Source organism: Phyllobates terribilis, unplaced genomic scaffold (genome assembly GCF_046119375.1).
Source record: "Phyllobates terribilis strain yellow unplaced genomic scaffold, ASM4611937v1 Scaffold_7__3_contigs__length_470593459, whole genome shotgun sequence".
In the NCBI taxonomy this organism is placed as follows: domain Eukaryota; kingdom Metazoa; phylum Chordata; class Amphibia; order Anura; family Dendrobatidae; genus Phyllobates; species Phyllobates terribilis.
In genome coordinates, this window is record NW_027362767.1 from 663962 (window position 1) to 736050 (window position 72089).

The window sequence follows — 72089 nt, forward strand, 5'->3', positions numbered from 1 at the left end:
GGCTTGGATGCCTCAGTGGTACAGTATCACATGAGTGGCTTGGATGCCTCAGTGGTACAGTATCATATATGAGCGGCTTGGATGCTTCAGTGGTACAGTATCATATATGAGCGGCTTGGATGCCTCAGTGGTACAGTATCACATGAGTGGCTTGGATGCCTCAGTGGTACAGTATCATATATGAGCGGCTTGGATGCCTCAGTGGCACAGCATCGTAAAGGGGAGGTTTGGATGTCTCAGTGGTACAGTATCACATATGAGCGGCTTGGATGCTTCAGTGTTACAGTATCATATATGAGCGGCTTGGATACATCAGTGGTACAGTATCACATATAAGCGGTTTGGATACATCAGTGGTACAGTATCACATATAAGCGGTTTGGATACCTCAGTAGTACAGTATCATATATGAGCATCTTGGATACATCAGTGGTACAGTATCACATATGAGCGGCTTGGATGCCTCAGTGGTACAGTCTCACATATGAGCGGCTTGGATACCTCAGTAGTACAGTATCACATATGAGCGGCTTGGATACCTCAGTGGCACAGTCTCACATATGGGTGGCTTGGATGCCTCAGTTGTACAGTATCACATATGAGGGGCTTGGATACTTCAGTGGTACATGTGACATGAAGAAGTAGTGTTGTGCTTCTGAAGCATCCAGTAACTAGAGGGGTTAACACAGTCACAGGAGACAAGGAGTGGTTATCAGAGCCCCAGGGGGATTGTGGGGATCTTGTTATTGTTGTCTGGCTGAAGCCGAAGAGAAAGGTGGTGTGTGATCTGTATATCACAGAAGGCAAGAGAACAGAATTCAGGTCTGCAGGGAAGGTAAACACAGGTCAGATAGACTCCCTGAGCTAACAGTGTGTAGTATTATTGGGCAGAAAGATAAGGACTGGAAGGAATCCTGTCATAAGGATCTTCTTCCTCATCAGACCCTCCCCCCCTCCATCTCCATGCAGGATAAAGAATGCTGTCTACTAGTGAATGCTTGTGAAGGAAAAACCTGCTGTTTATGCATAGAAGTGTGCTGCTAAGAGATCTAATCTGTGCTGAATAATGCTACTGAAGAGATTGACGTTACTGTGCCTGCTTTATGAGACTGTACTGTAATGAAGATTGTTGCTGCAATATCCCTGAATTGCACTGGCCGTGCTTCTGATTAAATTCCACTGTTAAACTGTTGAAAAACACTCTTATCAGATGTGTCTGGTCAGTAATTGAATCTATTGTGTGGCTGAGAGAAGCTGCAGCCTATGGTCGCCCTGAGAAGAGGAAAAGTGTCTGGAAAAACACAGCAGCACAGCACCTCAACTCAAGACAGTCCTTTCTAACACCACAAATCACCATAAGGAAAGAATTCAAGATCCTGGGACAGATTAGAGAGTGTGAACAGAAACAGAAACGGTCTTATATGAACTTGTTGCACCAGATCGATGCAGGCTTACAGAAAGGCTACCAGCCAGATGAGATCATCGAGGGGTTGGTGAAAGCGATCAGCCCAGGACAGAACCTCCATAGTATGCTAGAAATGAAGAGTCAATTGACCTTGCCACAGCTGAAGATGATTTTAAAAGGACACTATAAAGAAGAGAGTACTTCAGAATTGTTCCACCGACTCATTAACCTCTCACAGAAAAAAAATGAATCACCCCAAAGTTTCTTGTTCAGAGCAATTGAACTGAAGGATAGACTGTTGTGCATCCAGAGATGTAGAAGCGGAGGAGAAGTTTGATGCTGGACTAGTCCGGAAGAAGTTCTTGAGATCATTGGGAATGGGGTTAATCAGCAAAGACATCAAGTTGCAGCTGAAGCAGTACCTAGAAGATCCTGGCATTCTGGACAAAGTCCTAATTGAAAAAATGAATGAGGCAGCTAGTTTGGAGTCAGAGAGCGAACGGAAGACCCCCGGAGGCCAGACTGATGATCATCATGGAGACCCTCCAGTCAGTACTATCCCCAAGTGTGTTCCCATCTACAACAGCTGCAAGAGAGACGGGGCATCAGTTACTTAATGCCCAGTGTGGATGTCAAACGATGTACTCCTGGGAGGTGGATTCATCGGTCAGTAAAGATAGCCTCATCAGCCTAATCTGTGAAAGATGCTTTATACAGTGCCAGCTGGATGGACTCCTGGTAAAAGCACTGTGGGACACAGGAGCCCAAGTGAGCCTTTTAAATGAAGAATGGAGAATGCGCTACTTGCCACATACCTGCCTTTGGTCGCTAAAAGAACTCTTAGGACCAGTGGAACTCCATGGCAAAGCCGTCAACCAGACCGAAATCCCTTTCATAGGCTGGGTGGAAGTGAGTTTCCAACTGAGGGCCATGAAGAACAGCAACATCATTGAGCTCTTGGTACCTTTTCTCTTGACCAGTGATCAGAACGTGGCAGAGGATCCTATCTTGGGTTATAATGTAATCATTGAGGTCATCACAAAACACAAGTCAGGGACGCTGGTGGTGGATGCAATTGCCACATCACTTGCCATACCCAATGTCGTGGCGGAAAATGTGATTCATAGAGTAAAGAAATCACAGAATACAATGGACCTAAAAGAAGTCAAGGTAGGCTGGCGCCCAACCATCATCCATGCAAACCAAATTATAAGGTGTGGAGTCCGGGTAGAACCGGGAAGAAAAGTCCAGAAAAGACTGTTCGTGCCAAAAGACTCCTCAGAACTTCCGGAAGGCCTAGTTCAAGGTGAAACTGTGCCTACTGGTGGGTTTGTTCGAATGACAGTACCAGTGATGAATACTACGAAACCCGAAATTAGACTTGATCCAAAGACTGTGTTAGGTCACATCAAAACTGTTAAAACGGTATATCCAGCCAGTGTGAGACCTGCCCAGGGGTCTACCGTGAATTCAGTCTCCCCACCAAGGAACAGGAGTTTCCCAGGGGAGGAACAAGTTCGACCCACCTCAGGGTCCTGGGATCCCCCAGTAACCTTGGAACACTTATGTGCTGAAGATCAAACGGTAGCAAAACAGATGCTGAGAGAAGAGTGTCATGCATTCTCCAAAGATGACTGTGATATAGGCTGTATCCTATCGTTGCAGTTGAAAATCAATTTGAAAAACACAACCCCAGTAACCAGAAGTTACATGTCTGTGCCGAAACCATTACACCGTGAAGTGAAAGAGTATTTACAACACGTAATCAACAGAGATTGGGCCCAAAAGTCAAAGTCGTCTTATTCTTCTCCTATTGTTTGTGTTAGAAAGAAGGACGGTACGTTGAGACTCTGCTGTGATTACCGGGAACTAAACCGAAAGTCAGTACCTGATCGGCACCCAATACCAAAGATCCAAGACATGCTGGATAGCCTATCAGGAAGTACCTGGTTCTGTGTCCTCGATCAGGGTAAAGCATACCATGAAGGGTTTGTTGAAGAGGCAAGTAGACCCTTGACAGCATTCATCACACCGTGAGGGTTATATGAGTGGATCCGCATACCGTTTGGGCTCAGTTCAGCTCCAGCAAAATTCCAGAGGAGCATGGAGACATGTTTAGAAGGATTGAGGGATGATATCTGCCAGCCGTACTTGGATGACAATGTTGTACACAGCAAAACCTTTTGGGAACATGTTGAACACGTGAGGACCGTATTACAGCGGTATCAACAACACGGAGTTAAGTTGACCTCAAAGAAGTGTGAACTCTTCAAAAGACAAGTCCGATTTCTAGGGAAGATTTTGTCCGGAGAAGGATATACCATGGACCCAGCAGAAATCGCTCCAGTACTGGCCTTAAAAGACAAGCGGCCTTCTACTGTCGGGGAGTTGAGGCAGATCCTAGGATTCCTCTTCTACTATCGTACTTATGTTCGGAACTTCTCCAGGATTGCTGCCCCACTATACCTCCTCTTGGGGGGGACAACAGAGTCAACAACACCCACGGAGAAAAAGAAGAACGCGGGCAGGACTGGGCTTAAAAGAAACAACGCCGTTTCGTCCCAGCAGCCCATTCTCTGGACAGCAGACCACCAGGAGGTATTGGAAGAACTAGTACACTACCTGGTAAAACCACCCATCTTGGGATATTCTGATTTCAACTTACCGTTTGTTCTGCATTGTGACGCTTCTCAAGTTGGACTGGGAGCTGCCCTGTATCAGCATCAAGATGGAAAATTGAGAGTCATCGGTTACGGTTCTAGAATGTTGACCATCTACATTCCGGAAAATTGGAGTTCCTGGCATTGAAATGGGCTATCTGTGAATGCTGTAGTAGAGATAATCTCTAAATCGAAGAGTTTGAGGTATACGCTGACAACAACCCTTTGACCTACAGCCAAACTGAATGCAACGAGTCAGAGATGGGTTGCTGAACTAGCTGACTTCAATTTCAGCATCAAGTACAGGCCAGGAAAATGCAATGCGGATGCTGACGGATTGTCGAGAATGCCATTAGAGCCTGAGGAGTACATGCAAGAATGCTCGGAGGAAGTCAGTCTGGAAGTAATTGAGAGCACTACCCAAGCAGTACAAGCTTATCAGGAGGAAGACACACCATTGTGGTGTCCGTTGACGGTGGAAACCACTATTAAAGCGAGAGAACAAGATCACCCTCTGTCTATTCAATAACTACCAAAAGGAAATATCCGTAGAGCACAACGGGGAGATTAGATAATTGGTAGAATACTACTTTATGTGGACCAAAATCGGTTTCCAAGTAAACGGGAGAGAGATAGTGAGTCACCAGCAGTATCTGTTTTAGTTAAAGAATGGACGAAGCTCTACCTCAGTGAAGACGGTATCCTGTATCGTAAAGGAGGACAAACCGGCAGTTGGTACTACCCAGAGTATTCCGTAGGTTGGTATTCAAAGAACTCAATGAAAACATGGGACACCTGGAAGTGGAAAGGACAACCAACTTGATCCGTGAACGTTTCTTCTGGCCGTACATGCAGAGAGATATTGAGAGGTACGTAACCAGGGAGTGTGGATGTCTGAAAGATAAATGTCCCAACGCATCAACCCGGGCACCTATGGGCAACATCCAAACTACGTATCTGTTTGAGATGGTCTCAATAGACTTTCTACATCTCTAGACGTGCAAGGGTTGTTATGAATACATCTTGGTGGTGATGGATGATTTTACTCGATTTGCTCAAGCATATGCCACCACCAATAAAGCGGGTCGAACAGCGGCAGAGAAGATCTTCAATGATTTTGCTTTGAGGTTTGGATTCCCCACGAGGTTACACCACGACCAAGGAAGAGTATTTGAGAACCAGCTCTTTGCCAAGCTAGGAAAGTACTGTAGGATTCAGAGATCCCACACAACGCCCTATCACCCAGAGGGTAATGGACAAGTGGAACGTTTTAACCGGACATTATTTTCGATGTTGCGCACTTTAACAGCTGACGAGAAGAAAGACTGGAAGAGTTCTCTGTCAAAAGTGGTACATGCCTATAACTGAACAAAGAGTGATGCAACTGGTTACTCACCCTTCTTTCTGTTGTATGGATGATCGCCAAGACTGCCAATCAACACCATGTTTGATAATCTTGTGTCAGAGTCTTACAGAACGTATCCGGAGTACGTTCGGAAATGGAAGGAACGGATGGCAGAGGCATACAACGCAGTGTCCAAAGTGGTTACGCAAGGACAGAGCAAGAGCAAGGAGTACTATGATTGAAAATGTTATGGAGCAGAATTGGCACCGGGAAGCCGGGTGCTCGTCAAGAACGTACGTGAGAAAGGCGGTCCAGGAAAACTTTGTTCGTACTGGGAAGACAAGGTGTATGTGGTTGTAAGGAGGAAAGCTGATGACAGCCCAGTGTATGAAATCCGATTGGAAACAGGAGACAAGAAAACCAGAATAGTCCATCGGAATTTGTTACTACTCTGTGATTATCTCCCACCACAACAAGACTTTCCAGAAGTAGACCGACATCGTCTGAGATCGACTAAGGGACCATCACAGACTGAAGCTCCGAAGTTGGATAGTGACCTTGAAAGTTCAGATGAAGAAGAACACACCGTTGTATTTATCAGCAAGGAGAGGGATGTACCATCCTCAGGAGAGTGAACTAAGTCCCGAGGCTCCAGAGTTTGTACCAAGGAGTACTGATGAAGTCCAATTCAGATTTGATGATTGAACACCGGTCACTTAGGAGTAGCAGAATTACCAGACCAGGTGGAAACGGACAATTAAAAAGAAGTACAGGAACTTACAGAGGCAGTTCCAGGAGCATCTGAGGAAGTACGAGAAATGAGTGCGGCAGAAGAAACTCCTGCAACCAAGGAACCCGTGGTGTCTGAGGAACAACCTACCAGGAGGATGTCGACTCGAGAAGTAAGGAGGCCTGTGATGCTGACGTATGAGACACTTGGTGAACCGAGTCAAGTGCCAAGGACTGTCGATTGGAAACAGGTATCTCTGCCTATGGACCAGGTAAGCTCATTTGAATGGTATACACCACCGAGAGACAGTATGGACAATGTTACCTGGTGGAAAAACTTCTTTTGGCCTAGTGAAAGAGAGAGCTCATTGAAGACGTACGAAAAGCTCCAGCGAAAGAGATGCTGATTGTTTTAATTGTGTATGTCTTACAGGAGTTCTACAAGCAAAGGGTTGTAAGAATAGGTTGTTATTGATATTTGTAAATGTTATGCCAATTTGACAATGCCAATTTGTATATAAAGTTATTCAACTTTTACCACTGTCTCAGAATTGGTCAGATTGACCAATTAAGATGAATGTCGAGGACGACATTCAAAAAGGATGGAAGAGTGTGACATTCAGAAGTAATGTTGTGCTTCTGAAGCATCCAGCAAATAGAGGGGTTTACACAGTTACAGGAGACAGGGAGTGGTTAGCAGAACCCCGGGGGGATTGTGGGGAAGTTGTTTAATGTCTGGCTGGAGCCGTAGAGAAACGTGGTGTGTGATCTGTATCTCATAGAAGACAAGGGAACAGAATTCAGGTCAGGAGGGAAGCTAAAGACAGGTCAGATAGACTCCCTGAGTTAACAGTGTGTAGTATTATTGGGCAGAAAGATAAGGACTGGAAGGAATCGTGTCATAGGGATCATCTCCTTCATCAAACCCTCCCCTCTCCATCTCCATGCAGGATAAAGAATGCTGTGCACTAGTGAGTCCTTGTGAAGGAAAAGCCTGCTGTTTATGCACAGAAGTGTGCTGCCAAGAGATCTAATCTGTGCTGAATTATGCTACTGAAGAGACTGACGTTACTGTGCCTGCGTAATAGACTGTACTGTAATGAAGATTGTTGCTGTAATATCCCTGAATTGCACTGGCCGTGCTTCAGATTAAATTCCACTGTTAAACTGTTGAAATAGACTCTTGTCAGATGTGTCTGGTCAGCAACTGAATCTATCGTGTGCCTGAGAGAAGCTGCAGCACATGGTCTATGGTCGCCCTGAGTAACGGTTCCTCTAGGATTCCAAAGAATTCATGAAAGCCGTCTCGCCCCTATCTGAACCTAGCGGCGTGCGTGTAACATACAGTATCACATATGAGCGGCTTGGATACCTCAGTGGTACAGCGTGCTGGTATAAATGATTATTTGTTGCTGTCTTGTGGAGCGATGCTCTGCGGCTGCAGCTGTGATCCTGGTGTGTCTGTGGCTTCACCACTGTTCTCCTCCAGGACTTGTGGCCGCGGTGATCAGCAGCACTGGAATTAACCCTTTCCTTTGTTAATAAAGGGGTGTGACTGATTGCCCCATGAGCACAAGCGCCATTTCTCTGGCACTGCAGCCAATCAGTTCACACGTCTGCAGCCAATCAGTTCACTCGTCTGCACGCACTGTTCTGTGGCCTAGAAAACAGCACGTCATGTTAGTAGTCAAAGGATGCCAAGAGGTCCATCAGCCTGGAGGGTCCATAGCCCCCTGGTGTTGGGCACCAGTGTCAGACTATGTTCACATGTGGCAGTTTTTTGTTGTTGCATAAAATAAACACTGCCCTTTACTGAACTCTCCCGCACTTGCAGCTTTTTTTTTCTTTGCATATTTTAATCATCAATTTTTTTTTTTCATTTCTTGCAGAGATTTTTTTTTTTACCCATTGAAATGAACAGATGAAAACTTCTGGAAAAGAGACGTAGTGATAGAAAGGGTGAGGCTACAGTAACCTCCGATTATGGCTCCTCTCGCCCCTTCTTATCCCACGAGCCACGTCCATTGCTTTCCTTCCGCTATTCCCTTCTGATCTCTCCATCACCGTTTTGCTTTCCAGTCCGCTGAATACCAATGCGCATTTACAGCATCTGCCATAAAGTGAGTTACGCTGCCATTTTTACATGAAAGCCTGTACTTTCCAGTAATGATATTATTTACTATTTTCAGACCTTTTATATCGGGTAGTTACTAAGATGACATGGTGGTTTCCCCTGGAGTTCCCCTTTATATCCCTTATACATATATACGCGATTCACGTCATTGCTACAATGTCACAGCACAACTTCATTTCTGACACTGAAGAGTTCTGCGCCTTTAAGAAAGGATTAGTATTCTAATTTCTTTACTAAAAGAACATTTTTTATGGCTGGAGAAATAATGTGTTTCTCATCCTTAATCTCCGCAGCTCAAATTCATTTCATGCAGCTCGTATATAGCGGCAAGAACACACATCCAATTACACAGGTCATAAAGTGCTCTGCATACACAATACTGAAGAAGCCGAAAACACGACCTGACCGGAGCGATCACCAGGATTAAAGACAAGTCCTCTGGAGGAGGAGAGCAGCTCCAGCCGGACAGAAACCGCCCCGACCTGTCAGATCACCAAGGCCAGTATTATAGCACTTATATTACTGTACATAGAGGCAGTATTATAGTAGTTATATTCCTGTACAGAGAGGGCAGTATTATAGTAGTTATAGTCTTGTACATAGGGGCAGTATTATAGTAGTTATATTCTTGTACATAGGGGCAGTATTATAGTAGTTATATTCCTGTACATAGGAGCAGTATTATAGTAGTTATATTCTTGTACATAGGGGCAGTATTATAGCACTTATATTCCTGTACATAGGGGGCAGTATTATAGTAGTTATATTCTTGTACATAGGAGCAGTATTATAGTAGTTATATTCTTGTACATAGAGGGCAGTATTATAGTAGTTATATTCTTGTACATAGGGGCAGTATTATAGTAGTTATATTCTTGTACATAGGGGCAGTATTATAGTAGTTATATTCTTGTACATAGGGGCAGTATTATAATAGTTATATTCTTATACATAGGGGCAGTATTATAGTAGTTATATTCTTATACATAGTAGCAGTATTATAGTAGTTATATTCTTGTACATAGGAGCAGTATTATAGTAGTTATATTCCTGTAAATAGGGGCAGTATTATAGTAGTTATATTCCTGTACATAGGAGCAGTATTATAGTAGTTATATTCTTGTACATAGGGGGCAGTATTATAGTAGTTATATTCTTGTACATAGGGGGCAGTATTATAGTAGTTATATTCTTGTACATAGGGGCAGTATTATAGTAGTTATATTCTTGTACATAGGGGGCAGTATTATAGTAGTTATATTCTTGTACATAGGGGCAGTATTATAGTAGTTATATTCTTGTACATAGGGGGCAGTATTATAGTAGTTATATTTTTGTACATAGGGGCAGTATTATAGTAGTTATATTCTAGTACATAGGGGCAGTATTATAGTAGTTATATTCTTGTACATAGGGGCAGTATTATAGTAGTTATATTCTTGTACATAGGGGCAGTATTATAGTAGTTATATTTTTGTACATAGGGAGCAGTATTATAGTAGTTATATTCTTGTACATAGGAGCAGTATTATAGTAGTTATATTCTTGTACATAGGAGCAGTATTATAGTAGTTATATTCTTGTACATAGGGGGCGGTATTATAGTAGTTATATTCTTGTACATAGGGGGCAGTATTATAGCAGCTATATTCTTGTACATAGGGAGCAGTATTATAGTAGTTATATTCTTGTACATAGGGGGCAGTATTATAGTAGTTATATTCGTGTACATAGGAGCAGTATTATAGTAGTTATATTCTTGTACATAGGAGCAGTATTATAGCACTTATATTCCTGTACATAGAGGGCAGTATTATAGTAGTTATATTCTTGTACATAGGAGCAGTATTATAGTAGTTATATTCTTGTACATAGGGGGCAGTATTATAGTAGTTATATTTTTGTACATAGGGAGCAGTATTATAGCACTTATATTCCTGTACATAGAGGGCAGTATTATAGTAGTTATATTCTTGTACATAGGAGCAGTATTATAGTAGTTATATTATTGTACATAGAGGGCAGTATTATAGTAGTTATATTCTTGTACATAGGGGCAGTATTATAGTAGTTATATTCTTGTACATAGGGGCAGTATTATAGTAGTTATATTCTTATACATAGGGGCAGTATTATAGTAGTTATAATCTTATACATAGTAGCAGTATTATAGTAGTTATATTCTTGTACATAGGAGCAGTATTATAGTAGTTATATTCCTGTAAATAGGGGCAGTATTATAGTAGTTATATTCCTGTACATAGGAGCAGTATTATAGTAGTTATATTCTTGTACATAGGGGCAGTATTATAGTAGTTATATTCTTGTACATAGGGGGCAGTATTATAGTAGTTATATTCTTGTACATAGGGGCAGTATTATAGTAGTTATATTCCTGTACATAGGAGCAGTATTATAGTAGTTATATTCTTGTACATAGGGGCAGTATTATAGTAGTTATATTCTTGTACATAGGGGGCAGTATTATAGTAGTTATATTCTTGTACATAGGGGCAGTATTATAGTAGTTATATTCTTATACATAGTAGCAGTATTATAGTAGTTATATTATTGTACATAGGAGCAGTATTATAGTAGTTATATTCCTGTAAATAGGGGCAGTATTATAGTAGTTATATTCCTGTACATAGGAGCAGTATTATAGCAGTTATATTCTTGTACATAGGGGGCAGTATTATAGTAGTTATATTCTTGTATATAGGAGCAGTATTATAGTAGTTATATTCTTCTACATAGGGGGCAGTATTATAGTAGTTATATTCTTGTACATAGGGGACAGTATTATAGTAGTTATATTCTTGTACATAGGAGCAGTATTACAGTAGTTATATTCTTGTACATAGGGGGCAGTATTATAGTAGTTATATTCTTGTACATAGGAGCAGTATTATAGTGGTTATATTCTTGTACATAGGGAGCAGTATTATAGCAGTTATATTCTTGTATATGGGATCAGTATTATAGTAGATATATTCTTGTACATAGGGGCAGTATTATAGCAGTTATATTCTTGTATATAGGAGCAGTACTATAGTAGTTATATTCTTGTACATAGGAGCAGTATTATAGTAGTTATATTCTTGTATATAGGAGCAGTATTATAGTAGTTATATTCTTGTACATAGGGGACAGTATTATAGTAGTTATATTCTTGTACATAGGAGCAGTATTATAGTAGTTATATTTTTGTACATAGGAGCAGTATTATAGTAGTTATATTCTTGTATACAGAAGCAGTATTATAGTAGTTATATTCTTGTACATAGGGGCAGTATTATAGCAGTTATATTCTTGTACATAGGGGGCAGTATTATAGCAGTTATTTTCTCGTACATAGGGGACAGTATTATAGTAGTTATATTCTTGTACATAGGAGCAGTATTATAGTAGTTATATTCTTGTACATAGGGGCAGTATTATAGCAGTTATATTCTTGTACATAGGGGGCAGTATTATAGTAGTTATATTCTCATACATAGGGGACAGTATTATAGTAGTTATATTCTTGTATATAGGAGCAGTATTATAGTAGTTATATTCTTGTACATAGGAGCAGTATTATAGTAGTTATATTCTTGTATATAGGAGCAATATTATAGTAGTTATATTCTTGTACATAGGGGCAGTATTATAGCAGTTATATTCTTGTACATAGGGGGCAGTATTAAAGCAGTTATATTCTTGTACATAGGAGCAGTATTATAGTAGTTATATACTTGTACATAGGAGCAGTATTATAGTAGTTATATTCTTGTACATAGGAGCAGTATTATAGTACTTATATTCTTGTACAAAGGGGAAGTATTATAGTAGTTATATTCTTGTACATAGGGGGCAGTATTATAGTAGTTATATTCTTGTACATAGAGGCAGTATTATAGTAGTTACATTCTTGTACATAGAGGCAGTATTATAGTAGTTATATTCATGTACATAGGGGCAGTATTATAGTAGTTATATTCTTGTATATAGGGGCAGTAATATAGTAGTTATATTCTTGCATATAGGGGCAGTATTATAGTAGTTATATTCTAGTACATAGGAGCAGTATTATAGTAGTTATATTCTTGTACATAGGAGCAGTATTATAGTAGTTATATTCTTGTATATAGGAGCAGTATTATAGTAGTTATATTCTTGTACATAGGGGCAATATTATAGCAGTTATATTCTTGTACATAGGGGGCAGTATTATAGCAGTTATATTCTTGTACATAGGAGCAGTATTATAGTAGTTATATTCTTGTACATAGGAGCAGTATTATAGTAGTTATATTCTTGTATATAGGAGCAGTATTATAGTAGTTATATTCCTGTAAATAGGGGCAGTGTTATAGTAGTTATATTCCTGTACATAGGAGCAGTATTATAGCAGTTATATTCTTGTACATAGGGGGCAGTATTATAGTAGTTATATTCTTGTATATAGGAGCAGTATTATAGTAGTTATATTCTTCTACATAGGGGGCAGTATTATAGTAGTTATATTCTTGTACATAGGGGACAGTATTATAGTAGTTATATTCTTGTACATAGGAGCAGTATTACAGTAGTTATATTCTTGTACATAGGGGGCAGTATTATAGTAGTTATATTCTTGTACATAGGAGCAGTATTATAGTGATTATATTCTTGTACATAGGGAGCAGTATTATAGCAGTTATATTCTTGTATATAGGATCAGTATTATAGTAGATATATTCTTGTACATAGGGGCAGTATTATAGTAGTTATATTCTTGTATATAGGAGCAGTATTATAGTAGTTATATGCTTGTACATAGGAGCAGTATTATAGTAGTTATATTCTTGTATATAGGAGCAGTATTATAGTAGTAATATTCTTGTACATAGGGGACAGTATTATAGTAGTTATATTCTTGTACATAGGAGCAGTATTATAGTAGTTATATTCTTGTACATAGGAGCAGTATTATAGTAGATATATTCTTGTATATAGGAGCAGTATTATAGTAGTTATATTCTTGTACATAGGGGCAGTATTATAGCAGTTATATTCTTGTACATAGGGGGCAGTATTATAGCAGTTATATTCTCGTACATAGGGGACAGTATTATAGTAGTTATATTCTTGTACATAGGAGCAGTATTATAGTAGTTATATTCTTGTACATAGGGGCAGTATTATAGCAGTTATATTCTTGAACAAAGGGGGCAGTATTATAGTAGTTATATTCTCGTACATAGGGGACAGTATTATAGTAGTTATATTCTTGTACATAGGAGCAGTATTATAGTAGTTATATTCTTGTATATAGGAGCAGTATTATAGTAGTAATATTCTTGTACATAGGGGACAGTATTATAGTAGTTATATTCTTGTACATAGGAGCAGTATTATAGTAGTTATATTCTTGTACATAGGAGCAGTATTATAGTAGATATATTCTTGTATATAGGAGCAGTATTATAGTAGTTATATTCTTGTACATAGGGGCAGTATTATAGCAGTTATATTCTTGTACATAGGGGGCAGTATTATAGCAGTTATATTCTCGTACATAGGGGACAGTATTATAGTAGTTATATTCTTGTACATAGGAGCAGTATTATAGTAGTTATATTCTTGTACATAGGGGCAGTATTATAGCAGTTATATTCTTGAACAAAGGGGGCAGTATTATAGTAGTTATATTCTCGTACATAGGGGACAGTATTATAGTAGTTATATTCTTGTACATAGGAGCAGTATTATAGTAGTTATATTCTTGTACATAGGAGCAGTATTATAGTAGTTATATTCTTGTATATAGGAGCAGTATTATAGTAGTTATATTCTTGTACATAGGGGCAGTATTATAGCAGTTATATTCTTGTACATAGGGGGCAGTATTATAGCAGTTATATTCTTGTACATAGGAGCAGTATTATAGTAGTTATATTCTTGTACATAGGAGCAGTATTATAGTAGTTATATTCTTGTACATAGCAGCAGTATTATAGTACTTATATTCTTGTACAAAGGGGAAGTATTATAGTAGTTATATTCTTCTACATAGGGGGCAGTATTATAGTAGTTATATTCTTGTACATAGAGGCAGTATTATAGTAGTTACATTCTTGTACATAGAGGCAGTATTATAGTAGTTATATTCATGTACATAGGGGCAGTATTATAGTAGTTATATTCTTGTATATAGGGGCAGTATTATAGTAGTTATATTCTTGCATATAGGGGCAGTATTATAGTAGTTATATTCTAGTACATAGGAGCAGTATTATAGTAGTTATATTCTTGTACATAGGAGCAGTATTATAGTAGTTTTATTCTTGTATATAGGAGCAGTATTATAGTAGTTATATTCTTGTACATAGGGGCAGTATTATAGCAGTTATATTCTTGTACATAGGGGGCAGTATTATAGCAGTTATATTCTTGTACATAGGAGCAGTATTATAGTAGTTATATTCTTGTACATAGGAGCAGTATTATAGTAGTTATATTCTTGTATATAGGAGCAGTATTATAGTAGTTATATTCCTGTAAATAGGGGCAGTGTTATAGTAGTTATATTCCTGTCCATAGGAGCAGTATTATAGCAGTTATATTCTTGTACATAGGGGGCAGTATTATAGTAGTTATATTCTTGTATATAGGAGCAGTATTATAGTAGTTATATTCTTGTACATAGGGGGCAGTATTATAGTAGTTATATTCTTGTACATAGGGGACAGTATTATAGTAGTTATATTCTTGTACATAGGAGCAGTATTACAGTAGTTATATTCTTGTACATAGGGGGCAGTATTATAGTAGTTATATTCTTGTACATAGGGGGCAGTATTATAGCAGGTATATTCTTGTACATAGGAGCAGTATTATAGTAGTTATATTCTTTTACATATTAGCAGTATTATAGTAGTTATATTCTTGTACATAGGAGCAGTATTATAGGTAGTTATATTCTTGTACATAGGAGCAGTATTATAGTAGTTATATTCTTGTACATAGGGGGCAGTATTATCGTAGTTATATTCTTGTACATAGGGAGCAGTATTATAGCAGCTATATTCTTGTACATAGGAGCAGTATTATAGTAGCTATATTCTTGTACATAGGAGCAGTATTATAGTAGTTATATTCTTGTACATAGGAGCAGTATTATAGTAGTTATATTCTTGTACATAGGGGGCGGTATTATAGTAGTTATATTCTTGTACATAGGGGGCAGTATTATAGCAGCTATATTCTTGTACATAGGGAGCAGTATTATAGTAGTTATATTCTTGTACATAGGGGGCAATATTATAGTAGTTATATTCGTGTACATAGGAGCAGTATTATAGTAGTTATATTCTTGTATATAGGGGGCAGTATTATAGTTGTTATATTTTTGTACATAGGGGCAGTATTATAGTAGTTATATTCTTGTACATAGGGGGCAGTATTATAGTAGTTCTATTCTTGTACATAGGGGCAGTATTATAGTAGTTATATTCTTGTACATAGGGAGCAGTATTATAGTAGTTATATTCTTGTACATAGGGGGCAGTATTATAGTAGCTATATTCCTGTACATAGGAGCAGTATTATAGTAGTCATATTCTTGTACATAGGAGGCAGTATTATAGTAGTTATATTCTTGTACATAGGGGGCAGTATTATAGTAGTTATATTCTTGTACATAGGGGGCAGTATTATAGTAGCTATATTCCTGTACATAGGAGCAGTATTATAGTAGTCATATTCTTGTACATAGGAGGCAGTATTATAGTAGTTATATTCTTGTACATAGGGGGCAGTATTATAATAGCTATATTCTTGTACATAGGAGCAGTATTATAGTAGTTATATTCTTGTACATAGGAGCAGTATTATAGTAGTTATATTCTTGTACATAGGGGGCAGTATTATAGCAGCTATATTCTTGTACATAGGAGCAGTATTATAGCAGTTATATTCTTGTACATAGGGGCAGTATTATAGTAGTTATATTCTTGTACATAGGGGGCAGCATTATAGTAGTTATATTCTTGTACATAGGGGGCAGTATTATAGTAGCTATATTCTTGTACATAGGAGCAGTATTATAGTAGTTATATTCTTGTACATAGGAGCAGTATTATAGTAGTTATATTCTTGTACATAGGGGGCAGTATTATAGCAGCTATATTCTTGTACATAGGAGCAGTATTATAGCAGTTATATTCTTGTACATAGGGGCAGTATTATAGTAGTTATATTCTTGTACATAGGGGGCAGTATTATAGTAGCTATATTCTTGTACATAGGGGGCAGTATTATAGTAGCTATATTCTTGTACATAGGAGCAGTATTATAGTAGTTATATTCTTGTACATAGGGGCAGTATTATAGTAGTTATATTCTTGTACATAGGGGGCAGTATTATAGTAGTTATATTCTTGTGCATAGAGGGCAACATTATAGTAGTTATATTCTTGTACACAGGGGCAGTGTTATAGTAGTTATATTCTTGTACATAGGAGCAGTATTATAGTAGTTTTATTCTTGTACATAGGGGCAGTATTATAGTAGTTATATTCTTGTATATAAGGGGCAGTATTATAGTAGTTATATTCTAGTAGATAGGAGCAGTATTATAGTAGTTATATTCTTGTACATAGGGGCAGTATTATAGTAGCTATATTCTTGTACATAGGGGCAGTATTATAGTAGTTATATTCTTGTACATACGGGGCAGTATTATAGTAGTAATATTCTTGTACATAGGAGCAGTATTATAGTAGTTATATTCTTGTACATAGGAGCAGTATTATAGTAATTATATTCTTGTACATAGGGGGCAGTATTATAGTAGCTATATTCTTGTACATAGGGGGCAGTATTATAGTAGCTATATTCTTGTACATAGGAGCAGTATTATAGTAGTTATATTCTTGTACATAGGAGCAGTATTATAGTAGCTATATTCTTGTACATAGGAGCAGTATTATAGTAGTTATATTCTTGTACTTAGGGGGCAGTATTATAGCAGGTATAATCTTGTACATAGGAGCAGTATTATAGTCGTTATATTCTTGTACATATTAGCAGTATTATAGTAGTTATATTCTTGTACATAGGAGCAGTATTATAGTAGCTATATTCTTGTACATAGGAGCAGTACTATAGTAGTTATATTCTTGTACATAGGAGCAATATTATAGTAGTTATATTCTTGTACATAGGGGGCAGTATTATAGTAGTTATATTCTTGTACATAGGGGGCAGTATTATAGCAACTATATTCTTGTACATAGGAGCAGTATTATAGTAGCTATATTCTTGTACATAGGAGCAGTATTATGGTAGTTATATTCTTGTACATAGGAGCAGTATTATAGTAGTTATATTCTTGTACATAGGGGGCGGTATTATAGTAGTTATATTCTTGTACATAGGGGGCAGTATTATAGCAGCTATATTCTTGTACATAGAGAGCAGTATTATATTAGTTATATTCTTGTACATAGGGGGCAGTATTATAGTAGTTATATTCGTGTACATAGGAGCAGTATTATAGTAGTTATATTCTTGTATATAGGGGGCAGTATTATAGTAGTTATATTTTTGTACATAGGGGCAGTATTATAGTAGTTCTATTCTTGTACATAGGGGGCAGTATTATAGTAGTTCTATTCTTGTACATAGGGGCAGTATTATAGTAGTTATATTCTTGTACATAGGGAGCAGTATTATAGTAGTTATATTCTTATACATAGGAGCAGTGTTATAGTAGTTATATTCTTGTACATAGGGGGGCAGTATTATAGTAGCTATATTCTTGTACATAGGGGGCAGTATTATAGTAGCTATATTCTTGTACATAGGAGCAGTATTATAGTAGTTATATTCTTGTACATAGGAGCAGTATTATAGTAGCTATATTCTTGTACATAGGAGCAGTATTATAGTAGTTATATTCTTGTACATAGGGGGCAATATTATAGTAGTTATATTCGTGTACATAGGAGCAGTATTATAGTAGTTATATTCTTGTATATAGGGGGCAGTATTATAGTTGTTATATTTTTGTACATAGGGGCAGTATTATAGTAGTTATATTCTTGTACATAGGGGGCAGTATTATAGTAGTTCTATTCTTGTACATAGGGGCAGTATTATAGTAGTTATATTCTTGTACATAGGGAGCAGTATTATAGTAGTTATATTCTTGTACATAGGGGGCAGTATTATAGTAGCTATATTCCTGTACATAGGAGCAGTATTATAGTAGTCATATTCTTGTACATAGGAGGCAGTATTATAGTAGTTATATTCTTGTACATAGGGGGCAGTATTATAGTAGTTATATTCTTGTACATAGGGGGCAGTATTATAGTAGCTATATTCCTGTACATAGGAGCAGTATTATAGTAGTCATATTCTTGTACATAGGAGGCAGTATTATAGTAGTTATATTCTTGTACATAGGGGGCAGTATTATAATAGCTATATTCTTGTACATAGGAGCAGTATTATAGTAGTTATATTCTTGTACATAGGAGCAGTATTATAGTAGTTATATTCTTGTACATAGGGGGCAGTATTATAGCAGCTATATTCTTGTACATAGGAGCAGTATTATAGCAGTTATATTCTTGTACATAGGGGCAGTATTATAGTAGTTATATTCTTGTACATAGGGGGCAGCATTATAGTAGTTATATTCTTGTACATAGGGGGCAGTATTATAGTAGCTATATTCTTGTACATAGGAGCAGTATTATAGTAGTTATATTCTTGTACATAGGAGCAGTATTATAGTAGTTATATTCTTGTACATAGGGGGCAGTATTATAGCAGCTATATTCTTGTACATAGGAGCAGTATTATAGCAGTTATATTCTTGTACATAGGGGCAGTATTATAGTAGTTATATTCTTGTACATAGGGGGCAGTATTATAGTAGCTATATTCTTGTACATAGGGGGCAGTATTATAGTAGCTATATTCTTGTACATAGGAGCAGTATTATAGTAGTTATATTCTTGTACATAGGGGCAGTATTATAGTAGTTATATTCTTGTACATAGGGGGCAGTATTATAGTAGTTATATTCTTGTGCATAGAGGGCAACATTATAGTAGTTATATTCTTGTACACAGGGGCAGTGTTATAGTAGTTATATTCTTGTACATAGGAGCAGTATTATAGTAGTTTTATTCTTGTACATAGGGGCAGTATTATAGTAGTTATATTCTTGTATATAAGGGGCAGTATTATAGTAGTTATATTCTAGTAGATAGGAGCAGTATTATAGTAGTTATATTCTTGTACATAGGGGCAGTATTATAGTAGCTATATTCTTGTACATAGGGGCAGTATTATAGTAGTTATATTCTTGTACATACGGGGCAGTATTATAGTAGTAATATTCTTGTACATAGGAGCAGTATTATAGTAGTTATATTCTTGTACATAGGAGCAGTATTATAGTAATTATATTCTTGTACATAGGGGGCAGTATTATAGTAGCTATATTCTTGTACATAGGGGGCAGTATTATAGTAGCTATATTCTTGTACATAGGAGCAGTATTATAGTAGTTATATTCTTGTACATAGGAGCAGTATTATAGTAGCTATATTCTTGTACATAGGAGCAGTATTATAGTAGTTATATTCTTGTACTTAGGGGGCAGTATTATAGCAGGTATAATCTTGTACATAGGAGCAGTATTATAGTCGTTATATTCTTGTACATATTAGCAGTATTATAGTAGTTATATTCTTGTACATAGGAGCAGTATTATAGTAGCTATATTCTTGTACATAGGAGCAGTACTATAGTAGTTATATTCTTGTACATAGGAGCAATATTATAGTAGTTATATTCTTGTACATAGGGGGCAGTATTATAGTAGTTATATTCTTGTACATAGGGGGCAGTATTATAGCAACTATATTCTTGTACATAGGAGCAGTATTATAGTAGCTATATTCTTGTACATAGGAGCAGTATTATGGTAGTTATATTCTTGTACATAGGAGCAGTATTATAGTAGTTATATTCTTGTACATAGGGGGCGGTATTATAGTAGTTATATTCTTGTACATAGGGGGCAGTATTATAGCAGCTATATTCTTGTACATAGAGAGCAGTATTATATTAGTTATATTCTTGTACATAGGGGGCAGTATTATAGTAGTTATATTCGTGTACATAGGAGCAGTATTATAGTAGTTATATTCTTGTATATAGGGGGCAGTATTATAGTAGTTATATTTTTGTACATAGGGGCAGTATTATAGTAGTTCTATTCTTGTACATAGGGGGCAGTATTATAGTAGTTCTATTCTTGTACATAGGGGCAGTATTATAGTAGTTATATTCTTGTACATAGGGAGCAGTATTATAGTAGTTATATTCTTATACATAGGAGCAGTGTTATAGTAGTTATATTCTTGTACATAGGGGGGCAGTATTATAGTAGCTATATTCTTGTACATAGGGGGCAGTATTATAGTAGCTATATTCTTGTACATAGGAGCAGTATTATAGTAGTTATATTCTTGTACATAGGAGCAGTATTATAGTAGCTATATTCTTGTACATAGGAGCAGTATTATAGTAGTTATATTCTTGTACATAGGGGGCAGTATTATAGCAGCTATAATCTTGTACATAGGAGCAGTATTATAGTAGTTATATTCTTGTACATATTAGCAGTATTATAGTAGTTATATTCTTGTACATAGGAGCAGTATTATAGTAGCTATATTCTTGTACATAGGAGCAGTATTATAGTAGTTATATTCTTGTACATAGGAGCAGTATTTTAGTAGTTATATTCTTGTACATAGGGGGCGGTATTATAGTAGTTTTATTCTTGTACATAGGTGGCAGTATTATAGCAGCTATATTCTTGTACATAGGGAGCAGTATTATAGTAGTTATATTCTTGTACATAGGGGGCAGTATTATAGTAGTTATATTCGTGTACATAGGAGCAGTATTATAGTAGTTATATTCTTGTATATAGGGGGCAGTATTATAGTAGTTATATTTTTGTACATAGGGGCAGTATTATAGTAGTTATATTCTTGTACATAGGGGGCAGTGTTATAGTAGTTCTATTCTTGTACATAGGGGCAGTATTATAGTAGTTATATTCTTGTACATAGGGAGCAGTATTATAGTAGTTATATTCTTGTACATAGGGGGCAGTATTATAGTAGTTATATTCCTGTACATAGGAGCAGTATTATAGTAGTCATATTCTTGTACATAGGAGGCAGTATTATAGTAGTTATATTCTTGTACATAGGGGGCAGTATTATAGTAGCTATATTCTTGTACATAGGAGCAGTATTATAGTAGTTATATTCTTGTACATAGGAGCAGTATTATAGTAGTTATATTCTTGTACATAGGGGGCAGTATTATAGCAGCTATATTCTTGTACATAGGAGCAGTATTATAGTAGTTATATTCTTGTACATAGGGGCAGTATTATAGTAGTTATATTCTTGTACATAGGGGGCAGTATTATAGTAGCTATATTCTTGTACATAGGGGGCAGTATTATAGTAGCTATATTCTTGTACATAGGAGCAGTATTATAGTAGTTATATTCTTGTACATAGGGGCAGTATTATAGTAGTTATATTCTTGTACATAGGGGGCAGTATTATAGTAGTTATATTCTTGTGCATAGAGGGCAACATTATAGTAGTTATATTCTTGTACATAGGGGCAGTGTTATAGTAGTTATATTCTTGTACATAGGAGCAGTATTATAGTAGTTTTATTCTTGTACATAGGGGCAGTATTATAGTAGTTATATTCTTGTATATAAGGGGCAGTATTATAGTAGTTATATTCTAGTACATAGGAGCAGTATTATAGTAGTTATATTCTTGTACATAGGGGCAGTATTATAGCAGCTATAATCTTGTACATAGGAGCAGTATTATAGTAGTTATATTCTTGTACATATTACCAGTATTATAGTAGTTATATTCTTGAACATAGGAGCAGTATTATAGCAGCTATATTCTTGTACATAGGAGCAGTATTATAGTAGTTATATTCTTGTACATAGGAGCAGTATTATAGTAGCTATATTCTTGTACATAGGAGCAGTATTATAGTAGTTATATTCTTGTACATAGGAGCAGTATTATAGTAGTTATATTCTTGTACATAGGGGGCAGTATTATAGTAGTTATATTCTTGTACATAGGGGGCAGTATTATAGCAGCTATATTCTTGTACATAGGAGCAGTATTATAGTAGTTATATTCTTGTACATAGGAGCAGTATTATAGTAGTTATATTCTTGTACATAGGGGACGGTATTATAGTAGTTATATTCTTGTACATAGGGGGCAGTATTATAGCAGCTATATTCTTGCACATAGGGAGCAGTATTATAGTAGTTATATTCTTGTACATAGGGGGCAGTATTATAGTAGTTATATTCGTGTACATAGGAGCAGTATTATAGTAGTTATATTCTTGTATATTGGGGGCAGTATTATAGTAGTTATATTTTTGTACATAGGGGCAGTATTATAGTAGTTATATTCTTGTACATAGGGGGCAGTATTATAGTAGTTATATTCTTGTACATAGGAGCAGTATTATAGTAGTTATATTCTTGTACATAGGGGGCAGTATTATAGCAGCTATATTCTTGTACATAGGAGCAGTATTATAGTAGTTATATTCTTGTACATAGGAGCAGTATTATAGTAGCTATATTCTTGTACATAGGAGCAGTATTATAGTAGTTATATTCTTGTACATAGGAGCAGTATTATAGTAGTTATATTCTTGTAATAGGGGGCAGTATTATATTAGCTATATTCTTGTACATAGGGGGCAGTATTATAGTAGCTATATTCTTGTACATAGGAGCAGTATTATAGTAGTTATATTCTTGCACATAGGAGCAGTATTATAGTAGCTATATTCTTGTACATAGGAGCAGTATTATAGTAGTTATATTCTTGTACATAGGAGCAGTAGTATAGTAGTTATATTCTTGTACATAGGGGGCAGTATTATAGCAGCTATATTCTTGTACATAGGAGCAGTATTATAGTAGTTATATTCTTTTACATATTAGCAGTATTATAGTAGTTATATTCTTGTACATAGGAGCAGTATTATAGTAGTTATATTCTTGTACATAGGAGCAGTATTATAGTAGTTATATTCTTGTACATAGGGGGCAGTATTATCGTAGTTATATTCTTGTACATAGGGAGCAGTATTATAGCAGCTATATTCTTGTACATAGGAGCAGTATTATAGTAGCTATATTCTTGTACATAGGAGCAGTATTATAGTAGTTATATTCTTGTACATAGGAACAGTATTATAGTAGTTATATTCTTGTACATAGGGGGCGGTATTATAGTAGTTATATTCTTGTACATAGGGGGCAGTATTATAGCAGCTATATTCTTGTACATAGGGAGCAGTATTATAGTAGTTATATTCTTGTACATAGGGGGCAATATTATAGTAGTTATATTCGTGTACATAGGAGCAGTATTATAGTAGTTATATTCTTGTATATAGGGGGCAGTATTATAGTTGTTATATTTTTGTACATAGGGGCAGTATTATAGTAGTTATATTCTTGTACATAGGGGGCAGTATTATAGTAGTTCTATTCTTGTACATAGGGGCAGTATTATAGTAGTTATATTCTTGTACATAGGGAGCAGTATTATAGTAGTTATATTCTTGTACATAGGGGGCAGTATTATAGTAGCTATATTCCTGTACATAGGAGCAGTATTATAGTAGTCATATTCTTGTACATAGGAGGCAGTATTATAGTAGTTATATTCTTGTACATAGGGGGCAGTATTATAGTAGTTATATTCTTGTACATAGGGGGCAGTATTATAGTAGCTATATTCCTGTACATAGGAGCAGTATTATAGTAGTCATATTCTTGTACATAGGAGGCAGTATTATAGTAGTTATATTCTTGTACATAGGGGGCAGTATTATAATAGCTATATTCTTGTACATAGGAGCAGTATTATAGTAGTTATATTCTTGTACATAGGAGCAGTATTATAGTAGTTATATTCTTGTACATAGGGGGCAGTATTATAGCAGCTATATTCTTGTACATAGGAGCAGTATTATAGCAGTTATATTCTTGTACATAGGGGCAGTATTATAGTAGTTATATTCTTGTACATAGGGGGCAGTATTATAGTAGTTCTATTCTTGTACATAGGGGGCAGTATTATAGTAGCTATATTCCTGTACATAGGAGCAGTATTATAGTAGTCATATTCTTGTACATAGGAGGCAGTATTATAGTAGTTATATTCTTGTACATAGGGGGCAGTATTATAATAGCTATATTCTTGTACATAGGAGCAGTATTATAGTAGTTATATTCTTGTACATAGGAGCAGTATTATAGTAGTTATATTCTTGTACATAGGGGGCAGTATTATAGCAGCTATATTCTTGTACATAGGAGCAGTATTATAGCAGTTATATTCTTGTACATAGGGGCAGTATTATAGTAGTTATATTCTTGTACATAGGGGGCAGTATTATAGCAGCTATATTCTTGCACATAGGGAGCAGTATTATAGTAGTTATATTCTTGTACATAGGGGGCAGTATTATAGTAGTTATATTCGTGTACATAGGAGCAGTATTATAGTAGTTATATTCTTGTATATTGGGGGCAGTATTATAGTAGTTATATTTTTGTACATAGGGGCAGTATTATAGTAGTTATATTCTTGTACATAGGGGGCAGTATTATAGTAGTTATATTCTTGTACATAGGAGCAGTATTATAGTAGTTATATTCTTGTACATAGGGGGCAGTATTATAGCAGCTATATTCTTGTACATAGGAGCAGTATTATAGTAGTTATATTCTTGTACATAGGAGCATGTATTATAGTAGCTATATTCTTGTACATAGGAGCAGTATTATAGTAGTTATATTCTTGTTCATAGGAGCAGTATTATAGTAGTTATATTCTTGTAATAGGGGGCAGTATTATATTAGCTATATTCTTGTACATAGGGGGCAGTATTATAGTAGCTATATTCTTGTACATAGGAGCAGTATTATAGTAGTTATATTCTTGCACATAGGAGCAGTATTATAGTAGCTATATTCTTGTACATAGGAGCAGTATTATAGTAGTTATATTCTTGTACATAGGAGCAGTAGTATAGTAGTTATATTCTTGTACATAGGGGGCAGTATTATAGCAGGTATATTCTTGTACATAGGAGCAGTATTATAGTAGTTATATTCTTTTACATATTAGCAGTATTATAGTAGTTATATTCTTGTACATAGGAGCAGTATTATAGGTAGTTATATTCTTGTACATAGGAGCAGTATTATAGTAGTTATATTCTTGTACATAGGGGGCAGTATTATCGTAGTTATATTCTTGTACATAGGGAGCAGTATTATAGCAGCTATATTCTTGTACATAGGAGCAGTATTATAGTAGCTATATTCTTGTACATAGGAGCAGTATTATAGTAGTTATATTCTTGTACATAGGAGCAGTATTATAGTAGTTATATTCTTGTACATAGGGGGCGGTATTATAGTAGTTATATTCTTGTACATAGGGGGCAGTATTATAGTAGCTATATTCTTGTACATAGGGAGCAGTATTATAGTAGTTATATTCTTGTACATAGGGGGCAATATTATAGTAGTTATATTCGTGTACATAGGAGCAGTATTATAGTAGTTATATTCTTGTATATAGGGGGCAGTATTATAGTTGTTATATTTTTGTACATAGGGGCAGTATTATAGTAGTTATATTCTTGTACATAGGGGGCAGTATTATAGTAGTTCTATTCTTGTACATAGGGGCAGTATTATAGTAGTTATATTCTTGTACATAGGGAGCAGTATTATAGTAGTTATATTCTTGTACATAGGGGGCAGTATTATAGTAGCTATATTCCTGTACATAGGAGCAGTATTATAGTAGTCATATTCTTGTACATAGGAGGCAGTATTATAGTAGTTATATTCTTGTACATAGGGGGCAGTATTATAGTAGTTATATTCTTGTACATAGGGGGCAGTATTATAGTAGCTATATTCCTGTACATAGGAGCAGTATTATAGTAGTCATATTCTTGTACATAGGAGGCAGTATTATAGTAGTTATATTCTTGTACATAGGGGGCAGTATTATAATAGCTATATTCTTGTACATAGGAGCAGTATTATAGTAGTTATATTCTTGTACATAGGAGCAGTATTATAGTAGTTATATTCTTGTACATAGGGGGCAGTATTATAGCAGCTATATTCTTGTACATAGGAGCAGTATTATAGCAGTTATATTCTTGTACATAGGGGCAGTATTATAGTAGTTATATTCTTGTACATAGGGGGCAGCATTATAGTAGTTATATTCTTGTACATAGGGGGCAGTATTATAGTAGCTATATTCTTGTACATAGGAGCAGTATTATAGTAGTTATATTCTTGTACATAGGAGCAGTATTATAGTAGTTATATTCTTGTACATAGGGGGCAGTATTATAGCAGCTATATTCTTGTACATAGGAGCAGTATTATAGCAGTTATATTCTTGTACATAGGGGCAGTATTATAGTAGTTATATTCTTGTACATAGGGGGCAGTATTATAGTAGCTATATTCTTGTACATAGGGGGCAGTATTATAGTAGCTATATTCTTGTACATAGGAGCAGTATTATAGTAGTTATATTCTTGTACATAGGGGCAGTATTATAGTAGTTATATTCTTGTACATAGGGGGCAGTATTATAGTAGTTATATTCTTGTGCATAGAGGGCAACATTATAGTAGTTATATTCTTGTACACAGGGGCAGTGTTATAGTAGTTATATTCTTGTACATAGGAGCAGTATTATAGTAGTTTTATTCTTGTACATAGGGGCAGTATTATAGTAGTTATATTCTTGTATATAAGGGGCAGTATTATAGTAGTTATATTCTAGTAGATAGGAGCAGTATTATAGTAGTTATATTCTTGTACATAGGGGCAGTATTATAGTAGCTATATTCTTGTACATAGGGGCAGTATTATAGTAGTTATATTCTTGTACATACGGGGCAGTATTATAGTAGTAATATTCTTGTACATAGGAGCAGTATTATAGTAGTTATATTCTTGTACATAGGAGCAGTATTATAGTAATTATATTCTTGTACATAGGGGGCAGTATTATAGTAGCTATATTCTTGTACATAGGGGGCAGTATTATAGTAGCTATATTCTTGTACATAGGAGCAGTATTATAGTAGTTATATTCTTGTACATAGGAGCAGTATTATAGTAGCTATATTCTTGTACATAGGAGCAGTATTATAGTAGTTATATTCTTGTACTTAGGGGGCAGTATTATAGCAGGTATAATCTTGTACATAGGAGCAGTATTATAGTCGTTATATTCTTGTACATATTAGCAGTATTATAGTAGTTATATTCTTGTACATAGGAGCAGTATTATAGTAGCTATATTCTTGTACATAGGAGCAGTACTATAGTAGTTATATTCTTGTACATAGGAGCAATATTATAGTAGTTATATTCTTGTACATAGGGGGCAGTATTATAGTAGTTATATTCTTGTACATAGGGGGCAGTATTATAGCAACTATATTCTTGTACATAGGAGCAGTATTATAGTAGCTATATTCTTGTACATAGGAGCAGTATTATGGTAGTTATATTCTTGTACATAGGAGCAGTATTATAGTAGTTATATTCTTGTACATAGGGGGCGGTATTATAGTAGTTATATTCTTGTACATAGGGGGCAGTATTATAGCAGCTATATTCTTGTACATAGAGAGCAGTATTATATTAGTTATATTCTTGTACATAGGGGGCAGTATTATAGTAGTTATATTCGTGTACATAGGAGCAGTATTATAGTAGTTATATTCTTGTATATAGGGGGCAGTATTATAGTAGTTATATTTTTGTACATAGGGGCAGTATTATAGTAGTTCTATTCTTGTACATAGGGGGCAGTATTATAGTAGTTCTATTCTTGTACATAGGGGCAGTATTATAGTAGTTATATTCTTATACATAGGAGCAGTGTTATAGTAGTTATATTCTTGTACATAGGGGGGCAGTATTATAGTAGCTATATTCTTGTACATAGGGGGCAGTATTATAGTAGCTATATTCTTGTACATAGGAGCAGTATTATAGTAGTTATATTCTTGTACATAGGAGCAGTATTATAGTAGCTATATTCTTGTACATAGGAGCAGTATTATAGTAGTTATATTCTTGTACATAGGGGGCAGTATTATAGCAGCTATAATCTTGTACATAGGAGCAGTATTATAGTAGTTATATTCTTGTACATATTAGCAGTATTATAGTAGTTATATTCTTGTACATAGGAGCAGTATTATAGTAGCTATATTCTTGTACATAGGAGCAGTATTATAGTAGTTATATTCTTGTACATAGGAGCAGTATTTTAGTAGTTATATTCTTGTACATAGGGGGCGGTATTATAGTAGTTTTATTCTTGTACATAGGTGGCAGTATTATAGCAGCTATATTCTTGTACATAGGGAGCAGTATTATAGTAGTTATATTCTTGTACATAGGGGGCAGTATTATAGTAGTTATATTCGTGTACATAGGAGCAGTATTATAGTAGTTATATTCTTGTATATAGGGGGCAGTATTATAGTAGTTATATTTTTGTACATAGGGGCAGTATTATAGTAGTTATATTCTTGTACATAGGGGGCAGTGTTATAGTAGTTCTATTCTTGTACATAGGGGCAGTATTATAGTAGTTATATTCTTGTACATAGGGAGCAGTATTATAGTAGTTATATTCTTGTACATAGGGGGCAGTATTATAGTAGTTATATTCCTGTACATAGGAGCAGTATTATAGTAGTCATATTCTTGTACATAGGAGGCAGTATTATAGTAGTTATATTCTTGTACATAGGGGGCAGTATTATAGTAGCTATATTCTTGTACATAGGAGCAGTATTATAGTAGTTATATTCTTGTACATAGGAGCAGTATTATAGTAGTTATATTCTTGTACATAGGGGGCAGTATTATAGCAGCTATATTCTTGTACATAGGAGCAGTATTATAGTAGTTATATTCTTGTACATAGGGGCAGTATTATAGTAGTTATATTCTTGTACATAGGGGGCAGTATTATAGTAGCTATATTCTTGTACATAGGGGGCAGTATTATAGTAGCTATATTCTTGTACATAGGAGCAGTATTATAGTAGTTATATTCTTGTACATAGGGGCAGTATTATAGTAGTTATATTCTTGTACATAGGGGGCAGTATTATAGTAGTTATATTCTTGTGCATAGAGGGCAACATTATAGTAGTTATATTCTTGTACATAGGGGCAGTGTTATAGTAGTTATATTCTTGTACATAGGAGCAGTATTATAGTAGTTTTATTCTTGTACATAGGGGCAGTATTATAGTAGTTATATTCTTGTATATAAGGGGCAGTATTATAGTAGTTATATTCTAGTACATAGGAGCAGTATTATAGTAGTTATATTCTTGTACATAGGGGCAGTATTATAGCAGCTATAATCTTGTACATAGGAGCAGTATTATAGTAGTTATATTCTTGTACATATTACCAGTATTATAGTAGTTATATTCTTGAACATAGGAGCAGTATTATAGCAGCTATATTCTTGTACATAGGAGCAGTATTATAGTAGTTATATTCTTGTACATAGGAGCAGTATTATAGTAGCTATATTCTTGTACATAGGAGCAGTATTATAGTAGTTATATTCTTGTACATAGGAGCAGTATTATAGTAGTTATATTCTTGTACATAGGGGGCAGTATTATAGTAGTTATATTCTTGTACATAGGGGGCAGTATTATAGCAGCTATATTCTTGTACATAGGAGCAGTATTATAGTAGTTATATTCTTGTACATAGGAGCAGTATTATAGTAGTTATATTCTTGTACATAGGGGACGGTATTATAGTAGTTATATTCTTGTACATAGGGGGCAGTATTATAGCAGCTATATTCTTGCACATAGGGAGCAGTATTATAGTAGTTATATTCTTGTACATAGGGGGCAGTATTATAGTAGTTATATTCGTGTACATAGGAGCAGTATTATAGTAGTTATATTCTTGTATATTGGGGGCAGTATTATAGTAGTTATATTTTTGTACATAGGGGCAGTATTATAGTAGTTATATTCTTGTACATAGGGGGCAGTATTATAGTAGTTATATTCTTGTACATAGGAGCAGTATTATAGTAGTTATATTCTTGTACATAGGGGGCAGTATTATAGCAGCTATATTCTTGTACATAGGAGCAGTATTATAGTAGTTATATTCTTGTACATAGGAGCAGTATTATAGTAGCTATATTCTTGTACATAGGAGCAGTATTATAGTAGTTATATTCTTGTACATAGGAGCAGTATTATAGTAGTTATATTCTTGTAATAGGGGGCAGTATTATATTAGCTATATTCTTGTACATAGGGGGCAGTATTATAGTAGCTATATTCTTGTACATAGGAGCAGTATTATAGTAGTTATATTCTTGCACATAGGAGCAGTATTATAGTAGCTATATTCTTGTACATAGGAGCAGTATTGTAGTAGTTATATTCTTGTACATAGGAGCAGTAGTATAGTAGTTATATTCTTGTACATAGGGGGCAGTATTATAGCAGCTATATTCTTGTACATAGGAGCAGTATTATAGTAGTTATATTCTTTTACATATTAGCAGTATTATAGTAGTTATATTCTTGTACATAGGAGCAGTATTATAGTAGTTATATTCTTGTACATAGGAGCAGTATTATAGTAGTTATATTCTTGTACATAGGGGGCAGTATTATCGTAGTTATATTCTTGTACATAGGGAGCAGTATTATAGCAGCTATATTCTTGTACATAGGAGCAGTATTATAGTAGCTATATTCTTGTACATAGGAGCAGTATTATAGTAGTTATATTCTTGTACATAGGAACAGTATTATAGTAGTTATATTCTTGTACATAGGGGGCGGTATTATAGTAGTTATATTCTTGTACATAGGGGGCAGTATTATAGCAGCTATATTCTTGTACATAGGGAGCAGTATTATAGTAGTTATATTCTTGTACATAGGGGGCAATATTATAGTAGTTATATTCGTGTACATAGGAGCAGTATTATAGTAGTTATATTCTTGTATATAGGGGGCAGTATTATAGTTGTTATATTTTTGTACATAGGGGCAGTATTATAGTAGTTATATTCTTGTACATAGGGGGCAGTATTATAGTAGTTCTATTCTTGTACATAGGGGCAGTATTATAGTAGTTATATTCTTGTACATAGGGAGCAGTATTATAGTAGTTATATTCTTGTACATAGGGGGCAGTATTATAGTAGCTATATTCCTGTACATAGGAGCAGTATTATAGTAGTCATATTCTTGTACATAGGAGGCAGTATTATAGTAGTTATATTCTTGTACATAGGGGGCAGTATTATAGTAGTTATATTCTTGTACATAGGGGGCAGTATTATAGTAGCTATATTCCTGTACATAGGAGCAGTATTATAGTAGTCGTATTCTTGTACATAGGAGGCAGTATTATAGTAGTTATATTCTTGTACATAGGGGGCAGTATTATAATAGCTATATTCTTGTACATAGGAGCAGTATTATAGTAGTTATATTCTTGTACATAGGAGCAGTATTATAGTAGTTATATTCTTGTACATAGGGGGCAGTATTATAGCAGCTATATTCTTGTACATAGGAGCAGTATTATAGCAGTTATATTCTTGTACATAGGGGCAGTATTATAGTAGTTATATTCTTGTACATAGGGGGCAGTATTATAGTAGTTATATTCTTGTACATAGGGGGCAGTATTATAGTAGCTATATTCTTGTACATAGGAGCAGTATTATAGTAGTTATATTCTTGTACATAGGAGCAGTATTATAGTAGTTATATTCTTGTACATAGGGGGCAGTATTATAGCAGCTATATTCTTGTACATAGGAGCAGTATTATAGCAGTTATATTCTTGTACATAGGGGCAGTATTATAGTAGTTATATTCTTGTACATAGGGGGCAGTATTATAGCAGCTATATTCTTGTACATAGGAGCAGTATTATAGTAGTTATATTCTTGTACATAGGGGCAGTATTATAGTAGTTATATTCTTGTACATAGGGGGCAGTATTATAGTAGTTATATTCCTGTGCATAGAGGGCAACATTATAGTAGTTATATTCTTGTACATAGGGGCAGTGTTATAGTAGTTATATTCTTGTACATAGGAGCAGTATTATAGTAGTTTTATTCTTGTACATAGGGGCAGTATTATAGTAGTTATATTCTTGTATATAAGGGGCAGTATTATAGTAGTTATATTCTAGTACATAGGAGCAGTATTATAGTAGTTATATTCTTGTACATAGGGGCAGTATTATAGTAGCTATATTCTTGTACATAGGGGCAGTATTATAGTAGTTATATTCTTGTACATACGGGGCAGTATTATAGTAGTAATATTCTTGTACATAGGAGCAGTATTATAGTAGTTATATTCTTGTACATAGGAGCAGTATTATAGTAATTATATTCTTGTACATAGGGGGCAGTATTATAGTAGCTATATTCTTGTACATAGGGGGCAGTATTATAGTAGCTATATTCTTGTACATAGGAGCAGTATTATAGTAGTTATATTCTTGTACATAGGAGCAGTATTATAGTAGCTATATTCTTGTACATAGGAGCAGTATTATAGTAGTTATATTCTTGTACTTAGGGGGCAGTATTATAGCAGGTATAATCTTGTACATAGGAGCAGTATTATAGTCGTTATATTCTTGTACATATTAGCAGTATTATAGTAGTTATATTCTTGTACATAGGAGCAGTATTATAGTAGCTATATTCTTGTACATAGGAGCAGTACTATAGTAGTTATATTCTTGTACATAGGAGCAGTATTATAGTAGTTATATTCTTGTACATAGGGGGCAGTATTATAGTAGTTATATTCTTGTACATAGGGGGCAGTATTATAGCAGCTATATTCTTGTACATAGGAGCAGTATTATAGTAGCTATATTCTTGTACATAGGAGCAGTATTATGGTAGTTATATTCTTGTACATAGGAGCAGTATTATAGTAGTTATATTCTTGTACATAGGGGGCGGTATTATAGTAGTTATATTCTTGTACATAGGGGGCAGTATTATAGCAGCTATATTCTTGTACATAGAGAGCAGTATTATAGTAGTTATATTCTTGTACATAGGGGGCAGTATTATAGTAGTTATATTCGTGTACATAGGAGCAGTATTATAGTAGTTATATTCTTGTATATAGGGGGCAGTATTATAGTAGTTATATTTTTGTACATAGGGGCAGTATTATAGTAGTTCTATTCTTGTACATAAGGGGCAGTATTATAGTAGTTCTATTCTTGTACATAGGGGCAGTATTATAGTAGTTATATTCTTGTACATAGGGAGCAGTATTATAGTAGTTATATTCTTATACATAGGAGCAGTGTTATAGTAGTTATATTCTTGTACATAGGGGGGCAGTATTATAGTAGCTATATTCTTGTACATAGGGGGCAGTATTATAGTAGCTATATTCTTGTACATAGGAGCAGTATTATAGTAGTTATATTCTTGTACATAGGAGCAGTATTATAGTAGCTATATTCTTGTACATAGGAGCAGTATTATAGTAGTTATATTCTTGTACATAGGGGGCAGTATTATAGCAGCTATAATCTTGTACATAGGAGCAGTATTATAGTAGTTATATTCTTGTACATATTAGCAGTATTATAGTAGTTATATTCTTGTACATAGGAGCAGTATTATAGTAGCTATATTCTTGTACATAGGAGCAGTATTATAGTAGTTATATTCTTGTACATAGGAGCAGTATTTTAGTAGTTATATTCTTGTACATAGGGGGCGGTATTATAGTAGTTTTATTCTTGTACATAGGTGGCAGTATTATAGCAGCTATATTCTTGTACATAGGGAGCAGTATTATAGTAGTTATATTCTTGTACATAGGGGGCAGTATTATAGTAGTTATATTCGTGTACATAGGAGCAGTATTATAGTAGTTATATTCTTGTATATAGGGGGCAGTATTATAGTAGTTATATTTTTGTACATAGGGGCAGTATTATAGTAGTTATATTCTTGTACATAGGGGGCAGTGTTATAGTAGTTCTATTCTTGTACATAGGGGCAGTATTATAGTAGTTATATTCTTGTACATAGGGAGCAGTATTATAGTAGTTATATTCTTGTACATAGGGGGCAGTATTATAGTAGTTATATTCCTGTACATAGGAGCAGTATTATAGTAGTCATATTCTTGTACATAGGAGGCAGTATTATAGTAGTTATATTCTTGTACATAGGGGGCAGTATTATAGTAGCTATATTCTTGTACATAGGAGCAGTATTATAGTAGTTATATTCTTGTACATAGGAGCAGTATTATAGTAGTTATATTCTTGTACATAGGGGGCAGTATTATAGCAGCTATATTCTTGTACATAGGAGCAGTATTATAGTAGTTATATTCTTGTACATAGGGGCAGTATTATAGTAGTTATATTCTTGTACATAGGGGGCAGTATTATAGTAGCTATATTCTTGTACATAGGGGGCAGTATTATAGTAGCTATATTCTTGTACATAGGAGCAGTATTATAGTAGTTATATTCTTGTACATAGGGGCAGTATTATAGTAGTTATATTCTTGTACATAGGGGGCAGTATTATAGTAGTTATATTCTTGTGCATAGAGGGCAACATTATAGTAGTTATATTCTTGTACATAGGGGCAGTGTTATAGTAGTTATATTCTTGTACATAGGAGCAGTATTATAGTAGTTTTATTCTTGTACATAGGGGCAGTATTATAGTAGTTATATTCTTGTATATAAGGGGCAGTATTATAGTAGTTATATTCTAGTACATAGGAGCAGTATTATAGTAGTTATATTCTTGTACATAGGGGCAGTATTATAGCAGCTATAATCTTGTACATAGGAGCAGTATTATAGTAGTTATATTCTTGTACATATTACCAGTATTATAGTAGTTATATTCTTGTACATAGGAGCAGTATTATAGCACCTATATTCTTGTACATAGGAGCAGTATTATAGTAGTTATATTCTTGTACATAGGAGCAGTATTATAGTAGTTATATTCTTGTACATAGGGGGCAGTATTATAGTAGTTATATTCTTGTACATAGGGGGCAGTATTATAGCAGCTATATTCTTGTACATAGGAGGAGTATTATAGTAGCTATATTCTTGTACATAGGAGCAGTATTATAGTAGTTATATTCTTGTACATAGGAGCAGTATTATAGTAGTTATATTCTTGTACATAGGGGACGGTATTATAGTAGTTATATTCTTGTACATAGGGGGCAGTATTATAGCAGCTATATTCTTGCACATAGGGAGCAGTATTATAGTAGTTATATTCTTGTACATAGGGGGCAGTATTATAGTAGTTATATTCGTGTACATAGGAGCAGTATTATAGTAGTTATATTCTTGTATATTGGGGGCAGTATTATAGTAGTTATATTTTTGTACCTAAGGGCAGTATTATAGTAGTTATATTCTTGTACATAGGGGCAGTATTATAGTAGTTATATTCTTGTACATAGGAGCAGTATTATAGTAGTTATATTCTTGTACATAGGGGGCAGTATTATAGCAGCTATATTCTTGTACATAGGAGCAGTATTATAGTAGTTATATTCTTGTACATAGGAGCAGTATTATAGTAGCTATATTCTTGTACATAGGAGCAGTATTATAGTAGTTATATTCTTGTACATAGGAGCAGTATTATAGTAGTTATATTCTTGTAATAGGGGGCAGTATTATATTAGCTATATTCTTGTACATAGGGGGCAGTATTATAGTAGCTATATTCTTGTACATAGGAGCAGTATTATAGTAGTTATATTCTTGCACATAGGAGCAGTATTATAGTAGCTATATTCTTGTACATAGGAGCAGTATTATAGTAGTTATATTCTTGTACATAGGAGCAGTAGTATAGTAGTTATATTCTTGTACATAGGGGGCAGTATTATAGCAGCTATATTCTTGTACATAGGAGCAGTATTATAGTAGTTATATTCTTTTACATATTAGCAGTATTATAGTAGTTATATTCTTGTACATAGGAGCAGTATTATAGTAGTTATATTCTTGTACATAGGAGCAGTATTATAGTAGTTATATTCTTGTACATAGGGGGCAGTATTATCGTAGTTATATTCTTGTACATAGGGAGCAGTATTATAGCAGCTATATTCTTGTACATAGGAGCAGTATTATAGTAGCTATATTCTTGTACATAGGAGCAGTATTATAGTAGTTATATTCTTGTACATAGGAGCAGTATTATAGTACTTATATTCTTGTACATAGGGGGCGGTATTATAGTAGTTATATTCTTGTACATAGGGGGCAGTATTATAGCAGCTATATTCTTGTACATAGGGAGCAGTATTATAGTAGTTATATTCTTGTACATAGGGGGCAATATTATAGTAGTTATATTCGTGTACATAGGAGCAGTATTATAGTAGTTATATTCTTGTATATAGGGGGCAGTATTATAGTTGTTATATTTTTGTACATAGGGGCAGTATTATAGTAGTTATATTCTTGTACATAGGGGGCAGTATTATAGTAGTTCTATTCTTGTACATAGGGGCAGTATTATAGTAGTTATATTCTTGTACATAGGGAGCAGTATTATAGTAGTTATATTCTTGTACATAGGGGGCAGTATAATAGTAGCTATATTCCTGTACATAGGAGCAGTATTATAGTAGTCATATTCTTGTACATAGGAGGCAGTATTATAGTAGTTATATTCTTGTACATAGGGGGCAGTATTATAGTAGTTATATTCTTGTACATAGGGGGCAGTATTATAGTAGCTATATTCCTGTACATAGGAGCAGTATTATAGTAGTCATATTCTTGTACATAGGAGGCAGTATTATAGTAGTTATATTCTTGTACATAGGGGGCAGTATTATAATAGCTATATTCTTGTACATAGGAGCAGTATTATAGTAGTTATATTCTTGTACATAGGAGCAGTATTATAGTAGTTATATTCTTGTACATAGGGGGCAGTATTATAGCAGCTATATTCTTGTACATAGGAGCAGTATTATAGCAGTTATATTCTTGTACATAGGGGCAGTATTATAGTAGTTATATTATTGTACATAGGGGGCAGTATTATAGTAGTAATATTCTTGTACATAGGGGGCAGTATTATAGTAGCTATATTCTTGTACATAGGAGCAGTATTATAGTAGTTATATTCTTGTACATAGGAGCAGTATTATAGTAGTTATATTCTTGTACATAGGGGGCAGTATTATAGCAGCTATATTCTTGTACATAGGAGCAGTATTATAGCAGTTATATTCTTGTACATAGGGGCAGTATTATAGTAGTTATATTCTTGTACATAGGGGGCAGTATTATAGTAGCTATATTCTTGTACATAGGGGGCAGTATTATAGTAGCTATATTCTTGTACATAGGAGCAGTATTATAGTAGTTATATTCTTGTACATAGGGGCAGTATTATAGTAGTTATATTCTTGTACATAGGGGGCAGTATTATAGTAGTTATATTCTTGTGCATAGAGGGCAACATTATAGTAGTTATATTCTTGTACATAGGGGCAGTGTTATAGTAGTTATATTCTTGTACATAGGAGCAGTATTATAGTAGTTTTATTCTTGTACATAGGGGCAGTATTATAGTAGTTATATTCTTGTATATAAGGGGCAGTATTATAGTAGTTATATTCTAGTACATAGGAGCAGTATTATAGTAGTTATATTCTTGTACATAGGGGCAGTATTATAGTAGCTATATTCTTGTACATAGGGGCAGTATTATAGTAGTTATATTCTTGTACATACGGGGCAGTATTATAGTAGTAATATTTTTGTACATAGGAGCAGTATTATAGTAGTTATATTCTTGTACATAGGAGCAGTATTATAGTAATTATATTCTTGTACATAGGGGGCAGTATTATAGTAGCTATATTCTTGTACATAGGGGGCAGTATTATAGTAGCTATATTCTTGTACATAGGAGCAGTATTATAGTAGTTATATTCTTGTACATAGGAGCAGTATTATAGTAGCTATATTCTTGTACATAGGAGCAGTATTATAGTAGTTATATTCTTGTACTTAGGGGGCAGTATTATAGCAGGTATAATCTTGTACATAGGAGCAGTATTATAGTCGTTATATTCTTGTACATATTAGCAGTATTATAGTAGTTATATTCTTGTACATAGGAGCAGTATTATAGTAGCTATATTCTTGTACATAGGAGCAGTACTATAGTAGTTATATTCTTGTACATAGGAGCAGTATTATAGTAGTTATATTCTTGTACATAGGGGGCAGTATTATAGTAGTTATATTCTTGTACATAGGGGGCAGTATTATAGCAGCTATATTCTTGTACATAGGAGCAGTATTATAGTAGCTATATTCTTGTACATAGGAGCAGTATTATGGTAGTTATATTCTTGTACATAGGAGCAGTATTATAGTAGTTATATTCTTGTACATAGGGGGCGGTATTATAGTAGTTATATTCTTGTACATAGGGGGCAGTATTATAGCAGCTATATTCTTGTACATAGAGAGCAGTATTATAGTAGTTATATTCTTGTACATAGGGGGCAGTATTATAGTAGTTATATTCGTGTACATAGGAGCAGTATTATAGTAGTTATATTCTTGTATATAGGGGGCAGTATTATAGTAGTTATATTTTTGTACATAGGGGCAGTATTATAGTAGTTATATTCTTGTACATAGGGGGCAGTATTATAGTAGTTCTATTCTTGTACATAGGGGCAGTATTATAGTAGTTATATTCTTGTACATAGGGAGCAGTATTATAGTAGTTATATTCTTATACATAGGAGCAGTGTTATAGTAGTTATATTCTTGTACATAGGGGGGCAGTATTATAGTAGCTATATTCTTGTACATAGGGGGCAGTATTATAGTAGCTATATTCTTGTACATAGGAGCAGTATTATAGTAGTTATATTCTTGTACATAGGAGCAGTATTATAGTAGTTATATTCTTGTACATAGGGGGCGGTATTATAGTAGTTATATTCTTGTACATAGGGGGCAGTATTATAGCAGCTATATTCTTGTACATAGGGAGCAGTATTATAGTAGTTATATTCTTGTACATAGGGGGCAATATTATAGTAGTTATATTCGTGTACATAGGAGCAGTATTATAGTAGTTATATTCTTGTATATAGGGGGCAGTATTATAGTTGTTATATTTTTGTACATAGGGGCAGTATTATAGTAGTTATATTCTTGTACATAGGGGGCAGTATTATAGTAGTTCTATTCTTGTACATAGGGGCAGTATTATAGTAGTTATATTCTTGTACATAGGGAGCAGTATTATAGTAGTTATATTCTTGTACATAGGGGGCAGTATAATAGTCGCTATATTCCTGTACATAGGAGCAGTATTATAGTAGTCATATTCTTGTACATAGGAGGCAGTATTATAGTAGTTATATTCTTGTACATAGGGGGCAGTATTATAGTAGTTATATTCTTGTACATAGGGGGCAGTATTATAGTAGCTATATTCCTGTACATAGGAGCAGTATTATAGTAGTCATATTCTTGTACATAGGAGGCAGTATTATAGTAGTTATATTCTTGTACATAGGGGGCAGTATTATAATAGCTATATTCTTGTACATAGGAGCAGTATTATAGTAGTTATATTCTTGTACATAGGAGCAGTATTATAGTAGTTATATTCTTGTACATAGGGGGCAGTATTATAGCAGCTATATTCTTGTACATAGGAGCAGTATTATAGCAGTTATATTCTTGTACATAGGGGCAGTATTATAGTAGTTATATTCTTGTACATAGGGGGCAGTATTATAGTAGTTATATTCTTGTACATAGGGGGCAGTATTATAGTAGCTATATTCTTGTACATAGGAGCAGTATTATAGTAGTTATATTCTTGTACATAGGAGCAGTATTATAGTAGTTATATTCTTGTACATAGGGGGCAGTATTATAGCAGCTATATTCTTGTACATAGGAGCAGTATTATAGCAGTTATATTCTTGTACATAGGGGCAGTATTATAGTAGTTATATTCTTGTACATAGGGGGCAGTATTATAGTAGCTATATTCTTGTACATAGGGGGCAGTATTATAGTAGCTATATTCTTGTACATAGGAGCAGTATTATAGTAGTTATATTCTTGTACATAGGGGCAGTATTATAGTAGTTATATTCTTGTACATAGGGGGCAGTATTATAGTAGTTATATTCTTGTGCATAGAGGGCAACATTATAGTAGTTATATTCTTGTACATAGGGGCAGTGTTATAGTAGTTATATTCTTGTACATAGGAGCAGTATTATAGTAGTTTTATTCTTGTACATAGGGGCAGTATTATAGTAGTTATATTCTTGTATATAAGGGGCATTATTATAGTAGTTATATTCTAGTACATAGGAGCAGTATTATAGTAGTTATATTCTTGTACATAGGGGCAGTATTATAGTAGCTATATTCTTGTACATAGGGGCAGTATTATAGTAGTTATATTCTTGTACATACGGGGCAGTATTATAGTAGTAATATTCTTGTACATAGGAGCAGTATTATAGTAGTTATATTCTTGTACATAGGAGCAGTATTATAGTAATTATATTCTTGTACATAGGGGGCAGTATTATAGTAGCTATATTCTTGTACATAGGGGGCAGTATTATAGTAGCTATATTCTTGTACATAGGAGCAGTATTATAGTAGTTATATTCTTGTACATAGGAGCAGTATTATAGTAGCTATATTCTTGTACATAGGAGCAGTATTATAGTAGTTATATTCTTGTACTTAGGGGGCAGTATTATAGCAGGTATAATCTTGTACATAGGAGCAGTATTATAGTCGTTATATTCTTGTACATATTAGCAGTATTATAGTAGTTATATTCTTGTACATAGGAGCAGTATTATAGTAGCTATATTCTTGTACATAGGAGCACTACTATAGTAGTTATATTCTTGTACATAGGAGCAGTATTATAGTAGTTATATTCTTGTACATAGGGGGCAGTATTATAGTAGTTATATTCTTGTACATAGGGGGCAGTATTATAGCAGCTATATTCTTGTACATAGGAGCAGTATTATAGTAGCTATATTCTTGTACATAGGAGCAGTATTATGGTAGTTATATTCTTGTACATAGGAGCAGTATTATAGTAGTTATATTCTTGTACATAGGGGGCGGTATTATAGTAGTTATATTCTTGTACATAGGGGGCAGTATTATAGCAGCTATATTCTTGTACATAGAGAGCAGTATTATAGTAGTTATATTCTTGTACATAGGGGGCAGTATTATAGTAGTTATATTCGTGTACATAGGAGCAGTATCATAGTAGTTATATTCTTGTATATAGGGGGCAGTATTATAGTAGTTATATTTTTGTACATAGGGGCAGTATTATAGTAGTTCTATTCTTGTACATAGGGGGCAGTATTATAGTAGTTCTATTCTTGTACATAGGGGCAGTATTATAGTAGTTATATTCTTGTACATAGGGAGCAGTATTATAGTAGTTATATTCTTATACATAGGAGCAGTGTTATAGTAGTTATATTCTTGTACATAGGGGGGCAGTATTATAGTAGCTATATTCTTGTACATAGGGGGCAGTATTATAGTAGCTATATTCTTGTACATAGGAGCAGTATTATAGTAGTTATATTCTTGTACATAGGAGCAGTATTATAGTAGCTATATTCTTGTACATAGGAGCAGTATTATAGTAGTTATATTCTTGTACATAGGGGGCAGTATTATAGCAGCTATAATCTTGTACATAGGAGCAGTATTATAGTAGTTATATTCTTGTACATATTAGCAGTATTATAGTAGTTATATTCTTGTACATAGGAGCAGTATTATAGTAGCTATATTCTTGTACATAGGAGCAGTATTATAGTAGTTATATTCTTGTACATAGGAGCAGTATTTTAGTAGTTATATTCTTGTACATAGGGGGCGGTATTATAGTAGTTTTATTCTTGTACATAGGTGGCAGTATTATAGCAGCTATATTCTTGTACATAGGGAGCAGTATTATAGTAGTTATATTCTTGTACATAGGGGGCAGTATTATAGTAGTTATATTCGTGTACATAGGAGCAGTATTATAGTAGTTATATTCTTGTATATAGGGGGCAGTATTATAGTAGTTATATTTTTGTACATAGGGGCAGTATTATAGTAGTTATATTCTTGTACATAGGGGGCAGTGTTATAGTAGTTCTATTCTTGTACATAGGGGCAGTATTATAGTAGTTATATTCTTGTACATAGGGAGCAGTATTATAGTAGTTATATTCTTGTACATAGGGGGCAGTATTATAGTAGTTATATTCCTGTACATAGGAGCAGTATTATAGTAGTCATATTCTTGTACATAGGAGGCAGTATTATAGTAGTTATATTCTTGTACATAGGGGGCAGTATTATAGTAGCTATATTCTTGTACATAGGAGCAGTATTATAGTAGTTATATTCTTGTACATAGGAGCAGTATTATAGTAGTTATATTCTTGTACATAGGGGGCAGTATTATAGCAGCTATATTCTTGTACATAGGAGCAGTATTATAGTAGTTATATTCTTGTACATAGATGCAGTATTATAGTAGTTATATTCTTGTACATAGGGGGCAGTATTATAGTAGCTATATTCTTGTACATAGGGGGCAGTATTATAGTAGCTATATTCTTGTACATAGGAGCAGTATTATAGTAGTTATATTCTTGTACATAGGGGCAGTATTATAGTAGTTATATTCTTGTACATAGGGGCAGTATTATAGTAGTTATATTCTTGTGCATAGAGGGCAACATTATAGTAGTTATATTCTTGTACATAGGGGCAGTGTTATAGTAGTTATATTCTTGTACATAGGAGCAGTATTATAGTAGTTTTATTCTTGTACATAGGGGCAGTTTTATAGTAGTTATATTCTTGTATATAAGGGGCAGTATTATAGTAGTTATATTCTAGTACATAGGAGCAGTATTATAGTAGTTATATTCTTGTACATAGGGGCAGTATTATAGCAGCTATAATCTTGTACATAGGAGCAGTATTATAGTAGTTATATTCTTGTCCATATTACCAGTATTATAGTAGTTATATTCTTGTACATAGGAGCAGTATTATAGCAGCTATATTCTTGTACATAGGAGCAGTATTATAGTAGTTATATTCTTGTACATAGGAGCAGTATTATAGTAGTTATATTCTTGTACATAGGGGGCAGTATTATAGTAGTTATATTCTTGTACATAGGGGGCAGTATTATAGCAGCTATATTCTTGTACATAGGAGGAGTATTATAGTAGCTATATTCTTGTACATAGGAGCAGTATTATAGTAGTTATATTCTTGTACATAGGAGCAGTATTATAGTAGTTATATTCTTGTACATAGGGGGCGGTATTATAGTAGTTATATTCTTGTACATAGGGGGCAGTATTATAGCAGCTATATTCTTGTACATAGGGAGCAGTATTATAGTAGTTCTATTCTTGTACATAGGGGGCAGTATTATAGTAGTTATATTCGTGTACATAGGAGCAGTATTATAGTAGTTATATTCTTGTATATAGGGGGCAGTATTATAGTAGTTATATTTTTGTACATAGGGGCAGTATTATAGTAGTTATATTCTTGTACATAGGGGGCAGTATTATAGTAGTTCTATTCTTGTACATAGGGGCAGTATTATAGTAGTTATATTCTTGTACATAGGGAGCAGTATTATAGTAGTTATATTCTTGTACATAGGGGGCAGTATTATAGTAGTTATATTCCTGTACATAGGAGCAGTATTATAGTAGTTGTAACATACCTGACGTCATCCTTGCATAGTGGTCCATCTCCCACTGTGCAAGAGCGCGCACTTGATTTCCAGTCCAGTCTATCACTCTGGCTTTCCTCCATTCTGTCTGCTTGCCTCTGTTTCTGCTGCTTAAGGGCGGCGCCCGATCACTTCCTGCTTCTTGTAGCTGCTGCGGGCACACCCCTTGTGCGTCCTCAGCCTATTGCTGTCTGTCACCTGGTATTTAACCCAGCTCTTTCCTGGAATCCTTGCCTGAGCATCTTGTTCTGTCAGTTGACCTTTGGTCGCTGACGTGCCAGGTCCTTCCCTGTTCCCTGCCTTACGGTATCAGTTCCCGTGTCTGAACTGTGTCCTGTCTGTGCACTCTAGCCAGCTACCTGTCTGAACACGCTCTTAGCCTGTTCATCCTGCCTTTTAGGGGCTGCATACCTAGATCTGTTTCTGTGTTTGTTTGCCTATCTGTCCGCCTTCCTGAGGCTGTATTTCTAGGCCAGTCTGAACACGCTCCTTGCTTGTTCGTCCCGCCTCTCTTGGGGCCGCATACCCAGACTCACTCCTGTCTCTCGCTGCAGTGTCGGTTTCTGTCCGAACACTCAGTTCCTGTCTGAACACTCTCCTACCTTTTACCTGTTTTGTTTATATGTCCGTCCCTTCCCTTTTTCTGCATAGTCTGTACCTGCTCCTATCTCCTACTCGTAGTCGCTGTACTTTCGCTTGTGAGTTTAGTGTCCACTCGCTACTTCATTGCAAGTATCTAGTGTGTATCTGGTTCTGCCTTTCCCTTCCTGTCTGTTCCGTGTGAACAGAGTCGTGCGATTTCCGCTCTGCTCCGCCTTGCTCACTGCTCCTGCAGTTTCCGCTCTGCTCCGCCTTGCTCACCGCTCCTGCGGTTTCCGTTCTGCTCCGCCTTGCTCACCGCTCCTGCGGTTTCCGCTCTGCTCCGCCTTGCTCACCGCTCCTGTGGTTTCCGATCTGCTCCGCCTTGCTCACTGCTCCTGCGGTTTCCGCTCTGCTCCGCCTTGCTCACCGCTCCTGCGGTTTCCGCTCTGCTCCGCCTTGCTCACCGCACCTGCGGTTTCCGCTCTGCTCCGCCTTGCTCACCACTCCTGCGGTTTCCACTCTGCTCCGCCTTGCTCACCGCTCCTGCGGTTTCCGCTCTGCTCCGCCTTGCTCACCGCTCCTGCGGTTTCCGCTCTGCTCCGCCTTGCTCACCGCTCCTGCGGTTTCCGCTCTGCTCCGCCTTGCTCACCGCTCCTGCGGTTTCCGCTCTGCTCTGACCCTTTGCTCGCTGCTCCGGCAGCCTCGCTCTGCTCGGACCCTTTGCTCGCTGCTCCGGCAGCCTCGCTCTGCTCTGACCCTTTGCTCGCTGATCCGGCAGTCTGGCTCTGCTCTTACCTTTTGCTCGCGGCTCCGACAGTTTCGCTCTGCTCTGACCCTTTGCTCGCTGCTCCGGTAGCCTCGCTCTGCTCTGACCCTTTGCTCGCTGCTTCGGCAGTCTTGTTCTGCTCTTGCCCGCTGCTCCGGGCGGTCTCACCCTGCTGTGTTTGTCCACCGCATCTGTTCTGGAAGTCCCAGTTTGTACTGGGTCCTATCCACTCTGTGCTCCAGCCTGTCGTGCCTGCCAGTACCTCCCTGCCTGCATACCAGTCGTGCTTACCAGCATCCACCTGCCTGCATTCCGGCCGTACCTGCCAGCACCTCTCTGCCTGCTTACCAGTCGTACTTACCAGCGTCCACCCGTCTGCATACCAGCCGTGTCTGCCTATACCCCCAGTCTGTGTTCCAGCCTTACCTTCCAGTTCCTGTATTTCCCGGTGTGGGCCAACAGCCGTGTCCGGGGTCTGTCCTGGAGTAGCACCTGGTCCCTCTGCTCGGTTCCTCCCTGGTGCACTGGCGTCGTATGCCGTCGTGCGACCTTGGTCGGATCGGGTGGATACTTAGTTACGCCCCTCCAGGCACTCTCCAGTTCATGGCCCAGTGGAACTACTAAACACGCACACGCCAGTCAGTCTGGGCATGTGCATTACAGCATGCTCAGGCCATGGTTCCCGTTGAGCCCCACGGCCTTCGCTCTCTGAGACTTTTTCCAGCGAATACGTGCTTCTAGAAGAAATTTATTTTTTTGCTACCAGCTGAGTTTCAGGCGAATTACGCACCCGTCCAGATGGATCTATCAGCACTCGTTCCTGCGGATCCGCCACGGTACAATGGGGATCCAAGACTGAGTCGTGCATTTGTGGAGCAATGCATGCAACACTTCAAGTTCTACCCTCTTTGTTTTCCCACCGATCGGGTTAAGGTGGGATTCATGATGTCTTACCTAATGGGTGATGCCTTGGAATGGATCAACCCCCTATGGGATGCACATAATCCTATCGTCCTGGACTTGCAGGCCTTCCTGGTGGCCTTTCTAATGGTCTTCGATGACCCTAATCCGGAGGCTCCTGCTGAAGCTTCACTTCCCAATGTCCCGGAGCAGCCCCGATGGGTGATGTGTGTGGGTAGCGCACTAGTCCTCCTGCCCGAAGAGACTACTGCCCACCCAGAATCCACACAGGATAACTACACTCTCCGGAATACTTCTCCCAACCTCAAGAGGCAGTCCAGACGTGCTAGGCGTAGAGGCAAGCCGTCACGCCAGGGTCTGTCCTCCCAAAGACCTCCTGATCCCAACCTTGAAGTCCCTGCTGAAGATTCATTTCCCTGTATCCCGGAGCAGCCCCGACGGGTAATGTGCGTGGGTAGCGCACCAGTTCTCCTGCCCGAAGAGACTACTGCCCACCCAGAATCCACACAGGAGGACTTCCTGCACCCGGTATCTGATACCTCACCCACTTTAACCAGTGAGCCTGTCCAAGGGTGCTCTGAAGCAGTGATTATCTCCGAGTCTGTGCACCTCTACTACCTGGCAGAGGACCCCCTGTTGCCTCCTGAATCCTCCGGGATACCACTTGATGACAAATGGAGAGAGACTTCCCTACACCCGGTACCCGATACTTCGTCCGCTCCGTCCTATGCGCTTGACAATGGGTACCTCAAAGCGGTAGTTACCCCCGAGTCTCTACACCCCTCCGACCAGGCAGAGGACCTCCAGTTGTCTCCAGAACCCTTCAGGGTGCTACCTGGTAGCGAATGGACAGAGACTTTTCTACACTCTGTACCTGATACCTCGGCTGCTTCACCCAGTGAGTCCGACCTAGTGTACTCCGAAGCAGAGGTTACCCCCGAGTCTCTACACCCCTCCGACCAGGCGGAGGACCTCCAGTCGTCTCCAAAACCCTTCGGGGTGCTACTTGGTAGTGAATGGACAGAGACTTTCCTACACTCTGTACCTGATACCTCGGCTGCTTCATCCAGTGAGTCCGACCTAGTGTACTCCGAAGCAGAAGTTACCCCCGAGTCTCTACACCCCTCCGACCAGGCGGAGGACCTCCAGTTGTCTACAGAACCCTTCGTGGTACTACCTGGTAGTGAATGGACAGAGACTTTCCTATACTCGGTACCTGATACCTCGCCCGCTTCGTTCAGTGAGTCCGACCTAGTGTACTCCGAAGCAGAGGTTACCCTCGAGTCTCTGCACTCTTCCGACCCAGCGGAGGACCTCCAGTTGTTTCCTGAATCCTCCAGGGTACCACCAGATAACAAAGGGACAGTGACTTTTCTTCATCTTGTACCTGATACCCCGCCCATTTCTTCCTGTGAGCTTGACAAGATGTACCCCAAAGCAGAGGTTACCCCCGAGTCTCTGCCCCCCTCCAACCTGGCGGAGGACTTCCAGCTGTCTCCTGTACCCTCTGGGGTACCACCTGAAAATATGTGGAGAGAGACTTCCTTGTGTGCTGTTCCTGGTACTCCACCCGTCTCGTCTGTTGCTGAGGATGGCTGGATAGGAGGTAGCATCCTAGCTACCCAGATGAGACCAGTTTTTCCTGTGGACAGTGGGAGTGATCTCCTTGAAGTGAAGGATTGGCCCTCGAATTCCCTGCAGAAGATTCTGGCAGGCCTGAAGAAGAGGGGGCATAAGGGTAGGGGGTACTGTAACATACCTGGCGGCGTCCTTGCATAGTGGTCCATCTCCCACTTTGCAAGAGTGCGCACTGGATTTCCAGTCCAGACTATCACTCTGGCTTTCCTCCATTCTGTCTGCTTGCCTCTGTTTCTTCTGCTTAAGGGCGGCGCCCGATCACTTCCTGCTTCTTGTAGCTGCTGCGGGCACACCCCTTGTGCGTCCTCAGCCTATTGCTGTCTGTCACCTGGTATTTAACTCAGCTCTTTCCTGGAATCCTTGCCTGAGCATCTTGTTCTGTCAGTTGACCTTTGGTCGCTGATGTGCCAGGTCCTTCCCTGTTCCCTGCCTTACGGTATCAGTTCCCGTGTCTGAACTGTGTCCTGTCTGTGCACTCTAGCCAGCTACCTGTCTGAACACGCTCTTAGCCTGTTCATAATGCCTTTTAGGGGCTGCATACCTAGATCTGTTTCTGTGTTTGTTTGCCTATCTGTCCGCCTTCCTGAGGCTGTATTTCTAGGCCAGTCTGAACACGCTCCTTGCCTGTTCGTCCCGCCTCTCTGGGGGCCGCATACCCAGACTCACTCCTGTCTCTCGCTGCAGTGTCGGTTTCTGTCTGAACACTCAGTTCCTGTCTGAACACTCTCCTACCTTTTACCTGTTTTGTTTATATGTCCGTCCCTTCCCTTTTTCTGCATAGTCTGTACCTGCTCCTATCTCCTACTCGTAGTCGCTGTACTTTCGCTTGTGAGTTTAGTGTCCACTCGCTACTTCATTGCAAGTATCTAGTGTGTATCTGGTTCTGCCTTTCCCTTCCTGTCTGTTCCGTGTGAACAGAGTCCTGCGATTTCCGCTCTGCTCCGCCTTGCTCACCGCTCCTGCGGTTTCCGCTCTGCTCCGCCTTGCTCACCGCTCCTGTGGTTTCCGCTCTGCTCCGCCTTGCTCACCGCTCCTGCGGTTTCCGCTCTGCTCCGCCTTGCTCACCGCTCCTGCGGTTTCCGCTCTGCTCCGCCTTGCTCACCGCTCCTGGGATTTCCGTTCTGCTCTGCCTTGCTCACCCCTCCTGCGGTTTCCACTCTGCTCCGCCTTGCTCACCGCTCCTGCGGTTTCCGCTCTGCTCCGCCTTGCTCACCGCTCCTGCGGTTTCCGCTCTGCTCCGCCTTGCTTACCGCTCCTGCGGTTTCCGCTCTGCTCCGCCTTGCTCAACGCTCCTGCGGTTTCCGCTCTGCTCTGACCCTTTGCTCGCTGCTCCGGCAGCCTCGCTCTGCTTGGACCCTTTGCTCGCTGCTCCGGCAGCCTCGCTCTGCTCTGACCCTTTGCTCGCTGATCCGGCAGTCTGGCTCTGCTCTTACCTTTTGCTCGCGGCTCCGACAGTCTCGCTCTGCTCTGACCCTTTGCTCGCTGCTCCGGTAGCCTCGCTCTGCTCTGACCCTTTGCTCGCTGCTTCGGCAGTCTTGTTCTGCTCTTGCCCGCCGCTCCGGGCGGTCTCACCCTGATGTGTTTGTCCACCGCATCTGTTCTGGAAGTCCCAGTTTGTACTGGGTCCTATCCACTCTGTGCTCCAGCCTGTCGTGCCTGCCAGTACCTCCCTGCCTGCATACCAGTCGTGCTTACCAGCATCCACCTGCCTGCATTCCGGCCGTACCTGCCAGCACCTCTCTGCCTGCATACCAGTCATGCTTACCAGCGTCCACCCGTCTGCATACCAGCCGTGTCTGCCTATACCCCCAGTCTGTGTTCCAGCCTTACCTTCCAGTTCCTGTATTCACCGGTGTGGGCCAACAGCCGTGTCCGGGGTCTGTCCTGGAGTAGCACCTGGTCCCTCTGCTCGGTTCCTCCCTGGTGCACTGGCGTCGTATGCCGTCGTGCGACCTTGGTCGGATCGGGTGGATACTTAGTTACGCCCCTCCAGGCACTCTCCAGTTCATGGCCCAGTGGAACTACTAAACACGCACACGCCAGTCAGTCTGGGCATGTGCATTACAGCATGCTCAGGCCATGGTTCCCGTTGAGCCCCACGGCCTTCGCTCTCTGAGACTTTTTCCAGCGAATACGTGCTTCTAGAAGAAATTTATTTTTTTGCTACCAGCTGAGTTTCAGGCGAATTACGCACCCGTCCAGATGGATCTATCAGCACTCGTTCCTGCGGATCCGCCACGGTACTATGGGGATCCAAGACTGAGTCGTGCATTTGTGGAGCAATGCATGCAACACTTCAAGTTCTACCCTCTTTGTTTTCCCACCGATCGGGTTAAGGTGGGATTCATGATGTCTTACCTAATGGGTGATGCCTTGGAATGGATCAAGCCCCTATGAGATGCACAGGATCCTATCGTCCTGGACTTGCAGGCCTTCCTGGTGGCCTTTCTAATGGTCTTCGATGACCCTAATCCGGAGGCTCCTGCTGAAGCTTCACTTCCCAATGTCCCGGAGCAGCCCCGATGGGTGATGTGTGTGGGTAGCGCACTAGTCCTCCTGCCCGAAGAGACTACTGCCCACCCAGAATCCACACAGGATGACTACACTCTCCGGAATACTTCTCCCAACCTCAAGAGGCAGTCCAGACGTGCTAGGCATAGAGGCAAGCCGTCACGCCAGGGTCTGTCCTCCCAAAGACCTCCTGATCCCAACCTTGAAGTCCCTGCTGAAGATTCATTTCCCTGTATCCCGGAGCAGCCCCGACGGGTAATGTGCGTGGGTAGCGCACCAGTTCTCCTGCCCGAAGAGACTACTGCCCACCCAGAATCCACACAGGAGGACTTCCTGCACCCGGTATCTGATACCTCACCCACTTTAACCAGTGAGCCTGTCCAAGGGTGCTCTGAAGCAGTGATTATCTCCGAGTCTGTGCACCTCTACTACCTGGCAGAGGACCCCCTGTTGCCTCCTGAATCCTCCGGGATACCACTTGATGACAAATGGAGAGAGACTTCCCTACACCCGGTACCCGATACTTCGTCCGCTCCGTCCTATGCGCTTGACAATGGGTACCTCAAAGCGGTAGTTACCCCCGAGTCTCTACACCCCTCCGACCAGGCAGAGGACCTCCAGTTGTCTCCAGAACCCTTCAGGGTGCTACCTGGTAGCGAATGGACAGAGACTTTTCTACACTCTGTACCTGATACCTCGGCTGCTTCACCCAGTGAGTCCGACCTAGTGTACTCCGAAGCAGAGGTTACCCCCGAGTCTCTACACCCCTCCGACCAGGCGGAGGACCTCCAGTCGTCTCCAAAACCCTTCGGGGTGCTACTTGGTAGTGAATGGACAGAGACTTTCCTACACTCTGTACCTGATACCTCGGCTGCTTCATCCAGTGAGTCCGACCTAGTGTACTCCGAAGCAGAAGTTACCCCCGAGTCTCTACACCCCTCCGACCAGGCGGAGGACCTCCAGTTGTCTACAGAACCCTTCGTGGTACTACCTGGTAGTGAATGGACAGAGACTTTCCTATACTCGGTACCTGATACCTCGCCCGCTTCGTTCAGTGAGTCCGACCTAGTGTACTCCGAAGCAGAGGTTACCCTCGAGTCTCTGCACTCTTCCGACCCAGCGGAGGACCTCCAGTTGTTTCCTGAATCCTCCAGGGTACCACCAGATAACAAAGGGACAGTGACTTTTCTTCATCTTGTACCTGATACCCCGCCCATTTCTTCCTGTGAGCTTGACAAGATGTACCCCAAAGCAGAGGTTACCCCCGAGTCTCTGCCCCCCTCCAACCTGGCGGAGGACTTCCAGCTGTCTCCTGTACCCTCTGGGGTACCACCTGAAAATATGTGGAGAGAGACTTCCTTGTGTGCTGTTCCTGGTACTCCACCCGTCTCGTCTGTTGCTGAGGATGGCTGGATAGGAGGTAGCATCCTAGCTACCCAGATGAGACCAGTTTTTCCTGTGGACAGTGGGAGTGATCTCCTTGAAGTGAAGGATTGGCCCTCGAATTCCCTGCAGAAGATTCTGGCAGGCCTGAAGAAGAGGGGGCATAAGGGTGGGGGGTACTGTAACATACCTGGCGGCGTCCTTGCATAGTGGTCCATCTCCCACTTTGCAAGAGTGCGCACTGGATTTCCAGTCCAGACTATCACTCTGGCTTTCCTCCATTCTGTCTGCTTGCCTCTGTTTCTTCTGCTTAAGGGCGGCGCCCGATCACTTCCTGCTTCTTGCAGCTGCTGCGGGCACACCCGTTGTGCGTCCTCAGCCTATTGCTGTCTGTCACCTGGTATTTAACTCAGCTCTTTCCTGGAATCCTTGCCTGAGCATCTTGTTCTGTCAGTTGACCTTTGGTCGCTGACGTGCCAGGTCCTTCCCTGTTCCCTGCCTTACGGTATCAGTTCCCGTGTCTGAACTGTGTCCTGTCTGTGCACTCTAGCCAGCTACCTGTCTGAACACGCTCTTAGCCTGTTCATCCTGCCTTTTAGGGGCTGCATACCTAGATCTGTTTCTGTGTTTGTTTGCCTATCTGTCCGCCTTCCTGAGGCTGTATTTCTAGGCCAGTCTGAACACGCTCCTTGCCTGTTCGTCCCGCCTCTCTGGGGGCCGCATACCCAGACTCACTCCTGTCTCTCGCTGCAGTGTCGGTTTCTGTCTGAACACTCAGTTCCTGTCTGAACACTCTCCTACCTTTTACCTGTTTTGTTTATATGTCCGTCCCTTCCCTTTTTCTGCATAGTCTGTACCTGCTCCTATCTCCTACTCGTAGTCGCTGTACTTTCGCTTGTGAGTTTAGTGTCCACTCGCTACTTCATTGCAAGTATCTAGTGTGTATCTGGTTCTGCCTTTCCCTTCCTGTCTGTTCCGTGTGAACAGAGTCCTGCGATTTCCGCTCTGCTCCGCCTTGCTCACCGCTCCTGCGGTTTCCGCTCTGCTCCGCCTTGCTCACCGCTCCTGTGGTTTCCGATCTGCTCCTCCTTGCTCACCGCTCCTGCGGTTTCCGCTCTGCTCCGCCTTGCTCACCGCTCCTGTGGTTTCCGCTCTGCTCCGCCTTGCTCACCGCTCCTGGGATTTCCGTTCTGCTCTGCCTTGCTCACCCCTCCTGCGGTTTCCACTCTGCTCCGCCTTGCTCACCGCTCCTGCGGTTTCCGCTCTGCTCCGCCTTGCTCACCGCTCCTGCGGTTTCCGCTCTGCTCCGCCTTGCTCACCGCTCCTGCGGTTTCCGCTCTGCTCCGCCTTGCTCACCGCTCCTGCGGTTTCCGCTCTGCTCTGACCCTTTGCTCGCTGCTCCGGCAGCCTCGCTCTGCTCGGACCCTTTGCTCGCTGCTCCGGCAGCCTCGCTCTGCTCGGACCCTTTGCTCACTGCTCCGGCAGCCTCGCTCTGCTCTGACCCTTTGCTCGCTGATCCGGCAGTCTGGCTCTGCTCTTACCTTTTGCTCGCGGCTCCGACAGTCTCGCTCTGCTCTGACCCTTTGCTCGCTGCTCCGGTAGCCTCGCTCTGCTCTGACCCTTTGCTCGCTGCTTCGGCAGTCTTGTTCTGCTCTTGCCCGCCGCTCCGGGCGGTCTCACCCTGATGTGTTTGTCCACCGCATCTGTTCTGGAAGTCCCAGTTTGTACTGGGTCCTATCCACTCTGTGCTCCAGCCTGTCGTGCCTGCCAGTACCTCCCTGCCTGCATACCAGTCGTGCTTACCAGCATCCACCTGCCTGCATTCCGGCCGTACCTGCCAGCACCTCTCTGCCTGCATACCAGTCATGCTTACCAGCGTCCACCCGTCTGCATACCAGCCGTGTCTGCCTATACCCCCAGTCTGTGTTCCAGCCTTACCTTCCAGTTCCTGTATTCACCGGTGTGGGCCAACAGCCGTGTCCGGGGTCTGTCCTGGAGTAGCACCTGGTCCCTCTGCTCGGTTCCTCCCTGGTGCACTGGCGTCGTATGCCGTCGTGCGACCTTGGTCGGATCGGGTGGATACTTAGTTACGCCCCTCCAGGCACTCTCCAGTTCATGGCCCAGTGGAACTACTAAACACGCACACGCCAGTCAGTCTGGGCATGTGCATTACAGCATGCTCAGGCCATGGTTCCCGTTGAGCCCCACGGCCTTCGCTCTCTGAGACTTTTTCCAGCGAATACGTGCTTCTAGAAGAAATTTATTTTTTTGCTACCAGCTGAGTTTCAGGCGAATTACGCACCCGTCCAGATGGATCTATCAGCACTCGTTCCTGCGGATCCGCCACGGTACAATGGGGATCCAAGACTGAGTCGTGCATTTGTGGAGCAATGCATGCAACACTTCAAGTTCTACCCTCTTTGTTTTCCCACCGATCGGGTTAAGGTGGGATTCATGATGTCTTACCTAATGGGTGATGCCTTGGAATGGATCAAGCCCCTATGAGATGCACAGGATCCTATCGTCCTGGACTTGCAGGCCTTCCTGGTGGCCTTTATAATGGTCTTCGATGACCCTAATCCGGAGGCTCCTGCTGAAGCTTCACTTCCCAATGTCCCGGAGCAGCCCCGATGGGTGATGTGTGTGGGTAGCGCACTAGTCCTCCTGCCCGAAGAGACTACTGCCCACCCAGAATCCACACAGGATGACTACACTCTCCGGAATACTTCTCCCAACCTCAAGAGGCAGTCCAGACGTGCTAGGCATAGAGGCAAGCCGTCACGCCAGGGTCTGTCCTCCCAAAGACCTCCTGATCCCAACCTTGAAGTCCCTGCTGAAGATTCATTTCCCTGTATCCCGGAGCAGCCCCGACGGGTAATGTGCGTGGGTAGCGCACCAGTTCTCCTGCCCGAAGAGACTACTGCCCACCCAGAATCCACACAGGAGGACTTCCTGCACCCGGTATCTGATACCTCACCCACTTTAACCAGTGAGCCTGTCCAAGGGTGCTCTGAAGCAGTGATTATCTCCGAGTCTGTGCACCTCTACTACCTGGCAGAGGACCCCCTGTTGCCTCCTGAATCCTCCGGGATACCACTTGATGACAAATGGAGAGAGACTTCCCTACACCCGGTACCCGATACTTCGTCCGCTCCGTCCTATGCGCTTGACAATGGGTACCTCAAAGCGGTAGTTACCCCCGAGTCTCTACACCCCTCCGACCAGGCAGAGGACCTCCAGTTGTCTCCAGAACCCTTCAGGGTGCTACCTGGTAGCGAATGGACAGAGACTTTTCTACACTCTGTACCTGATACCTCGGCTGCTTCACCCAGTGAGTCCGACCTAGTGTACTCCGAAGCAGAGGTTACCCCCGAGTCTCTACACCCCTCCGACCAGGCGGAGGACCTCCAGTCGTCTCCAAAACCCTTCGGGGTGCTACTTGGTAGTGAATGGACAGAGACTTTCCTACACTCTGTACCTGATACCTCGGCTGCTTCATCCAGTGAGTCCGACCTAGTGTACTCCGAAGCAGAAGTTACCCCCGAGTCTCTACACCCCTCCGACCAGGCGGAGGACCTCCAGTTGTCTACAGAACCCTTCGTGGTACTACCTGGTAGTGAATGGACAGAGACTTTCCTATACTCGGTACCTGATACCTCGCCCGCTTCGTTCAGTGAGTCCGACCTAGTGTACTCCGAAGCAGAGGTTACCCTCGAGTCTCTGCACTCTTCCGACCCGGCGGAGGACCTTCAGTTGTTTCCTGAATCCTCCAGGGTACCACCAGATAACAAAGGGACAGTGACTTTTCTTCATCTTGTACCTGATACCCCACCCATTTCTTCCTGTGAGCTTGACAAGATGTACCCCAAAGCAGAGGTTACCCCCGAGTCTCTGCCCTCCTCCAACCTGGCGGAGGACTTCCAGCTGTCTCCTGTACCCTCTGGGGTACCACCTGAAAATATGTGGAGAGAGACTTCCTTGTGTGCTGTTCCTGGTACTCCACCCGTCTCGTCTGTTGCTGAGGATGGCTGGATAGGAGGTAGCATCCTAGCTACCCAGATGAGACCAGTTTTTCCTGTGGACAGTGGGAGTGATCTCCTTGAAGTGAAGGATTGGCCCTCGAATTCCCTGCAGAAGATTCTGGCAGGCCTGAAGAAGAGGGGGCATAAGGGTGGGGGGTACTGTAACATACCTGGCGGCGTCCTTGCATAGTGGTCCATCTCCCACTTTGCAAGAGTGCGCACTGGATTTCCAGTCCAGACTATCACTCTGGCTTTCCTCCATTCTGTCTGCTTGCCTCTGTTTCTTCTGCTTAAGGGCGGCGCCCGATCACTTCCTGCTTCTTGCAGCTGCTGCGGGCACACCCCTTGTGCGTCCTCAGCCTATTGCTGTCTGTCACCTGGTATTTAACTCAGCTCTTTCCTGGAATCCTTGCCTGAGCATCTTGTTCTGTCAGTTGGCCTTTGGTCGCTGACGTGCCAGATCCTTCCCTGTTCCCTGCCTTACGGTATCAGTTCCCATGTCTGAACTGTGTCCTGTCTGTGCACTCTAGCCAGCTACCTGTCTGAACACGCTCTTAGCCTGTTCATCCTGCCTTCTAGGGGCTGCATACCTAGATCTGTTTCTGTGTTTGTTTGCCTATCTGTCCGCCTTCCTGAGGCTGTATTTCTAGGCCAGTCTGAGCACGCTCCTTGCCAGTTCGTCCCGCCTCTCTGGGGGCCGCATACCCAGACTCACTCCTGTCTCTCACTGCACTGTCGGTTTCTGTCCGAACACTCAGTTCCTGTCTGAACACTCTCCTACCTTTTACCTGTTTTGTTTATATGTCCGTCCCTTCCCTTTTTCTGCAGAGTTGTACCTGCTCCTAACTCCTACTCGTAGTCGCTGTACTTTCGTTTGTGAGTTTAGTGTCCACTCTCTACTTCATTGCAAGTATCTAGTGTGCATCTGGTTCTGCCTTTCCCTTCCTGTCTGTTCCGTGTGAACAGAGTCCTGCGGTTTCCGCTCTGCTCTGCCTTGCTCACCGCTCCTGCGGTTTCCGCTCTGCTCCGCCTTGCTCACCGCTCCTGCGGTTTCCGCTGTGCTCCGCCTTGCTCACCGCTCCTGCGGTTTCCGCTCTGCTCCGCCTTGCTCACCGCTCCTGCGGTTTCCGCTCTGCTCCGCCTTGCTCACCGCTCCTGCGGTTTCCGCTCTGCTCCGCCTTGCTCACCGCTCCTGCGGTTTCCGCTCTGCTCCGCCTTGCTCAGCGCTCCTGCGGTTTCCGCTCTGCTCCGCCTTACTCACTGCTGCTGCGGTTTCCGCTCTGCTCTGACCCTTCTCTCGCTGCTCCAGCAGCCTCGCTCTGCTCTGACCCTTTGCTCGCTGCTCCGGCAGTCTCGCTCTGCTCTGACCCTTTGCTCGCTGCTCCGGCAGCCTCGCTCTGCTCTGACCCTTTGCTCGCTGATCCGGCAGTCTCGCTCTGCTCTGACCCTTTGCTCGCGGCTCTGACAGTCTCGCTCTGCTCTGACCCTTTCCTCGCTGCTTCGGCAGTCTTGCTCTGCTCTTGCCCGCCTCTCCGGGAGGTCTCACCCTGCTGTGTTTGTTCATCGCATCTGCGTATGCCGTCATACGACCTTGGTCGCATCGGGCAGGTACTTAGTTACGCCCCTCCAGGCACTCTCCGGTTCATGGCCCAGTGGAACTACTAAACACGCACACGCCAGTCAGTCCGGGCGTGTGCATTACAGTAGTTATATTCTTGTATATAGGGGGCAGTATTATAGCAGTTATATTCTTCTACATAGGGGCAGTATTATAGTAGTTATATTCTCGTACATAGAGGGCAGTATTATAGTAGTTATATTATTGTACATAGGAGCAGTATTATAGTAGTTATATTCTTGTATATAGGGGCAGTATTATAGTAGTTATATTCTTGTACATAGGGAGCAGTATTATAGTAGTTATATTCTTGTACATAGAGGCAGTATTATAGTAGTTGTATTCTTGCACATAGGGGCACTATTATAGTAGTTATATTCTTGTACTTGGGGGCAGTATTATAGTAGTTATATTCTTGTACATGGGGGCAGTATTATAGTAGTTATATTTTTTTACATAGGAGCAGTATTATAGTAGTTATATTCTTGTACGTAGGAACAGTATTATAGTAGTTATATTCTTGTGCATAGAGGGCAGTATTATAGTAGTTATATTCTTGTGCATAGGGGGCAGTATTATAGTAGTTATATTCTTGTACATAGGAGCAGTATTATAGTAGTTATATTCTTGTACATAGGAGCAGTATTATAGTAGTTATATTTTTGTACATAGGAGCAGTATTATAGTAGTTATATTCTTGTACATAGGGGGCAGTTTTATAGTAGTTATATTCTTGAACATAGGAGCAGTATTATAGTAGTTATATTTTTGTACGTAGGAGCAGTATTATAGTAGTTATATTCTTGTACATAGGAGCAGTATTGTAGTAGTTATATTCTTGTACATAGGGGGCAGTATTATAGTAGTTATATTCTTGTACATAGGAGCAGTATTATAGTAGTTATATTTTTGTACATAGGAGCAGTATTATAGTAGTTATATTCTTGTACATAGGAGCAGTATTATAGTAGTTATATTCTTGTACATAGGAGCAGTATTATAGTAGTTATATTCTTGTACTTAGGAGCAGTATTATAGTAGTTATATTCTTGTACTTAGGAGCAGTATTATAGTAGTTATATTCTCGTACATAGGGGGCAGTATTATAGTAGTTATATTCTTGTACATAGGAGCAGTATTATAGTAGTTATATTCTTGTATATAGGGGCAGTATTATAGTAGTTATATTCTTGTACATAGGGAGCAGTATTATAGTAGTTATATTCTTGTACATAGAGGCAGTATTATAGTAGTTATATTCTTGTACATAGGGGCAGTATTATAGTAGTTACATTCCTGTACTTGGGGGCAGTATTATAGTAGTTATATTCTTGTACATGGGGGCAGTATTATAGTAGTTATATTCTTGTACATAGGGAGCAGTATTATAGTAGTTATTTTCTTGTACATAGAGGCAGTATTATAGCAGTTGTAATCTTGCACATAGGGGCAGTATTATAGTAGTTATATTCTTGTACTTGGGGCAGTATTATAGTAGTTATATTCTTGTATATAGGGGCAGTATTATAGTAGTTATATTCTTGTACATAGGGAGCAGTATTATAGTAGTTATATTCTTGTACATAGAGGCAGTATTATAGTAGTTGTATTCTTGCACATAGGGGCAGTATTATAGTAGTTATATTCTTGTACTTGGGGGCAGTATTATAGTAGTTACATTCTTGTACATGGGGCAGGATTATAGTAGTTATATTCTTGTACATAGGAGCAGTATTATAGTAGTTATATTCTTGTACGTAGGAGCAGTATTATAGTAGTTATATTCTTGTGCATAGAGGGCAGTATTATAGTAGTTATATTCTTGTGCATAGGGGGCAGTATTATAGTAGTTATATTCTTGTACATAGGAGCAGTATTATAGTAGTTATATTCTTGTACATAGGAGCAGTATTATAGTAGTTATATTTTTGTACATAGGAGCAGTATTATAGTAGTTATATTCTTGTACATAGGGGGCAGTATTATAGTAGTTTTATTTTTGTAAATAGGAGCAGTATTATAGTAGTTATATTCTTGTACATAGGGGTCAGTATTATAGTAGTTATATTCTTGTACGTAGGAGCAGTATTATAGTAGTTATATTCTTGTACATAGGAGCAGTATTGTAGTAGTTATATTCTTGTACATAGGGGGCAGTATTATAGTAGTTATATTCTTGTACATAGGAGCAGTATTATAGTAGTTATATTCTTGTACATAGGAGCAGTATTATAGTAGTTATATTTTTGTACATAGGAGCAGTATTATAGTAGTTATATTCTTGTACATAGGGGGCAGTATTATAGTAGTTATATTCTTGTACATAGGGGCAGTATTATAGTAGTTATATTCTTGTACATAGGGGGCAGTATTATAGTAGTTATATTCTTGTATAAAGGGGCAGTATTATAGTAGTTATATTCTTGTACATAGGGGGCAGTATTATAGTAGTTATATTCTTGTACATAGGGGGCAGTATTATAGTAGTTATATTCTTGTACATAGGGGCAGTATTATAGTAGTTATATTCTTGTACATAGGGGGCAGTATTATAGTAGTTATATTCTTGTACATAGGGGTCAGTAATAAAGTAGTTATATTCTTGAACATAGGAGCAGTATTATAGTAGTTATATTTTTGTACGTAGGAGCAGTATTATAGTAGTTATATTCTTGTACTTGGGGGAAGTATTATAGTAGTTGTATTCTTGCACATAGGGGCAGTATTATAGTAGTTATATTCTTGTACTTGGAGGCAGTATTATAGCAGTTATATTCTTGTACATAGGAGCAGTATTATAGTAGTTATATTCTTGTACAGAGGAGCAGTATTATAGTAGTTATATTCTTGTACATAGGAGCAGTATTATAGTAGTTATATTCTTGTACTTAGGAGCAGTATTATAGTAGTTATATTCTTGTACATAGGAGCAGTATTATAGTAGTTATATTCTTGTACTTAGGAGCAGTATTATAGTAGTTATATTCTTGTACATAGGAGCAGTATTATAGTAGTTATATTCTTGTATATAGGGGCAGTATTATAGTAGTTATATTCTTGTACATAGGGAGCAGTATTATAGTAGTTATATTCTTGTACATAGAGGCCGTATTATAGTAGTTGTATTCTTGCACATAGGGGCAGTATTATAGTAGTTATATTCTTGTACTTGGGGGCAGTATTATAGTAGTTATATTCTTGTACATGGGGGCAGTATTATATTAGTTATATTCTTGTACATAGGAGCAGTATTATAGTAGTTATATTCTTGTACGTAGGAGCATTATTATAGTAGTTATATTCTTGTGCATAGAGGGCAGTATTATAGTAGTTATATTCTTGTGCATAGGGGGCAGTATTATAGTAGTTATATTCTTGTACATAGGAGCAGTATTATAGTAGTTATATTCTTGTACATAGGAGCAGTATTATAGTAGTTATATTTTTGTACATAGGAGCAGTATTATAGCAGTTATATTCTTGTACATAGGGGGCAGCATTATAGTAGTTATATTCTTGAACATAGGAGCAGTATTATAGTAGTTATATTTTTGTACGTAGGAGCAGTATTATAGTAGTTATATTCTTGTACATAGGAGCAGTATTGTAGTAGTTATATTCTTGTACATAGGGGGCAGTATTATAGTAGTTATATTCTTGTACATAGGAGCAGTATTATAGTAGTTATATTTTTGTACATAGGAGCAGTATTATAGTAGTTATATTCTTGTACATAGGAGCAGCATTATAGTAGTTATATTCTTGTACATAGGAGCAGTATTATAGTAGTTATATTCTTGTACTTAGGAGCAGTATTATAGTAGTTATATTCTTGTATATAGGGGCAGTATTATAGTAGTTATACTCTTGTACAAAGGGAGCAGTATTATAGTAGTTATATTCTTGTACATAGAGGCAGTATTATAGTAGTTATATTCTTGTACATAGGGGCAGTATTATAGTAGTTATATTCTTGTACTTGGGGGCAGTATTATAGTAGTTATATTCTTGTACATGGGGGCAGTATTATAGTAGTTATATTCTTGTACATAGGAGCAGTATTATAGTAGTTATATTCTTGTACGTAGGAGCAGTATTATAGTAGTTATATTCTTGTACGTAGGAGCAGTATTATAGTAGTTATATTCTTGTGCATAGAGGGCAGTATTATAGTAGTTATATTCTTGTGCATAGGGGGCAGTATTATAGTAGTTATATTCTTGTACATAGGAGCAGTATTATAGTAGTTATATTCTTGTACATAGGAGCAGTATTATAGTAGTTATATTTTTGTACATAGGAGGAGTATTATAGTAGTTATATTCTTGTACATAGGGGTCAGTATTATAGTAGTTATATTCTTGTACATAGGAGCAGTATTATAGTAGTTATATTTTTGTACATAGGAGCAGTATTATAGTAGTTATAGTCTTGTACATAGGAGCAGTATTATAGTAGTTATATTCTTGTACATAGGAGCAGTATTATAGTAGTTATATTCTTGTACTTAGGAGGAGTATTATAGTAGTTATATTCTTGTACTTAGGAGCAGTATTATAGTAGTTATATTCTCGTACATAGGGGGCAGTATTATAGTAGTTATATTCTTGTACATAGGAGCAGTATTATAGTAGTTATATTCTTGTATATAGGGGCAGTATTATAGCAGTTATATTCTTGTACATAGGGAGCAGTATTATAGTAGTCATATTCTTGTACATAGAGGCAGTATTATAGTAGTTATATTCTTGTACATAGGGGCAGCATTATAGTAGTTATATTCTTGTACTTGGGGGCAGTATTATAGTAGTTATATTCTTGTACATGGGGGTAGTATTATAGTAGTTATATTCTTGTACATAGGAGCAGTATTATAGTAGTTATATTCTTGTATGTAGGAGCAGTATTATAGTAGTTATATTCTTGTGCATAGAGGGCAGTATTATAATAGTTATATTCTTGTGTATAGGGGGCAGTATTATAGTAGTTATATTCTTGTACATAGGAGCAGTATTATAGTATTTATATTCTTGTACATAGGAGCAGTATTATAGTAGTTATATTTTTGTACATAGGAGCAGTATTATAGTAGTTATATTCTTGTACATAGGGGTCAGTATTAAAGTAGTTATATTCTTGAACATAGGAGCAGTATTATAGTAGTTATATTTTTGTACGTAGCAGCAGTATTATAGTAGTTATATTCTTGTACTTGGGGGAAGTATTATGGTAGTTGTATTCTTGCACATAGGGGCAGTATTATAGTAGTTATATTCTTGTACTTGGGGGCAGTATTATAGCAGTTATATTCTTGTACATGGGGCAGTATTATAGTAGTTATATTCTTGTACATAGGAGCAGTATTATAGTAGTGATATTCTTGTACGTAGGAGCAGTATTATAGTAGTTATATTCTTGTGCATAGAGGGCAGTATTATAGTAGTTATATTCTTGTGCATAGGGGGCAGTATTATATTAGTTATATTCTTGTACATAGGAGCAGTATTATAGTAGTTATATTCTTGTACATAGGAGCAGTATTATAGTAGTTTTATTTTTGTACATAGGAGCAGTATTATAGTAGTTATATTCTTGTACATAGGGGGCAGTATTATAGTAGTTATATTCTTGAACATAGGAGCAGTATTATAGTAGTTATATTTTTGTACGTAGGAGCAGTATTATAGTAGTTATATTCTTGTACATAGGAGCAGTATTGTAGTAGTTATATTCTAGTACATAGGGGGCAGTATTATAGTAGTTATATTCTTGTACATAGGAGCAGTATTATAGTAGTTATATTCTTGTACATAGGAGCAGTATTATAGTAGTTATATTCTTGTACATAGGAGCAGTATTATAGTAGTTATATTCTTGTACTTAGGAGCAGTATTATAGTAGTTATATTCTTGTACATAGGAGCAGTATTATAGTAGTTATATTCTTGTACTTAGGAGCAGTATTATAGTAGTTATATTCTTGTACATAGGAGCAGTATTATAGTAGTTATATTCTTGTACATAGGAGCAGTATTATAGTAGCTATATTCTTGTACATAGGAGCAGTATTATAGTAGTTATATTCTTGTACTTAGGAGCAGTATTATAGTAGTTATATTCTTGTACTTAGGAGCAGTATTATTGTAGTTATATTCTCGTACATAGGGGGCAGTATTATAGTAGTTATATTCTTGTACATAGGAGCAGTATTATAGTAGTTATATTCTTGTATATAGGGGCAGTATTATAGTAGTTATATTCTTGTACATAGGAGCAGTATTATAGTAGTTATATTTTTGTACATAGGAGCAGTATTATAGTAGTTATATTTTTGTACGTAGGAGCAGTATTATAGTAGTTATATTCTTGTACATAGGAGCAGTATTATAGTAGTTATATTCTTGTACATAGGAGCAGTATTATAGTAGTTATATTTTTGTACATAGGAGCAGTATTATAGTAGTTATATTCTTGTACATAGGGGCAGTATTATAGTAGTTATATTTTTGTATGTAGAAGCAGTATTATAGTAGCTATATTCTTGTAAATAGGAGCAGTATTATAGTAGTTATATTCTTGTACTTAGGAGCAGTATTATAGTAGCTATATTCTTGTACATAGGGAGCAGTATTATAGTAGTTATATTCTTGTACATAGGGGGCAGTATTATAGTAGTTATATTCTTGTACATAGGAGCAGTATTATAATAGTTATATTTTTGTACATAGGAGCAGTATTATAGTAGTTATATTTTTGTACTTAGGAGCAGTATTATAGTAGCTATATTCTTGTACATAGGGAGCAGTATTATAGTAGTTATATTCTTGTACATAGGGGGCAGTATTATAGTAGTTATATTCTTGTACATAGGAGCAGTATTATAATACTTATATTTTTGTACATAGGAGCAGTATTGTAGTAGTTATATTTTTGTACATAGGAGCAGTATTATATTAGTTATATTCTTGTACATAGGAGCAGTATTATAGTAGTTATATTCTTGTACTTAGGAGCAGTATTATAGTAGTTATATTCTTGTACATAGAGGCAGTATTATAGTAGTTTTATTTTTGTACGTAGGAGCAGTATTATATTAGCTATATTCTTGTAAATAGGAGCAGTATTATAGTAGTTATATTCTTGTACTTAGGAGCAGTATTATAGTAGTTATATTCTTGTACATAGGGAGCAGTATTATAGTAGTTATATTCTTGTACATAAGAGCAGTATTATAGTAGTTATATTCTTGTACATAGGGAGCAGTATTATAGCAGTTATATTCTTGTACATAGGGGGCAGTATTATAGTAGTTATATTCTTGTACATAGGAGCAGTATTATAGTAGTTATATTTTTGTACATTGGAGCAGTATTATAGTAGTTATATTCTTGTACATAGGGGCAGTATTATAGTAGTTATATTCTTGTACATAGGGGGCAGTATTATATTAGTTATATTCTTGTACATAGGAGCAGTATTATAGTAGTTAGATTCTTGTACATAGGAGCAGTATTATAGTAGTTATATTCTTGTACATATAGGCAGTATTATAGTAGTTATATTCTTGTACATAGGGGGCAGTATTATAGTAGTTATATTCTTGTACTTGGGGGCAGTATTATAGTAGTTACATTCTTGTACATGGGGCAGTATTATAGTAGTTATATTCTTGTACATAGGAGCAGTATTATAGTAGTTATATTCTTGTACGTAGGAGCAGTATTATAGTAGTTATATTCTTGTGCATAGAGGGCAGTATTATAGTAGTTATATTCTTGTGCATAGGGGGCAGTATTATAGTAGTTATATTCTTGTACATAGGAGCAGTATTATAGTAGTTATATTCTTGTACATAGGAGCAGTATTATAGTAGTTATATTTTTGTACATAGGAGCAGTATTATAGTAGTTATATTCTTGTACATAGGGGGCAGTATTATAGTAGTTTTATTTTTGTACATAGGAGCAGTATTATAGTAGTTATATTATTGTACATAGGGGTCAGTATTATAGTAGTTATATTCTTGTACGTAGGAGCAGTATTATAGTAGTTATATTCTTGTACATAGGAGCAGTATTGTAGTAGTTATATTCTTGTACATAGGGGGCAGTATTATAGTAGTTATATTCTTGTACATAGGAGCAGTATTATAGTAGTTATATTCTTGTACATAGGAGCAGTATTATAGTAGTTATATTTTTGTACATAGGAGCAGTATTATAGTAGTTATATTCTTGTACATAGGGGGCAGTATTATAGTAGTTATATTCTTGTACATAGGGGCAGTATTATAGTAGTTATATTCTTGTACATAGGGGGCAGTATTATAGTAGTTATATTCTTGTATAAAGGGGCAGTATTATAGTAGTTATATTCTTGTACATAGGGGGCAGTATTATAGTAGTTATATTCTTGTACATAGGGGGCAGTATTATAGTAGTTATATTCTTGTACATAGGGGCAGTATTATAGTAGTTATATTCTTGTACATAGGGGGCAGTATTATAGTAGTTATATTCTTGTACATAGGGGTCAGTATTAAAGTAGTTATATTCTTGAACATAGGAGCAGTATTATAGTAGTTATATTTTTGTACGTAGGAGCAGTATTATAGTAGTTATATTCTTGTACTTGGGGGAAGTATTATAGTAGTTGTATTCTTGCACATAGGGGCAGTATTATAGTAGTTATATTCTTGTACTTGGAGGCAGTATTATAGCAGTTATATTCTTGTACATAGGAGCAGTATTATAGTAGTTATATTCTTGTACAGAGGAGCAGTATTATAGTAGTTATATTCTTGTACATAGGAGCAGTATTATAGTAGTTATATTCTTGTACTTAGGAGCAGTATTATAGTAGTTATATTCTTGTACATAGGAGCAGTATTATAGTAGTTATATTCTTGTACTTAGGAGCAGTATTATAGTAGTTATATTCTTGTACATAGGAGCAGTATTATAGTAGTTATATTCTTGTATATAGGGGCAGTATTATAGTAGTTATATTCTTGTACATAGGGAGCAGTATTATAGTAGTTATATTCTTGTACATAGAGGCCGTATTATAGTAGTTGTATTCTTGCACATAGGGGCAGTATTATAGTAGTCATATTCTTGTACTTGGGGGCAGTATTATAGTAGTTATATTCTTGTACATGGGGGCAGTATTATATTAGTTATATTCTTGTACATAGGAGCAGTATTATAGTAGTTATATTCTTGTACGTAGGAGCATTATTATAGTAGTTATATTCTTGTGCATAGAGGGCAGTATTATAGTAGTTATATTCTTGTGCATAGGGGGCAGTATTATAGTAGTTATATTCTTGTACATAGGAGCAGTATTATAGTAGTTATATTCTTGTACGTAGGAGCAGTATTATAGTAGTTATATTCTTGTACGTAGGAGCAGTATTATAGTAGTTATATTCTTGTGCATAGAGGGCAGTATTATAGTAGTTATATTCTTGTGCATAGGGGGCAGTATTATAGTAGTTATATTCTTGTACATAGGAGCAGTATTATAGTAGTTATATTCTTGTACATAGGAGCAGTATTATAGTAGTTATATTTTTGTACATAGGAGCAGTATTAAAGTAGTTATATTCTTGTACATAGGGGTCAGTATTATAGTAGTTATATTCTTGTACATAGGAGCAGTATTATAGTAGTTATATTTTTGTACATAGGAGCAGTATTATAGTAGTTATAGTCTTGTACATAGGAGCAGTATTATAGTAGTTATATTCTTGTACATAGGAGCAGTATTATAGTAGTTATATTCTTGTACTTAGGAGGAGTATTATAGTAGTTATATTCTTGTACTTAGGAGCAGTATTATAGTAGTTATATTCTCGTACATAGGGGGCAGTATTATAGTAGTTATATTCTTGTACATAGGAGCAGTATTATAGTAGTTATATTCTTGTATATAGGGGCAGTATTATAGCAGTTATATTCTTGTACATAGGGAGCAGTATTATAGTAGTCATATTCTTGTACATAGAGGCAGTATTATAGTAGTTATATTCTTGTACATAGGGGCAGCATTATAGTAGGTATATTCTTGTACTTGGGGGCAGTATTATAGTAGTTATATTCTTGTACATGGGGGTAGTATTATAGTAGTTATATTCTTGTACATAGGAGCAGTATTATAGTAGTTATATTCTTGTACGTAGGAGCAGTATTATAGTAGTTATATTCTTGTGCATAGAGGGCAGTATTATAATAGTTATATTCTTGTGTATAGGGGGCAGTATTATAGTAGTTATATTCTTGTACATAGGAGCAGTATTATAGTAGTTATATTCTTGTACATAGGAGCAGTATTATAGTAGTTATATTTTTGTACATAGGAGCAGTATTATAGTAGTTATATTCTTGTACATAGGGGTCAGTATTAAAGTAGTTATATTCTTGAACATAGGAGCAGTATTATAGTAGTTATATTTTTGTACGTAGCAGCAGTATTATAGTAGTTATATTCTTGTACTTGGGGGAAGTATTATGGTAGTTGTATTCTTGCACATAGGGGCAGTATTATAGTAGTTATATTCTTGTACTTGGGGGCAGTATTATAGCAGTTATATTCTTGTACATGGGGCAGTATTATAGTAGTTATATTCTTGTACATAGGAGCAGTATTATAGTAGTTATATTCTTGTACGTAGGAGCAGTATTATAGTAGTTATATTCTTGTGCATAGAGGGCAGTATTATAGTAGTTATATTCTTGTGCATAGGGGGCAGTATTATATTAGTTATATTCTTGTACATAGGAGCAGTATTATAGTAGTTATATTCTTGTACATAGGAGCAGTATTATAGTAGTTTTATTTTTGTACATAGGAGCAGTATTATAGTAGTTATATTCTTGTACATAGGGGGCAGTATTATAGTAGTTATATTCTTGAACATAGGAGCAGTATTATAGTAGTTATATTTTTGTACGTAGGAGCAGTATTATAGTAGTTATATTCTTGTACATAGGAGCAGTATTGTAGTAGTTATATTCTAGTACATAGGGGGCAGTGTTATAGTAGTTATATTCTTGTACATAGGAGCAGTATTATAGTAGTTATATTCTTGTACATAGGAGCAGTATTATAGTAGTTATATTCTTGTACATAGGAGCAGTATTATAGTAGTTATATTCTTGTACTTAGGAGCAGTATTATAGTAGTTATATTCTTGTACATAGGAGCAGTATTATAGTAGTTATATTCTTGTACTTAGGAGCAGTATTATAGTAGTTATATTCTTGTACATAGGAGCAGTATTATAGTAGTTATATTCTTGTACATAGGAGCAGTATTATAGTAGCTATATTCTTGTACATAGGAGCAGTATTATAGTAGTTATATTCTTGTACTTAGGAGCAGTATTATAGTAGCTATATTCTTGTACTTAGGAGCAGTATTATTGTAGTTATATTCTCGTACATAGGGGGCAGTATTATAGTAGTTATATTCTTGTACATAGGAGCAGTATTATAGTAGTTATATTCTTGTATATAGGGGCAGTATTATAGTAGTTATATTCTTGTACATAGGAGCAGTATTATAGTAGTTATATTTTTGTACATAGGAGCAGTATTATAGTAGTTATATTTTTGTACGTAGGAGCAGTATTATAGTAGTTATATTCTTGTACATAGGAGCAGTATTATAGTAGTTATATTTTTGTACATAGGAGCAGTATTATAGTAGTTATATTCTTGTACATAGGAGCATTATTATAGTAGTTATATTCTTGTACATAGGAGCAGTATTATAGTAGTTATATTCTTGTACTTAGGAGCAGTATTATAGTAGTTATATTCTTGTACTTAGGAGCAGTATTATAGTAGTTATATTCTTGTACATAGGGGCAGTATTATAGTAGTTATATTTTTGTACGTAGAAGCAGTATTATAGTAGCTATATTCTTGTAAATAGGAGCAGTATTATAGTAGTTATATTCTTGTACTTAGGAGCAGTATTATAGTAGCTATATTCTTGTACATAGGGAGCAGTATTATAGTAGTTATATTCTTGTACATAGGGGGCAGTATTATAGTAGTTATATTCTTGTACATAGGAGCAGTATTATAATAGTTATATTTTTGTACATAGGAGCAGTATTATAGTAGTTATATTTTTGTACTTAGGAGCAGTATTATAGTAGCTATATTCTTGTACATAGGGAGCAGTATTATAGTAGTTATATTCTTGTACATAGGGGGCAGTATTATAGTAGTTATATTCTTGTACATAGGAGCAGTATTATAATAGTTATATTTTTGTACATAGGAGCAGTATTGTAGTAGTTATATTTTTGTACATAGGAGCAGTATTATATTAGTTATATTCTTGTACATAGGAGCAGTATTATAGTAGTTATATTCTTGTACTTAGGAGCAGTATTATAGTAGTTATATTCTTGTACATAGAGGCAGTATTATAGTAGTTTTATTTTTGTACGTAGGAGCAGTATTATATTAGCTATATTCTTGTAAATAGGAGCAGTATTATAGTAGTTATATTTTTGTACTTAGGAGCAGTATTATAGTAGTTATATTCTTGTACATAGGGAGCAGTATTATAGTAGTTATATTCTTGTACATAAGAGCAGTATTATAGTAGTTATATTCTTGTACATAGGGAGCAGTATTATAGCAGTTATATTCTTGTACATACTGGGCAGTATTATAGTAGTTATATTCTTGTACATAGGAGCAGTATTATAGTAGTTATATTTTTGTACATTGGAGCAGTATTATAGTAGTTATATTCTTGTACATAGGGGCAGTATTATAGTAGTTATATTCTTGTACATAGGGGGCAGTATTATATTAGTTATATTCTTGTACATAGGAGCAGTATTATAGTAGTTAGATTCTTGTACATAGGAGCAGTATTATAGTAGTTATATTCTTGTACATATAGGCAGTATTATAGTAGTTATATTCTTGTACATAGGGGGCAGTATTATAGTAGTTATATTCTTGTACATAGGAGCAGTATTATAGTAGTTATATTCTTGTACATAGGAGCAGTATTATAGTAGTTAGATTCTTGTACATAGCAGAAGTATTATACTAGTTATTTTCTTTTACATAGGGGGCAGTATTATAGTAGTTATATTCTTGTACATAGGGGCAGTATTATAGTAGTTATATTCTTGTACATAAGAGCAGTATTATAGTAGTTATATTCATGTACATAGGGGGCAGTATTATAGTAGTTATATTCTTGTACATAGGAGGAGTATTATAGTAGTTATATTCTTGTACGTAGGAGCAGTATTACAGTAGTCAGATTCTTGTACATAGGAGCAGTATTATAGTAGTTATATTCTTGTACATATAGGCAGTATTATAGTAGTTATATTCTTGTACATAGGGGGCAGTATTATAGTAGTTATATTCTTGTACATAGGAGCAGTATTATAGTAGTTATATTCTTGTACATAGGAGGCAGTGTTATAGTAGTTATATTCTTGTACATAGGGGGCAGTATTAAAGTAGTTATATTCTTGAACATAGGAGCAGTATTATAGTAGTTATATTTTTGTACGTAGGAGCAGTATTATAGTAGTTATATTCTTGTACATAGGAGCAGTATTATAGTAGTTATATTTTTGTACATAGGAGCAGTATTATAGTAGTTATATTCTTGTACATAGGAGCATTATTATAGTAGTTATATTCTTGTACATAGGAGCAGTATTATAGTAGTTATATTCTTGTACTTAGGAGCAGTATTATAGTAGTTATATTCTTGTACATAGGGAGCAGTATTATAGTAGTTATATTCTTGTACATAAGAGCAGTATTATAGTAGTTATATTCTTGTACTTAGGAGCAGTATTATAGTAGTTATATTCTTGTACATAGGGAGCAGTATTATAGCAGTTATATTCTTGTACATAGGGGCAGTATTATAGTAGTTATATTCTTGTACATAGGAGCAGTATTATAGTAGTTATATTTTTGTACATTGGAGCAGTATTATAGTAGTTATATTCTTGTACATAGGGGCAGTATTATAGTAGTTATATTCTTGTACATAGGGGGCAGTATTATAGTAGTTATATTCTTGTACATAGGAGCAGTATTATAGTAGTTAGATTCTTGTACATAGGAGCAGTATTATAGTAGTTATATTCTTGTACATATAGGCAGTATTATAGTAGTTATATTCTTGTACATAGGGGGCAGTATTATAGTAGTTATATTCTTGTACATAGGAGCAGTATTATAGTAGTTATATTCTTGTACATAGGAGCAGT